Source organism: Nicotiana tabacum, chromosome 22 (assembly GCF_000715075.1).
Source record: "Nicotiana tabacum cultivar K326 chromosome 22, ASM71507v2, whole genome shotgun sequence".
Classification (NCBI taxonomy): Eukaryota; Viridiplantae; Streptophyta; class Magnoliopsida; order Solanales; family Solanaceae; genus Nicotiana; species Nicotiana tabacum.
In genome coordinates this window covers 83,680,110-83,752,198 of record NC_134101.1, presented here as the reverse complement: position 1 = coordinate 83,752,198, position 72,089 = coordinate 83,680,110, and the positions used below count along the sequence as shown (strand labels likewise).

The 72,089-nt window shown below is 39.8% G+C and overlaps 1 protein-coding gene and 1 long non-coding RNA gene across 5 annotated transcripts; both read right to left on the bottom strand.

Annotated features, from left to right (window-relative positions):
* Positions 1-22,522: 22,522 nt before the first annotated feature.
* LOC107808194 (uncharacterized) lies at positions 22,523-25,542 on the bottom strand. 3 transcript variants are annotated; one of them, XR_001653085.2, is made up of 3 exons: positions 23,988-25,398; positions 23,415-23,511; positions 22,523-22,733 (listed from the first exon to the last, which is right to left on the bottom strand). It is a non-coding gene; the product is annotated as an uncharacterized LOC107808194 (long non-coding RNA). The 3 variants fall into 3 exon arrangements; XR_001653086.2 differs by having other exon boundaries at positions 24,466-25,398; XR_012705475.1 differs by having other exon boundaries at positions 23,415-25,542.
* A 22,446-nt stretch (positions 25,543-47,988) lies between these two features.
* On the bottom strand, positions 47,989-51,569 carry LOC107808195 (mediator of RNA polymerase II transcription subunit 18). Of its 2 annotated transcripts, none has more exons than XM_016632686.2 (6): positions 51,430-51,569; positions 50,156-50,243; positions 49,934-50,033; positions 49,099-49,156; positions 48,666-49,022; positions 47,989-48,329 (listed from the first exon to the last, which is right to left on the bottom strand). In XM_016632686.2, exons 2-6 carry the CDS (start codon positions 50,189-50,191, stop codon positions 48,227-48,229), a joined length of 654 nt encoding a protein of 217 aa, XP_016488172.1. In that variant the 5' UTR covers positions 50,192-50,243; positions 51,430-51,569; the 3' UTR covers positions 47,989-48,226. The 2 variants fall into 2 exon arrangements, with proteins under 2 accessions (XP_016488172.1, XP_075100827.1); XM_075244726.1 differs by lacking the exon at positions 51,430-51,569 and adding an exon at positions 51,050-51,166.
* Positions 51,570-72,089: the final 20,520 nt, after the last annotated feature.

Here is a 72,089-nt window from a genome sequence, read left to right as displayed (position 1 = left end):
CATTGAAATGGACTTATGATTAAATGTATGACGAGTAAATGAATCCACTAAAAGTGTTCCAATTAGAATTGTATAACACTAAAAAGGGTTGAAAACCCATTAGAGTCATGAAAAGTGCAAAAAGTTTTCACTAAGGAAAAGCCAAAAACCTCAAACCAAAATTTGTCCATCTTATGTTTTGCTTATTAGCCACCCCCACATTTACCCCACCCTCCCACCGCTAAAATCCTTGAATTTGAATTTAATCATAGTTTAGAAATTAACTTGCCACTTATTGAAGAAAAGCCAAAACCAAAATTGTGGAAGATAAAAATAAAGAAAGGCCGAACTCAAAATTAGATCAATTGCAAATTTAGTTCATTAGGAAATCCACGAGATACATAAACATTAATTAAACTGCCTACATATTTTGACTCCGTTTGTATTTTGTGACTGAAACCTCTTTGTTCTGTTTTGCATTTTTTTTTATAGGAATATTTAAAATGTGATGGAGAGAGAGACACACCTGCGTCGTCGTCATCTAGTCAAAGCCACTGTAAACGCTGCTGGAAGAGAGGAGTAACGTGAGCAGTGAGAGAGAAGAGAGAAGTGTGGGAAAGGAAAAGATAATTAAAAAAATAAGGGTTTGGGCCCAAAATAACTAAGTTATCCGACTATGGTAGCCGGTAAATAATATGTGATTATGTTCCGACTACTGCAGTAGGAAAGAACATAATATTTAATTAATTATATTTTAAAATTTTGACTATGTTCCGACTATTGTAGTCGGAAAAAAATTAAAATTTAATTAATTTTTTATTCAAAACATTTCGATTACTATTTCTATGGTGTGTTCTGATTATAGTAGTCGGAAAAATATACGCGCAAAAAATTCCGCGAAACTTTACGACATTAGTTGTCGAAAACTTTGGCGGCAAAATTCTAAAAAAATTATATAAATACAAATATAAATTTTCGATTACAGTAGTCGAAAAATTACGAGTGAAAAATTGTAGTCGGAATTGGTAGTCGGAAAAAAGCTTTTTTCTAGTAGTGAATTTGTTGCCAAATTAAGATTATAATAGTCTGAGTATGAAGATTTAAATGGGTTATAAATGTGGGGTAGAGGGAGTATTTACAGCACAGAAGAGTGTAACGGCTCCCTAAAATCACAGCTATCCCTTATGAACATTATCTGCCCGTTTAGTATGTTATGATTAGCTGATTTATAATTGGTCAGGAGTTAATGTCGAATCCCGAATATTTCAAAATTTGCTAGTTTGTTGATCATTTTATTCGGGCACTGGAGATTTTTGGGGAGGTCATTTCCACAGTGATCCGGATTAGATAATCCAGAATGCCTTTCCTCTGCTAATCTTCTGGTTTAACATACCAAAATGGCTCTGTCTAACTTGGAGTAGACTAAGCTTCATTTGCCACATGTCATTTAATTTATCGTGTCGTCCACGTGGTAGGAATCGTATTTAATTACCAATACACCCTGATTAGAGGCTGTTTAATACATTTTGACAGTGAACAAGTATAGTTCTTATTCAAGATATTGCACTTTCATTTTGTTTAATCCAAAATTTGGCTATCAAATTAACTAATTAAATTTATAAAATTAGATCATAAACAATCGATTTAGAGAAATTTAACTTAATTCTTCTAAGTATTAGAGAGGCTTGAAATAGAATAGAAAAGATTAGTAAAATAGACAATTGCATTAAAAGAATAGTAAAAATAATTAAAGAGATTCTTATTAGTGAATCTTCTGCAAACACCACTACATCGAATACCACCTGTTGAGCGTCAATCTCAAAATATCCGCGATCTCCCATTGATTCTATTATCTTAATTATCTGTAAATATAGTAACTTGTAGGAGTAAATATAGGAAGCAATAGCTTTGTAGAGAAACTTGCTGGATAACTAAAGTTGGCCTACATATTACCTGAATATTTACGGAGAGAAGCTTTTACTTCTCTTTAGATTCTTCGTAAAATGGACACAACTACCAAATTACAAAATATATCACTAGAACCACCGGATCGGAATAACCTCAATGAAGGAAGATGATAATCTATCAAATAAAAGACCAAGGAAAGGAAAATCTTGACCCAATAATTCTCTCTCGGGATGACAAGGATAGCATGTATCACTCTTGACATTTTTCCCTTATCGTCAAAGTCTTTGGTCGTAGGACGCCCCACCAATTCCTCCTCTCCAAACTGATTGACCTTTGGAACTCATCCGAACAGTTGTTAGATGTTGCGAATCTAGAGAAGAAATGGAGATTAGGGAATGGGATGTTGCACTTGGGAGAAGTTTCGAGAAGAAGAGGAAAGGATTCGATATTTTCTCATTATTTCCCAAAATGAATTCGTTAGTCTGCACAAAAAGAAATCAAAAGAAATAAACATAAATAGTGGGCATTGACCCTTGACCCGGTGGCCCAATTACAACTAATACAAACTAGAATGGGTCACTGCTAAATTTGATTACAATAATAGGCCCAACAATATAACCATCAACCTTTATCTTCTAATATTCTAACAGTCCCCCTCAAGTTGGAGGGTGATAGAACCCCCAACTTGCGAAGATGAAAATGATGAGTAGGCCCAGGAAACATGGGTGATAACTAGGGATTTTGACGCATTTTATACTCCTTCTTGGTTACGCTTTGATTATAAATTCATACAAAATTGTCCCAAAAAGCTCATAAGTTGTGCTTGATTGCAGGTTTGATCAATAAAGTGACAAGATGTCAAAGATCAGCTCAAAAGGAGTGAAACTTGCACAAGTACCAAAGACAAGACAAACTCAAGAAAAACAGGCCTAGTGCGGCCGCACTACACTTTGTGCGGACCGCACTAGGAAGATTCAGAGAGCTGGTACTTCAGGCATTAAGGCAGTGTGGCCGCAGAAGGTTTTGTGCGGTCCGCACTGAAGGCAATGCGGCCGCACTACCATTCTGTACGGTCCGCAGAGCCAAGGTTCAGAGAGGGTGAAGTTGGAGCTTTCAAGCCTGTGCGGTCCGCGGTCCAGCTTGTGCGGTCCGCGGTCCAGCTTGTGCGGACCGCACTAGAAACCTCCGCGACCGCAGTCCATTCTGTGCGGTCCACGCAGCCTGAGTTCAGAGAGCCAAGTTTTAAAGTTCAAGAGCCTAGTGCGGCCACACACCATTTTGTGCGGTCCGCACTGACCCCACAGGGGCATTTTTGTCCAGTTTTTCTAGCTTAGTATAAATAGAATCTTTTTCCATTTTTAGGGTATCAGACATTTTAGAATAGCTGTTGCGCTCGTGGGAACGTATATTGTAGCCATTTTGGGCATTTTTACTTACTTTTTATCATTGAATCTTTGTATTTAGCTTATCAATTAATTAATATGTGTTCATCTTCATCTATTTCTCTATTTTTCTCTTCAAGTATGAGTAGCTAGACCCTATAGCTAGGGTTGTGGCTCAACCCTAGTGTAGGTAATTGATGGGGGTTGCAATTTAGGGTTAGATTGACTATGAGTGTTTGCTATTTGGGTCAATTTCATGGTTTAATTACTGAATTAGTGGTTGCAAACACTAGTTTGTGCTAAGTTGACTTGGGCTCTTCTTGAGAAAGAGAGCCTAATTCTCCGAAATTGATCCAACAAGGAATTGGGATGGACTCAAGAGAATTGATAGTCCCAACTAAAGGGTTAAACCTCGAGAGAGTAATACCCGACTTGAACCATAGTTGCTTGAGTAAATATGCATACCCAATTGGTCTTGAGAAGGTCAATTGGGCAAAATCATTCTTTATGCCGTAAGGTGTGAGAGTGGGTAATATCAAGCAACGGTTATAACATATTCCCCAATCATGTCAATCGTGTCTTAGATGCAATTACCCGTCAATTGGCCACCTAGGTGAAAGACACTACCCTAGTGCCTTTTAGAATATTTGAACAACTTGTAGTATTTTACTTTTAGCTTAATCTAGTTGCAATTATAATTTGTAGTTTGATAATAGTAGAATTATAAAAGAAAACCCAAAAATGAATAGAAGTGCAATTTGGAACCAATACGCAATCCTAACCGAAATAGATACTCAACTCCCTTTCTAGCTCTCTGTGGAAATCAATCCCGACCCAAAATTGGGTAAAAGCTATTGCAACTCTCCCTCGCTACTTTTTAGTGGTGCAGAGTAGGCAGCGATCACTTTTTGGTGCCGTTGCCGGGGAGCTAACGATTTTGGCTATCTATTTAGTTAGTTTTGTGTATTGTTCTTCTTTCCTTCTTTGTTACTTACTTGTTTGTGTCACTACTCAGGTACCAATATGGCTTTGAACAATGCTAATGACCCTCTTGGCAACGTGATTGCGGGGGAGGAGGTAGATGATGTTGAGCAAGATGAGGTGCCTCTTGTACCTCAAGGACAACGTAGAGGCCGCAATGCCAATGCTAATCCAAATGACAATATTCCAGACCCTCCTCCGCCACCTCCAAGAGTGGCTCCCAGAGTACTTAGGAACCAGGGTTATGCAAGTGCTATTCCACCCAGAATCTGGGCAGGCAACTTTCAGATAACCAATGTGATGTTGACCTTATTTGAGCAGCGTGGGTACTTCACGGGCGCTGCGGATCAAAATGCCTACAAACATCTCAAGGGGTTCGTGGATACATGCTAGGGGAGCAAACAGACGAATGTGTCCAAGGATGCTCTTAGGTTGAGACTTTTCCCATTATCACTTCGGAGGAAGGCATTAGATTGGCTCGAGAGACTCCACAACCATTCTATCACAACTTGGGATGAGTTTGCGGATAAATTCATTTCTAAATTATTTTCACCCAGGCATATGGCGGCACTTCGAGATGAGATATTGGCTTTTAAGCAAGAGCACACGGAACCTTTGCATGAGATTTGGGAGCGGTATAGAACAATGGTGAAGGAATGCCCCAATAATGATATGACCGATGCTATGATCCAACAAACTTTTTACCGGGGCATCAATACAACAAATCAATACATAGTGAACCAACTTGCCGGGGGCAAATTTATGAAGTTGTCGTATGATGAGGCATGTGATGTACTTAACGAGATGGCTGACACTTCTTCTGCATGGCAAAGTAGAGCCAATGTGCCTCAAGGTGACCCTACGGTTATTTATTTACACAAGGAATTACATGACCATGGGCAAGCTATAGCAGAGTTGACAACTACTATGAATCAATTAGCTAAGGCACAGTTACAACAAGTCCAAAATCATCGTCAAGTGAATGTCATGGAGGGTGTCAATATGCTTGTCAACAAGAGAAGGCAAAGAAGGCAACAAAACCAAGGGACCTCTGAGCAATTTGATGATGCATGTGATGGTTTTCAAAATGATGGTTATGATGACCAAAGTGAAGAGGTTCAATATGTAAACAACTATCAGTGGAGACCTCAAGGCAATTGGGGAAATCAACAACAAAACAGTGGCAATTGGGGGAACAATAATTGGGGCAATCAGAACAACAATCAAGGCAACCAAGGGAATTGGAATGGTAATAACAATAATTGGGGTGGCAATAATAATCAAGGAGGATGGAACAATGGAAACCAAGGAAACCAGGGGCAAGGCTTTCAAAGGCCCCCAATGTACCAACAACCGAATAATCCACCACCATTTCCATCTCAAGGTCCTAGTTCTTCGGGTAATGATATAGGTAGAATTGAAATGATGTTCAAGCAGATGATGAAGAAGAATGCGGATTCTGATGCACAGTTAGCTTCTCATAACACCTCTATCCAAAACTTGGAGGTGTAATTACGCCAAATCTCTCAGTCACTGAATACTCGCCCGAAAGGTGCTCTACCAAGTGATACGGTAGTGAACCCAAAGGTTGGGAACAATCATGTTATAGCGGTTACAACAAGAAGTGGGAGAGGCGGTGATGTGAATGCCTCTAAGCAAAAGCAAGTCGTGGATGATGATGTTGAGTTGCAAGATGATGAAGTCCCTTTGGTAGTTGAAGATGTGGTTGATGAAAATGTGAACAATGAAGTGAGGATTGATATTCAAGAAGTCGAGGTGGAAACTCAAAATGATGTGAACCCGTCTAGGGAACACATAAGTGACATGCTGGAGCCGGTTGTGCCAAAAGCCAAGGCTCCTTTGCCAAGGCCACCTCCACCTTATCCTTAAAGGCTCGCGAAGCAGAAGAATAATAATCAGTTTAAAAAGTTCAATGATATAATGAAGAGCTTATCTATTAATGTGCCTTTGGTGTTTGCAGTTGAACAAATGTCGGGTTATGCAAAATTCATGAAAAACTTGGTTACAAAGAAACGTTCTATGGATTGTGAAACTATAAATCTGACTAATCAAGTTAGTGCTATAGTGCATTCAATGGCCCCGAAGCTTGAAGATCCTGGTGCTTTCACCATTCCTTGCACCATTGAGAGTGTGAATTTTGCCAAGGCTCTATGTGACTTGGGAGCTAGTATCAATTTGATTCCCTACTCAGTTTTCAAAACTTTGGGTATCAGGCAACCTAGGCCAACCGCAATGAGACTTCAAATGGCGGATCGATCGATGAAGTGACCTTTGGCCATTATTGATAACGCACTTGTCCGAGTGGACAAATTCACATTGCCGGCCGACTTTGTGATTTTGGATTGTGAGGTGGACTAGGTTCCTATTATCTTGGGCAGACCTTTCCTTGCAACGGGGAAGGCATTGGTTGATGTTGAAGAGGGTGAGCTCACTTTCCGAGTGGGAGATGAAAAGGTCGTTTTCCACGTTTACAAATCTATGAAGCAACCCAATAGCATCGAGGTGTTCTCTTTTGTTGACCTCATCACAGCAGTGATAATTGATAACACCAGTGCAATGATTAATGTGGAGGACCCATTGGAAGTCGTATTGTTAAATCTTGATGTCAATGAGGAAGCAAGCAGAGTGGAGTGCGTGAATGCTTTAAATAGAATGGGCTCTTATTCCTATGAGCCTAGAAAATTATCTTTGGATCTTGAAAACCGGAAAACGCCACCAACAAAACCATCAATTGAGGAGCCACCGGTGTTGGAGTTGAAACCACTGCCTCCACACCTCAGGTATGAGTTCTTGGGCTCAAATTCTACTTTACTAGTTATTCTTTCTTCTTGCTTACTAACATGCAGGTTGAGGTTACTTTGGTGGTGCTTCAAAAGCGGAAAAGGGAAATTGGATGGACTTTGGCTGACATTCGGGGAATAAGCCTCGCATTCTGTATGCACAAAATTATCTTGGAGGATGATGCAAAGCCTTCCTTGGAGCATCAAAGAAGATTGAATGAGGCAATGCAAGAAGTGGTGGAGAAAGAAGTGATCAAGTGATTGGATGCCAGTGTTGTGTACCTCATTTCGGATAGCTCATGGACTTCTCCGGTGCAATGTGTACCGAAAAGGGGTGGTATGACTGTGGTAACAAATGATAACAATGAACTTATTCCCACTCAGACAGTTATCGGATGGAGGGTATGTGGACTACTGGAAGCTAAACAAGGTGACCCGAAAGGATCATTTCCCATTGCCATTCCTTGACCAAATGCTTGATCATTTTATTGCTTTTTGGATGGATACTCGGGGTATAAAAAAATCTTAATTACCCCAGAGGACCAGGAGAAGACCACCTTTACCTGTCCATATAGAACCTTTGCTTTCTCTCAGATGCTGTTAGGGTTGTGTAATGCTCCGGCGACCTTCCAACGATGCATGATGGCTATTTTCACTGACATGGTGGAAGATATCTTGGAGGTCTTCATGGATGATTTCAGTGTGGTGGGTGATTCCTTTGAAGAGTGTTTGAGAAATTGGGATAGAGTATTAGCCCGATGTGAAGACACCAATCTCGTGGTTAATTGGGAAAAATGCCACTTGATGGTGGAGGAAGGCATAGTGTTGGGCCACAAGATTTCAAAGCATAGAATTGAAGTTGACAAAGCCAAGATAGAGGTGATTTCAAGGCTTTCTCCCCTCATTTCCGTCAAGAGGGTGAGGAGTTTTCTTGGGCACGTGGGTTCTACCGGAGGTTTATAAAAGATTTTTCAAAGGTGGTAAACCCCTTGTGCAAGCTACTAGAAAATGATGCAAAGTTTGTGTTCGATGATGGATGTATGCAAGCATTTGAGCTTCTCAAGCTTAAGTTGACCACTACCCCAATCATTACCGCACCAAATTGGAGCTTTGCTTTTTGAGCTCATGTGTGACGCAAGTGACATTGCGATTAGGGCTGTCTTGGGTCACAAGGTTAACAAGATGGTTCATCCGGTGTACTACGCAAGCAATACCATGAATGAGGCTCAAAGGAACTACACAATTACCGAGAAAGAGTTATTGGCTATAGTGTTTTCAATGGAAAAGTTTCGGACGTATCTTATGGGGGCCAAAGTCATAGTGCATACCGATCATGCCCTCTTAGGTACTTGATGACAAAGAAAGACTCCAAGGCAAGATTGATGCTATGGATGCTACTACTTCAAGAGTTTGATCTAGAAATTGTGGATCGGAAGGGTAGTGAGAACCAAGTGGCGGACCACTTATCCCGTTTGGAGGAGGAGGGGAGGCCTTGTGATGGCCTTGAGATCAATGATTCATTTCCCGACGGACAACTCCTTGCGGTGTTAATGAATGATATGCCATGGTTTGCCAATATTGCTAATTACCTTGTGACCGGAATAATCCCGTGTGAGCTCTCTTCTAACCAAAGGAAGAAGCTCAAGCGGGATAGTTTGGATTGTTATTGGGATGAGCCATACTTGTTCAAGATTTGCACGGATGGTGTGATCCGAAGGTGTGTCCCGGCGGAGGAGCTATTGAGTATCTTGGAGGCTTGTCATTCCTTTCCCTATGGTGGCCATCATGGCGGGGTGAGGACGGCTTCTAAAGTTTTTAGTTGTGGGTTTTATTGGCCAACTTTGTTCAAAGATGCAGGTGAGCTTGTGAAGAGATGCGACGAATGCCAAAGAGCAGGTGGAATTTCGAAGAAAGATGAGATGCCTCTCAATACCATCCTTTAGGTTGATATTTTTGATGTGTGGGGCATTGATTTCATGGGCCCATTTGTTAGCTCTTGTGGGAACACTTACATTCTTGTGGCGGTTGACTATGTCCTAAAATGGGTTGAAGCCATGGCTTTGCCTAACAATAAAGCCCAGAGTGTTATTGCATTTCTTAAGAAGAGCATTTTCACAAGGTTTGGCACTCCTCGTGCGATTATCAGTGATGGGGGTCTCACTTTTGCAATAGAGCTTACACGTTGCTTTCTAAGTACGGTGTTAATCACAAAGTTTCTACCCCCTATCATCCTCAAGCAAGTGTTCAAGTGGAAGTCTCCAACAGGAAAATCAAAAGTATATTGTCAAAGACGGTCAATGCTAATAGGACCGATCGGTCGAAGAAGTTGGATAATGCTTTGTGGGCTTATCGGACGTCTTACAAAACTTCGATTGGTATGTCTCTGTATCGGTTGGTGTTTGGGAAAGCTTGCCATCTTCTTGTTGAGTTAGAGCATAAGGCCATGTGGGCTTTGGGGAAGTTGAATCTTGAATGGGATGTTGCAACCAATCTTCGTGTAGAGCAGCTCAATGAACTTGATGAATTTAGATTCCATGCCTACTCCAATTCGTCCTTGTATAAGGACAAGATGAAGTACCTTCATGATAAATATGCTCGTGGAAAGGAGTTCAAAGTAGGTGATTTGGTTCTTTTGTTCAACTCTCGGTTACGTCTGTTTCTAGGAAAGCTCAAATCCAAATGGAGTGGACCGTTTGAAGTTGTATTTGTGACCCCTTTTGGTGCTCTTGATTTGAAAAATAAAAATGGTGAAGTCTTCAGAGTTAACAGGCACCGGGTCAAGCATTATCTTGGGAAAATTGATGACAGCCACGTGGTGGAACTTATTCACTTCAAATGATGTGATGGTAACATGCGTCATGCCGCAACGTTAAATCAGGCGCTTCTTGGGAGGCAACCCATGTGTTTTTCTTCTTGTTTTCTTTGATTTTCTATGTAGTATTGGACTGATTTTTGGACTAACTGCTTGTGAGATGTTACAGGGTTGTGTTGATGCAGTGTAAGACAAGGTGGAAAAATTCACAAGTCTCTGAAGTTGATAGTGCGGCCACACTACATTTTGTGCGGTCCGCACTGGTAAAGGGTGAATTGAGACCTCTTTGAAGTTTGTCAGTGCAACTGCACTACATTTTGTGTGCTCCGCACTGGACCTCTACGGCCACAGTCCATTCTATGTGGACCGCAGAGCATTTCCTTCTTAGGCTTGAACAAAACATTGCAGTGCAGACCGCGGTCCATTTTGTGCGGTCCGCACTGGTTGGTGAGAATGGGCCCCAGGGTTTTTCTATAAATAGACCCCGAGGGACCCCTTTTACTCTTTTCACAAAATTTGAAACTCAGAGCTTATAAACACTGTTCATTCGTATCTCTGCTCGTAATTAGCTACTTAGGATCATCATTCCTCAATTCATCTCATAACTGGCAACTTTGAAATCATTTTTTTCCTTGTTAATTTTGTAATTTCATTTAATTTTTGTTTTTCTTAGATTCTTTTCTTCTTCTTCCCGTATTTATTTCAATTGCCTAGGCTAGAGTAGTTAAATTTTGAATTCATGAGGACTTTGTTAGTTTAATGGACTGAGAAATGATTTAGGGACACTAATTAGGTGGAAAATTGGACTTTAAGGCAAAATTTCATGAACCCTAATTTAGAACTATTTTTGGGCACTCAGTGTGGACCGCGGTGCCCTCGTGCGGTCTGCAGTACCATTTTGTGCGGACCGCACTAAAGAAATTCTGGGAATCTGAACTTTGGGCTTTGCAGCCGCACTACATTTTGTGCGGTCCGCACTGGCCCCTGTGCGGCCGCACTACCATTTTGTGTGGTCCGCACTGCCTAGATACAGATGGTAGGTAGTCTGAACCCTATCCCTATGCGAACTGCAGTCCATTTTATGCGGTCCACACTGGCCCCTGTGCGGCTGCACTACCATTTTGTGCGGTCCGCACTGGCCCCTATATGGCAGCACTACCATTTTGTGCGGTCCGCACTAGGTATCTTCTAAGAACTGTCTGCAACATTTTGCCTCTGTTCTGCAATTCTTTCTGCAACAATAATCTGAACTGCTTCTATTGATGCTAACAAATGTATTGAATGATGTTTGCAGAAAATGGTGAAACAACAAGGGAAAGTCTCTAAACAACCAGGCCGAGGAGAATCCTCCTGGGGAGGGAAACAAAAAATGGTCAAACTCACTCCCCGAGCTAGGTAAAACATCAAGAACATGAGGAAGGCCATAAAAGTAGCTGACAGAGACATTGACATGTCGGGGAGTGAGTACAAGCACTCTCGGGAGATCTCTTCGGACTCAATCCCAAAATACATCCCGTATACGGAGAGGTCCAGACACAGAGACACTCCTCCCCCATCACCCACTGCCCAAGCACCAACTGATGTTTTTTCTGGGTCGTCTGAGGGCTCAGCAGCAGGTAGTGGGGAATACTCCACCTCTCCCACAACTTCATTATCCGGGGAGGGTGCAGAAGGAGGTGAGGAGGAAGTACAGGAAAATGAGGAGGTAGCTGAAGGAGGTGAGCCTCAAGTAGGAGGCGTTGCTAGAACTAGGAAGCCCGAAGCTTGGGAGGATAGATTTGTGAGTGAGGTGGCATACCATAAGTTTCGGGAGTGGTGGCCGGTGAGAAATTGATTCCGGAGAGGAGCTTCATAGATAGAGACCTACTACCCCACAACCCCAACGTGTAGAGACAGTTTAGGACAAGAGTTTGTTGGGAGCATTTTATAGATAACTGTGTGGATGCCAACGAACACTTGGTCAAGGAATTTTATTGCAATGTAGCCCACATCAAAAAGGGCTCCAAAGTGACCAAGGTTCGAAACTTGAAGGTGTTATTTGATGGGAAGTCGATAAATGAGTATCTGGGATTCAATGAGGAGGATGAAACATTTTATATGGTGAAGTTGGAAATGGGAAAGGAGGTCCGTCCATGGCTAGCACAGTACCTGGCAATCCCAGGTACCGTCCCCGACTGGTTGACTGTTGGAGTCAAAATATTGAGAAGGAGCTTGAACTTTGAGGCGAGGGGATGAGAGACTTTTGTTTGCAGTTGGTTGGACCCTACCACTCATGAAAACACCCTCCCTCTCTATTGGTCTGTGTTAGTGGCTTCTATTATGGCAGGGTACCCCATCAACGTGGGGAATGTGATGTACCGGATTATCACTATAGTGGAAGCGGAGCATGACCGGAACTACCCTTTTCCCAGCTTCCTCACAATGTACTTTCAGGACTTGGAGGTGGACAAGAGACCCTATGACATCAAGGTCAATGCGACAGCCCTATTTTCCTGGTATAGCATGAAGGGGGATGACAACCCCAAGAGTAAGAACTACGAAGCTCCTGCTTTTGCTCCAACTGGCCAGTCTGAATAGCCAGTTATGGTAGAGGTCCCTACTAAGCCTACCTCCATATTTGCTGACATCCCTCCCGGACCTTCCACAGCTATTATTGCCGGTCCATCCACATCAACGGGCCCGAAGGTCCCATCTTCCCGGGCCCATCCTATTACTTCCCACCGTCTAAGCCAGACACTTTTGAGTATCAATAACTGGATGTAGACTGCCTCATCCAATTTGTCCATCTTGACTACAATTGTAGAGGCTCAGTCGGCTCCCCCAGGTCCACAGATGCCATAGTCGATAGAGGATGCGCTCAAGGAGATACTTGACAATCAGAAGAAGATCCTCGACACTCAGGTTGTTCTCAAAGGTAGTTGGTTCACATAGCAACGCTCTCAAGGAGCTTGCTCGGGAGCACAAGAAGCTGTGGAAGACACGGGCCTCCAAGGAGTCCGTGAAGCAGTTGCGTGCAGATGTTGACAGACTGAAGGTAGATCAGCTGCCTTTAGACTTATTGCTTGAGGACCTAGTCCTAACAGCCCAGCCATAGTAGGAGCAGACACAGAGGCCTCTGAAGAGGAGGAGGATGATTCTTAGAGCTGATGATGCTATCATCCAATTGGCGGACCCACCGGAGACTTCCTCCAGTCAGCCACAGGATGTACCAGTTCCAGAGCCTGTCGAGGTCCAGGCCTAGATTCCAGTAGTAGAGGAATAGACCATCGGGAACCAGTCTGAGGTTCCCGAGCACACAGAGGACCCACGAACCACTCATGATCCTATGCAGACAGACAGGGCTTAGGGAGTCTTCTATACCCTTTTTCCTCTTATCCTTTTAATGCTTTATTTAGATTAGTTGGCATTAGGGAAAATGCCAGCTTTCATTTGAGGGGGTAGGCCCTACATTTTGGATAACTGTATATATATATATATATATATATATATATTGATATATTTTTATGCTTTCTTGATTTTTCATCTTTGGTCTGTATATAATTTGATATTTAGTTACATTTATTGCACTTTTATTTTACTTTGGATCTGTATATAAAGTTACGTTTCATTGTACATATTCATCCCATCTATTGTATATTCAAATCCTCTCTTGTATATATTCAATCTATTTTCCACAAAAAATTTCGTTTTTATCTTCTTATTTATGTTCGTAGCTTTTTGTTTTGTTTTGGACATTTTCAATAAGCCTTTGGTTTTCTTAATATCACGTTTCTTTCCAAATGTAGAGTGTTGTGTGAACCGGGTGGCTCTTCCCAATGATGGATGTCGTGACAACCTTCTTAAGGGTTTGAGTCCGTTTTTCTTTTTGTTTTTAGTGGCTAGTAATTAAGGGTGACTCAAGCGAAGCTTCGCTTGGGCCTAGCACATTTGCTTTTGATCTCATGGTCAAAAACAAATTGTTGTGTTTAGGATGGTGAAAGTCATGACCTTGAAACTCTTGTGTTGACCGATAATCATCAAGTGGTTTTTCGGGACCATTGTGTGCTCAAATCGTATCTAAGGTCGTTGTGGGCCTATGACTCTATATCTTTAGCAATCCCTTAGGTTGTGTGGTGAGTAATTGAATTGCAATTCCAAGTCTCGAGCCATTAATCTAGAACTTGCCCTGAATGTTTGTTGAGGCGAAATCATAAGTGAATTTTGACTTGAGGCATGATTATATGCTTTCCTTGATCCAAATGATAGTTTGAACAATTACATAGCCTACCAATGATATGATCCCTAGTTAACCCTTTTGAGCCTTAGACCTTTTTCTTTCAAGAACCATGATACAAGCCTATACCCGTTCTAAAAGATATCCTTTCTTGGCACCCGATCTTTCCTTTAGCACATGGCAAAAGTATATAGTTTGGGGGGAGAGATGAGGATTGCAACAAAGTGGTAAAAGGGAAAAAAAATAAAGAAAAGAAAAGTCAATGAAAAAGAAAGAAAAGCAAAAAGACAAAAAGAATGTTCAAAGTGAAAAAGAATAAAAAGGGATTCAAGAAAAAGCAAAGAATGAAAGGTGTGGAAAGTTGAGAAAGTAGAAAAAGGTTTGAAATGCATAAGATAGAGTGACAGTATGTCTCTCTAACCCCTTAGAAAGAAGTGAAATGACTCAAAGAGTCAAGAGAATGTGTGCCAAATGAATCAAAAGAAGTGCTTAAGGGAAGATGGAACCTACTTAAACCAAAACATGTCCTACCGTGAACCAAAAGCCTTCACAATATCTCCACAAAAGCCTTATATGATCTTGAGTTGAATGAAGCTTACATTAGTGGATACTCACATAAGGGGCAAGCATATGATACTTAGATCCGGACTTGTGACTTTTTCCTGAGAGAGATGAGTGAATTTCCATTAGCCTCATTTTGCGTGCCAATATTCTAAAGGTGAGGTTTGCTTAGGGAGAGTTGAGGATGTGTGAGTGTGGGTTCCACAATGACCAAAGTAATTGAGAGAGTTCTTTGATGTGCTGAGTCAACTCTTGAAGCTCTTGTGTCGCACTTGATCCATGGTTTTTCAAAGGTTAAATGTTGTTAATGACTCATTTGTATTAAGGGTAATTGTTAGTCCCAATTGATGCTAGTTAGGTTGCTTTAGGACAACTGAAAATTTCTTGGATTTTCCCTTAAGGGGTGGGTTTTATTTTGTTTGCTTGAGGACACGCAAAAGCTTAAGTTTGGGGGAGTTGATTACTAGGGATTTTGACGCATTTTATACTCCTTCTTGGTTACACTTTGATTATAAATTCATACAACATAGTCCCAAAAGGTTCATAAGTTATGCTTGATTTCAGTTTTGATCAATAAGTGACAAGATATCAAAGATCAGCTCAAAAAGAGCGAAACTTGCACAAGTACCAAAGACAAGACAAACTCAGGAAAAACAGGCCTAGTGCGGTCGCACTACACTTTGTGCGGACCGCACTAGGAAGATTTAGAGAGATGGTACTTCAGGCATTAAGGCAGTGCAGCCGTAGAAGGTTTTGTGCGGTCTGCACTGAAAGCAATGCGGCCACACTACCATTCTGTGCGGTCCGCAGAGCCAAGGTTTAGAGAGGGTGAAGTTGGAGCTTTCAAGCCTATGCGGTCTGCGGTCCAGTTTGTACTGACCGTACTAGAAGCCTCCACGGCTGCGGTCCATTCTGTGCGGTCCGCGGAGCCTGAGTTCAGAGAGCCAAGTTTTCAAGTTCAAGAGCCTAGTGCGGCCGCACACCAATTTGTGCGGTCCGCACTGACCCCGCAGGGGCATTTTTGTCCAGTTTTTCTAGCTTAGTATAAATAGAATCTTTTTCCATTTTTAGGGTATCAGACATTTTAGAATAGTTGTTGCGCTCGTGGGAACGTATCTTATAGCCATTTTGGGCATTTTTACTTACTTTTTATCATTGAATCTTTGTATTTAGCTTATCAATTAATTAATATGTGTACATCTTCATCTATTTCTCTATTTTTCTCTTCAAGTATGAGTAGCTAGACCCTTTAGTTAGGGTTGTGACTCAAACCTAGTGTGGGTAATTGATGGGGGTTGTAATTCAGGGCTAGATTGACTATGAGTGTTTGCTATTTGGGTCAATTTCATGGTTTAATTACTGAATTAGTGATTGCAAACACTAGTTTGTGCTAAGTTGACTTGGGCTCTTCTTGAGAAAGAGAGCCTAAGTCTCTGAAATTGATCCAACAAGAAATTGGGATGGACTCAAGAGAATTTATAGTCCCAATTAAAGGGTTAAACCTCGAGAGAGTAATACCCGACTTGAACCCTAGTTGCTTGAGCAAATATGCATACCCAATTGGTCTTGAGAAAGTCAATTGGGCAAAATCATTCTTTCTGCCGTGAGGTGTGAGAGTGGGTAATATCGAGCAATGGTTATAACATATTCCCCAATCATGTCAATCGTGTCTTAGATGCAATTATCCGTCAATTGGCTACCTAGGTGAAAGTCACTACCCTACTGCCTTTTAGAATATTTGAACAACTTGCAGCATTTTACTCTTAGCTTAATCTAGTTGCAATTATAATTTATAGTTTGATAATAGTAGAATTATAAAAGAAAACCCAAAAATGAATAGAAGTGCAATTTGGAATCAATACGCAATCCTAACCTAAATAGATACTCAACTCCCTTTCTAGCTCTCTGTGGAAATCGATCCCGACCCAAAATCGGGTAAAAGCTATTGCGACCCTCTCTCGCTACTTTTTAGTGGTGCGGAATAGGCAGCGATCAATGGGCCATGCTGATCAGCCCATCACCAATTTTGCTTCTGATAAAATGACAATCCAGCTCTATATGTTTGGTCCGCTCATGAAAATCTGGGTTGCGAGCAATATGCAATGCTGCCTGGTTATCACAATATAAAGAAACAAGATAAGAAGAGAAGAATAAGGAAGACCAAAATCAAACAATAATCTGGATAGCCAAGTAAGTTCAGCAGCAGCTTTACTCATGGCTCTGTACTCAGCTTCAGCAGAGGAAAGAGAGACAACAGGCTGTTTCTTAGATTTCCAACTCACTAAACAGTTACCCAAAAATACAAAAAACCAGTGACAGACCTTCTACTATCAGCACAAGAAGCCCAATCACTGTCACCATAGGACCTTAAAGCAAGGTCAGGAGAATGACTGAAGAACAAGCCAAAATCAGAAGTCCCTTTCAAATAGCGCAAGATATGTAAGGCAGCATGCATTTGAGGAATACGAGGGATTTGCAGGAACTGGCTATGGTGTTGTACGTCAAAACTGATATCAAGTTGAGTGTGGGTTAAAAAATTCAACTTGCCCACTATGCATCTATATTCTTCAGGCTTGGGCAAAGGATCACCAACAGAAACCTATAGTTTCTCATTGATAGTAAGAGGATAGACAATAGCTGAAGAGGCAAAAGAGTCAAATGACTCTAACAAGTCATGAATGAACTTCTTTTGGTGAAGAAGAACACCAGAATCACAATAAAGCACCTCAATACCCAGAAAATAATTAAGGGAACCAAGGTCCTTAATCCTAAACTGTTCATGTAGAAAGCCCTTTAAAGATGAAATCTCAGACAGATCAGTGCCAGTAAGAATAATGCCATTCACATACACAGCTAAAATAACTAAGGAAGAACCAGAACCCCTAGTGAATAGGGAGTAGTCATTCAAAGAATGAGAATATCCTCTAGAGCAAAGATCTTGAGACCATTTTGCATACCATTGTCTGGAAGCCTGTCTCAAACCATAGAGGGATTTGAATAGTTTACAAACCAAAGGAGGAGGAGGAGGAGAAGAAGAAGAAGAAGAAGAAGAAGAAGAAGAAGAAGAAGAAGAAGAAGAAGAAGAAGAAGAAGAAGAAGAAGAAGAAGAAGAAGAAGAAGAAGAAGAAGAAGAAGAGGGAGAAACAGACAAACCAAGAGGTATTTTCATGAAAACCTCTTCATCAAGATCCCTATGTAGGAAAGCATCATTAACATCAAGCTGGAACAATGTCCAATGCTGTTTGACAGCCACAACAATCAGGGTTTTCACAGTAGACATTTTGACAACAGGGGAAAATGTTTCATGAAAATCAACCCCTTCAACCTGAGTATCACCTCTAACTACTAACCTGGCCTTATACCTCTCTAGAGTCCTACCAGCCTTGTATTTTACTTTTTATACCCATTTACAGCCTATAGGCTTTTTACCAGGGGTAACTCAACAATATCCCAAGTCATATTAGCCTCCAAAACCTCAAACTCCTTTCTCATAGCCTCCTTCCACTCAGGGATAGCAGCAGCCTGTGAGTAACTATAAGGCTCAAGAATATGGAGCTGTGAAGTGGTTGCATTGAATGATAGAGACTCAGAGCTAGAAGAAACAGGGGCAGAAAAGGAAGTAGGAAGTGTTGAACATACAAAGTCCTGAAGATAGGCAGGGACAGAATAAGGTCTACTAGACCTTCTAAGAGGAGGAGGATCAGATGATGGAGCAGAATAAACAGGAGCATGAGAGGGTAAAGTAGAAGCTGAAATATCAGAGGAAAAAGTTGGGGTTAAAACATAAGAGGAAGGTATAGGGATAGAGGGAGATGGAGAAGTAGTTGGATCAGGATGGATAGGTGGGAAAGAATGACCAGAAATAGAAGTAGGTATAGAGGAAGGTGAATCATAAGAAAAGTGATCAAGAGAGAGGGGAGAAGGCAAGGTAGGGTATGGTGAAGGAGAAGGTTTAAGAAAGGGAAAAATGTGTTCATAAAAAATTACATCTCTGGAGACAAAACAAGACTTACTGGTGAGATTGTAAAGTTTGTAGCCCTTTTTGGCAAAAGGGTAGCCCAGAAAAACACATGGGATAGATCTTGGATGAAATTTATCTCTATGGACTTTAGGCATGGTAGAGTAGCACAGGCAACCAAAAGATCTAAGATGGGAATATGTGGGGGCCTTGCCAAAGAGTAATTTATAGGGACTCTTGTTTTTGAGAAGGGGGAAAGAGAATCTGTTTATCAAATAGGTGGCAGTAAGGAGACAATCTCCCCAGAATTTTACAGGAAGATGAGACTGAAACAAAAGAGCCCTGGCAGTTTCTAGCAAGTATCTATGTTTTCTCTCTACCACACTATTTTGTTGTGGAGTGTGTGGGAAAGAGGTTTGATGAATAATGCCTTTTTCAGAAAAGAAAAAAAAGGGCCCCAGAAGAAGAAGAACCTAATTCTAAAGCATTGTCACTCCTTACAGTCTGGACTCTAGTTTGAAATTGTGTTTCAACCATAGAAATGAAGGCCTTCAATAGGTCAAAAGCATTGATTTTAGCCCCCAATAGGTATGTCCAGGTATCCCTAGTGTAGTCATCTAATATAATAAGGAAATACTTAGCACCAGAGTGAGTAGGAGTGGAGTAAGGACCCCAAGTATCTATGTGAACAAGCTGAAAGGAATGAGTGGACTGAATAGAACTATCATGAAAAGGAAGCCTAGTTTGTCTTGCTAATGGACAAATAGGGCATGTGAAGGACTGTTTAGAAGACAAATCACAATTAACACCAGAAAAAAACTTCATCTTGGAAATTGGTATATGTCCAAGTCTATAATGCCAAACAACATCAGAATTATTCACTTTATTTGAAGTAACCATGGTATTTACAGATGAATTGTCATTGCCATCAGCATCAGTAGTAGAGATTACAGGTAAAGAGGAAACAGGTAAAGAAGAAACAACTGAAGAGAAAGAGTTCACAGGAGTAGAGTCAATAGGTGAAGTCACATGCTGAAATAGCTTGTAAAGTCCAGTGTCCAGTCTACCAAGCACCACTGGCTTCTTCACTGAAGGCCCCTGGAATGTGCAAGCAGACTTGGTAAACTGAACAACATCATCACAATAATTTAAAAGCTTGTGAACAGATATGAGATTATGTTTGAAACTAGGAATGTAAAGAACATTATGAAGGATTAAATCAGGGAACAAAGCTAAAGAGCCAACATTGGTGACTTTAACTTTGTACCCATTTGGGAGAGACACAAGATAAGGAATGGGAAGAGTGATTATATCAAAAAGTAAACTTTTAATGAAAGTCATATGATCAGTAGCTCTGAAGTCTATTATCCAAACAATGTCATTCACACTAGATAACATACAAGCTCCATAAGAAACACCCTCATAAGGAATGAGCTTACTAGAAAAGTTAGCAGAAGCCAAGAGAGGTGGAGAGTGTGGGGAAGCAAAAATTTGGGATTGTTGCTATAAGGTCATCATCTAGGATTATTGATACTTGGTGAGGCCATGTATCACAGAAGACTCTTCATGCTCAGCTGGACCAGCAAAACTACCAGGCACAGAATTAGCAGACAGTCAAGATCAAATGTGTAGTAGATCTGCGAGGAGGATGTCCTTTTCTAAACTTGAAATGAGAAGGATATCCATGCAACTTATAGCATTTATCTATTGAGTGACCAGGTTTTTTGCAGTACTTGCAGATAATAGAATTCCTGGTCCCCTCAAAAGAAACCTTGGAGGGAAATGAGAGCATAGAAGTCCCAGCATGAAATGAAGCAGATTGAGATGAGAATTGAGAGGCAGAAGACACTTGTCTCTGTTTTTCATCAGATAATAGGATGTTGTACACATTTCCAACAGATGGAAGTGGCTTCATCATTAGAATATTGATGCGAGTCTGCATATAGGTATCATTCAGACCCATAAAGAACTGATAAACCTTCTGCTCTTCATCCTTAGCAGGTTTCCCTCCACAAGTACAAACTCTGACCTTATAAGATGTTATCTCATCCGAGAGTTGTTTGATTTTGTTGAAATAAGAAGCTATGTCTAAAGACCCTTGAGAAATATAGGCAGACTCAGAATATTCTACGCTATGAGATATTTCTTTTGACAAAGAGTTGATTAACCGGGAAACCACAAGATTATTACATCGTTGCCACTAGCGTGCCAGAGGAGACCCAGGAGGTGTCTTTGTAGAGGAACCACTAATGAAATCAAGTTTATTACGAATGGAGAGAGCAACTAAAATATTTCTTCTCCAGCTGCCATAGCAGGTGCCATCAAACGGACTAGAAACCAAAGAAGTTCCTAGTACATCTAATGGATGCACATATAGAGGGTGACAAGGATGCATAAAATCATCCTCATGAAACACACTACGAGGTGCAGTAGATGAAGAGGAAGGCGTAATAATAGGATTATCATTCGTCATTGTAAGAATATAGGACAACAAAACACAATAGCCAACTAATAGCCAAAAAGATTATGAAATCTGAGGAGGAAACTGATTTGCACCCCCCTCTTTTGCAACCGAAAAGAGAACGACCTTGTAAAATGAAGAAGAAACTTCAGGCGGCTCAGCAAAATTGACGAAGAAACCCTAGCTCCTAATAGTCGAAACCCCAGCTCGAAATAGTCGAACAAAATCAGTCAATTGCAGTCAAAACCAGTCAATATAGAAATAGTCAAACAAAATCAGTCAATTGCAGTCAAAACCAGTCAATATCTCCATCGAAGACGAAGATCCAGTAGAAATAGGCAAAAATATTCCGAAATCTTCTAGCAAATTCAGAGAAAACCCTAATCCAGCATAAATGCAATTAAAATCCAAAAAATCGACGAAAACTGAGGTGGTTAACATCGATTGGAAGCAGACGAAGTGAACTATCAGGATCTATGCTCTGATACCATGTTAGATGTTGAAAATCTAGAGAAGAAATGGAGATTAGGGAATGGGATGTTGCACTTGAGAAAAGTTTCGAGAAGAAGAGGAAAGGATTCGATATTTTCTCATTATTTCCCAACATGAATTCTTTAGTCTGTACAAAAAGAAATCAAAAGTAATAAACATAAATAGTGGGCCTTGACCCTTGACCCAGTGTCCCAATTACAACTAATTCAAACTAGAATGGGCCACTGCTAAATCTGATTACAATAATTGGCCCAACAATATAACCATCAACTTTTGTCTTCTAATATTCTAACAACAGTCAATCTTGATTGACCTAGGATAGGACTTATTTATAGTCAAGTTCAGAAAGAAGGCTCTTAGTTCTTGTCTGAGAATTTTCTCTCAGTCACGAGATGGGAATCAAAATTTTTCCCACAAGAGGCAACTCTATCCTTCACTACTATATGTGTTTGTTTGCAACAACTGCCTACTGAGTTTTACGATTAAGAAATACTAGAGAAAGTTGGAAAAAAACTAGGCAAACTACTAAAAATAGACACGTGCACATCCACTACAAAAGAACAATGAATTTGCGGCGATTTTTCTTGCGTACTGCTGCGGTTTTTAACCGCCACTATGTCCATTAATGGCGGTACGCTGAAATTGCATTCGCCAAAAACAAAAAATGGCGGTTTTGTAGAAACTACCATAATTGCACATTGCATAAAGTGGCGGTTCCATATTGTTGAAAATGGCAGTTCTAAGATGCCGTAATTTACGGAGTTATTTATATCAAACTAATTCAAGACCACCATAATTGTTCTTATAGTTGTGTCATACCTCTTTCTTTTCCATTTGTAATTCTTCTTTACACTGTTCTCATTCCATATTTATACTCTGCCCAACGCATTAAAAGTTGTGTATTACTTTATAAAGTTTTGATACATATAAAAGAAAGATTAATTAACTAAAGACTCATTCATAATATATAGGAGTATATAAACAGAATAAGCAATTCCAAATTACATCATAAAATGTATTAAAATTTCAAGGAGCAACATTTTACATCCACTCATCATAACAAAAGGAAATAACTATAATAAATTCTAGCAATAGTGGAGTATAAGCATGATCTGTATTGTTATCTCTATCTGGTGATCTTCTTACGTGGTTAGGTGATAGGATGCCACTTCTCATATCCAGTGCCTACAAAATAAATTAAAACAACAAGAAATAAGTAACTCAAATGATCAAGCTACAAACCAATATATTATGCATTTATAGAACAATTGAATATTTTTCCAGTGCAACTACAAAATACGAGACAATATTTTCTCACAGAACTCCCTTACTCATCAAGCGAGAGATTATGATCAATTTGTTGCTGAATGAACCTTCATAGTGCATTTATTTGAAGAAAAAAGCAAAAAAAAAACTTCATATGTACATTTTTACAATTGCTGAACTTTAATCCGCACAGAACACTCTAAGGAATGAGAGCATCAACACCTTGGATAGCAGGAAGAATACTTTCAGTTTTGAGTCATAGTTGGGTCTCATGAGATCGCACTTATAACAGATTCCAAAGGCTAATCATGCTTAACCCCTTTACATTACTCCATCCTACTTCTGACAAAAGACATTTAGTTGCCTCCTCAAAAAGAGTTTGTTACAACTTACCCCAATATCTGATTTTGAGAGAACCAAAAATAGAGGTCTTAGAATTTCATGTAAGATATATCAAGAGAATAATTTATCCTAAAAGAATAATTTAATGAAAGGAAACTATCCAGTCCAACTAGATCCAGGCATACTTAAGATTAAGACGAGTACGTTGGATACATACCAAAAAAGGAAAGCAAAGAAGAGTAAGGAGAACATATTTACCCTTCGAGCGAAAACACAATGAGACTCGCGAAGCCTCTGCAAGACACGGTGTAACCTTAATGCGTACACTGTAACCGAGCTGCATTCGCAATATTACCTGCCAATTCTACCAAGCTTCAATTCACGCTAAATTTCTAATCCAGACTAGACTTATAGTTAAGCAACCAACAACATAGATATTAATCATAAAGAACACCTCAAATCAAGTAAAACATTATCCCACAGATAGGTAAGTTAAATGAGAAAACCACTTGATTCTTCTTTTCATCAAGACCCAAATTGATATTCCTTGACAATTAATCAATGCGAAGATCATGATCAACATTTAATATTATTTTCAAACATTATCTAATCCCCACAGAGATGAAAAAAATTTATGTTTTCAGTGAAGCATATTGTCAAACACTTTGTGGGGATCAAGTCATCTTATTCCATCTTAGGGCTCGAGGAGTTATGCCACTCTCCTAATTGCAGAATTATAACAATAGATTAAATTCGTGACACCACAGATTCGATTTGCGCACATACTTAATATAGATATAGCATGAAAAAGAAGGAATTAGATAAACTAACCTTAGACTTAAGGAAATGCAAATTGAATGCTTGATAATGTACATGATTGATCAGCAAAACCACATTACTCCTTGAATCTATGTATTAACCTTGATTAGTGAATATACTAGTGAAGTTAGCCTATGCAAAAAAATCCACTGAAATGGCTAGCAAGGTTAGCCTATGCAGAATTTCATAGCTCGCATAAGGAGATATAAATGACCATGAAACACTACGGCACCACACAACTGTTGATTTAATCATCAACTATGCATTGATCCTAAACTAGTAACAACCACTATACAATCCTCTGTACATTTTTCGTTTCCCTGCTATTATATCATTGAACGTCCAACTAAGGGTACTCCCATCCCTACACTGAGGGACAAGTTCTAACCAAACCAATAGGACTTCTAAAAAATTTCAATCATAAGAAATTGGTTCCTTACAACACCAGAAATATAAAATCTAAAAAGAAACAAGCAACAAAAAATCGTACCTGGCACGATAGAGGTTAGCGAACTATTTGCGAGCCTAGCAAGAAGAGGAGATGGAAATGAGAGATTAGAAAAGGAGAGGAGATGAGAGGGATTCACCGCGTCAATGATCCAGATTTGAGCAAGATTTCGTGGGAAGGAGAAGCAGAATACATAGATCTAGGATTCGTTTATTTGTGAGTATTATATGTCTAGCATATTTGAAATAAACCAGAAATTATGTTAAAAATGAAAATATAAGCAGTGGCGGTTTAAAGCACCGTAAAATACAGTTAAATCGCTGTTTTACAAATGTCTGGCATGGGGGATTGAAAGCCGCCCCACAATATGGTGTCTTATGGCGGTTTTGGTGAACCGCCATATGTAACTCTCTGCAATTTTCCTCCTTTTTTGTAGTGATCTTCTACCTTGAGAGGGAGCATGTGTTTGCATTCAAGTACCTCTTGAAACTCCAATGGAAACATCAATCATTGTCGGTGATCATAAACAATCTATAATCTATGAAGGAGAAGGAATTTTATGTAAAAGATGTAGAAGGATAGGGCACACCCTAAAAACATGTGCACATAAGCCTAAACCACCAACCCCTTCATAGGAACAACTTGAATGCTCTGAAGCACGCAATAAACTGGATGAAAAGGATGAATGGAAGATGGTAACTTTCCCAAGGAGAAAGAAACCGTCCCATCCATCAATGCAAGGCCAAACCAGAATGACAAAAGGTGCAAGGAATTTATGGCGATTCAACACAAGGAATTCAGGTAAAAATGTTTGATGCAAATTCTCGTAAGTTCCTTGAAACAAAAACTTTTAATACAATACCAAGAATAATCTCAACAAAATTAACAACCATCAATGGTCTGTTAATTTGACTAACAATAACAAACCCAATGCTCCCCACAAAGCCCAATTCATGCAGGAGAAGCCCAAGTTCAATGCCAAGAGAAAGGCGGGACCAGGACCAGAGGAAATAGGCACAAATATCAACACAGGCCCTACCCAACTCCCAAACCCATAAAATGCAGCCCCCAGCGCAAAACAAGTAAAAATTGCACGGGGCGCCCTATTTGGTCGCCCTCATTTAACCTATACCTATTTTTTTTAAAACTTTTAATTTGTACCCATTTTTTAAACAACTTCAACCCCTTTCTCCTCCTCATTGTCCTTCTTCTCCTCAAAGTTATATCCGCCTCTTCTTTCTCAAACTTCCCCTTCTCCATTTTCTGCAAGAAATCTGTTACGGCTATGTATATAAACCTGTATTCACACAACGTTTTTATCTAAGATTTCGTTTTCAAGAAATTAATAATCATTTTTAGAAAGAGCCTCTAGTACTTGGGATTTTTCCAATATAATTTGTGGAAAAACTTATTGATATAGCCAGAAGCATAATTGAAGCAAGTAGAAAGCTAAGCTTATATATGTGAATTAGATGTTTCTGTGTTCAGAAAAAGAAAAATATGTGTTGTCTGAATGTATAATAGAATTGTATAATGTATTTTCGAATATTAGTTGCTTAGCAAGAAAAATGGCTGAGCAAAGCAAAGTGTGAGTTAGACGAAATGAGGTTGTTGCATTTAAAGTGGACGATAACATAACAAGCTGATTTTTCCAGAAAAAACTTCAGCTCTAGAGCTGAAGTTCGCTAGTTACAAACAAAAACTTCAGCTCTAAAGCTGAAGTTCGACAGTTAAAAAATAAAAACTTCAGCTCTAGAGCTGAAGTTCGCTCAGTTACAATACAAAACTTCAGCTCTAGAGCTGAAGTTCGGCAGTTACAAAACAAAAACTTCAGCTCTAGAGCTAAACTTCAAACAAAAACTTGCCAATTACGAACAAAAACTTCAGCTCTAGAGTTGAAGTTCGACAGTTACAAAATAAAAACTTAAGCTTTAGAGCTGAAGCTTACAAATAAAAACTTGCCAGTTACAAATAAAAATTTATGACAGTTACAAAACAAAAATGTCAGCTCTAGAGCTGAAGCTTACAAACAAAAACTTCAGGTCTAGAGCTGAAGTTCGCCAGTTACAAACAAAAACTTCAACTCTAGAGCTGAAATTCGACAGATACAAAATAAAACTTCAGCTCTAGAGCTAAACTTCAGGCCCGACTACTAGAATACTGAAGTTTTGTGTGATTGTCTTTGCTACTTCAGCCCCATATGCTGAAGTTATGCGAAAAAGTAGGTACACTTGCAATTATTTTTGCAAAGCTGGCACAAGTTAAAACATGACAATGCCCCCAAAACAACAACCAGGTCCAAGCTTGAAAACAAGAGCCCAATCAAAGGAGGTAGATATGGCCCACCCAATTTCCACAACTCCACTATCGAGGACCATCCCCAATTGGAAAACACCCCTCCTAATGATATACCTTATGCCAACAGCTACACGCTCTCCACTTATCCCCTACCGAAGCACCCTGCAGAAATAATCCCACCACAATCCATGGATACTTAAGTGCATCACCTGCGAAGTCATCCAAACTCAAGATATAAGACAATCTCCATCAACTCAATTGGATCCATAATTAATTCCAAATCCCAGGTACTAGACGCAATTACCAAAGTCAATGGACCGGAATTGACTCGACCCCAAATTTGGAACCAGCCAATATGTATTCCCAATCTAATCCACTCCCCTCCATTACATAAAGAGGAAAAACAAAAAACCCAAAAATTGAACAATCCACCCATCCTCACAACCTCCATCCCACTCCCACCGGACCACACGTCGACCCCTTGGTTGGAACTGGCTTTACAGGGCCAGTGTCTAACCTACAATTTTAATTGGGCAACCAACCAGTTACCCTCATCATTCAAAACCCAGCCCACCTAGTGAGGGTAACAATGGAGGCTCTGAACAGGGTCTTGGCGACCTTTGGACCATAGCTATGGTAGTCCATGGTTCTTCGGAGCAGCATGACCAATGCGCAGATCAATATCACCCTACTGATGGTCAACAATCTCATGCAACATACATTCCAGTCGATTCATTTATTTTTGGACCAACACCCTAGTTTGCTGTGATCAACCAATTGATTCAGTAGGAGGCTTCACCTTCAAGTCTTGTAAGGAGGGGCCACACCCTACCAATAGGAAACATAACAAAGGAAATAATCAGGGCTTTAGATCTGCTAAAGGGAAAATCAACCAAAGATGTAGAGTTGGCAAAGAGTAGATACCCACTAAGAACGAACTCGCTGTTATTGGACTCAGTTAGAGCGATAGAATTCAGTATGGACTGCAGCGAGATTCTAGTCCTATTGTGCCCCAAAGCCCTAATCAAGTGCGGAATGGGATTAGGATCTCACCAGAATGAGGGGGTGCTCAAGCCACTGATAACACTGACCTTAGTGCTTCGTATGCAAACCTCGGGAAAGAAGAATATGGTGATGCCTTTTCAGGGGACAAAGAAGGCACAAGTGATAGATTCCCCAATAATCCTAATCCTCCGACGAATTACATAATATGGAATGATAGAGGGGAAAACAATACCGACTTCAGAAGGCACTAATTAGCAATGATCCAACTTCACAAGCATGCTATGCTGGTATTACTGGAAACAAGGGTGAGTGACCACAAGAAGTTGACAGAAGAGCTTCAATTTGAACTGCACATTTAGTTTTAGGCGGTGGTTCTCTCGAGAGGCATTGTTATAATATGGAAGGAGTACATCCTACATGTAGATGAGGTATCCACCACACCCCAAGGTATCTATGTCATGGTTAAAGTATTACCCTCTTATACCCCCTGCTTGTTTCCTGCAATTTATGCAAGTAACCACCTATCTTATAGGAAATGGCTTTGGGAATGTTTAGCTGACATTTCTAAGAACCATAATGGTAGTTGGTTTGTATGAGGTGACTTTAAAGAAGTTATAAAGACTAGGGATATGTTTGGTAGCAATTGCATTAATCCTAACAAAAGTAAATTATTTTGTGACTACATAAACCAATAAATTAGTGGATCTAAGGTACAAAGGTAGTAAATACACTTGGATAACAAGAGGTACAAGAAGAAAACTAGTTTAATTCTTGAAAGAATTGACAGGTGCTTTGCAAATAACTACTGGATCTCGGAGTACCCTGAGGCTATAGTTACCCACCTTCCTAGGATCCACTCTGACTACTGCCCTTCGCTCATTAGACTAAAACATGAACCTAATCCTACAACTAGCAGACCTTTCAGATTTAAAATTAAGTGATGTATCCACCCATCATTCCCCAGCGTTATCCTGCAATCCTTTCCCCCTAATTCCACTCTTATCCACTCAACTCAACTCAATATTTTTAGGATAGTGCTACCTAATGGAAGAAAAATGCCTTTGGTAATATATTCCACAAGAAAAAGGAGGCCCATAGCCAGAATAGCTGACATCCAGAAATCCTCTAACTACCAATACAGTACTTCCTCCTAAATCTAGAAAACTTAACTTGGTTCATGCGCTAGACTCCATCTTTAAGAATGAAGAGGACTTCCAGAAGCTAAAATTCAAAATCAATTGGCTTACTGATGTGGATGCCCATACCAGATTCTTCCATAATTCTACCCTCAATGGGAGAAGAAGAAATAAAATCCTCTCTCTAAAAGATGATTCTGATAACTTGCAACATGACCAACAAGACATCAAAGACTTCATCTTTAAGTACTTTAGCTCCCTCTACACTTCTTCACACACATACTCACCCATTCACACCACCAGCCCAAATATTCAAAACAAAACTCTATCCAATACTCAAAGGGACACCCTGACCTTCCCCCCTTAAGGATAGTGAAGTCAAAAGGGCTATTTTCTCCTTCAAGCCCTTCAAAGCATCCGTACCGAATGGCCTACACCCTTTCTTATGTCAATAATAGTGAAACATAGTGGGCAAGACTGTCATTGAGTTCTTCAAGAAGAGTTTTGAAACTCATACCATGTACCCCACTGTGAATGAAACCTTGTTATGCCTTATTCCAAAATGCCCTCAGGCATCAATGCTTAAGAACTTTAGACCAACAAGGCTTTGTAACACAATCTACAAAACTGTCACCAAGATTGTAGTAAGCAGAATCAAACCTTACCTCCAAGATATAATAGGTCCTAGCCAAGCTAGTTTTCTGCCCAATAGGAGAGCCTCTAATAATGCTATTACTGTTCAGGAATACATTACTCATTTTGGAAAAATGAGAGGCAAAAATGCCAACATGATCTTAAAGATTGACCTGGAAAAGGCTTTTGATAGGTTTGAATGGTACTTCATTATAGACACTCTCCATGCCTTTAATTTCCCAATTGAACTCATCAAGCCCATCCTCTCCTATGTTAGTTTCTCTTCCATATCTATCTTGGTGAATGGCAGCCAAACTAACTCTTTCAAGCCCACCAGGGGAATTAGACAAGGAGATCCCTTATCCCCCTACCTCTTCATCATGTATATGGAGAGAGTCTCTAGGCTCATTGAGAATTCAGTTACTGCCAAAGAACTTAGGTCTGGTCCTAAGATATCCCATCTCTTCTTTGCTAATGACCTAACTCTATTTGCGTGAGCTGATTCCAGGAATTGTAACACTATCATCACACCCTGAACTCCTTGAATGAAGCATCATGCCAGAAAATCAATCTAACCAAGTCTAGAGTCCTCTTTTCCTCAAATTGCAAACTTGATCAGAGGGGAGACCACTTTACCAACCTCTCTATCCAAGCCACCTCCACATTTGGCAAATATTTAGACTTTTCAATGTTCCACAAGAGACTAATCAACAATGATTTTTAATTCATCATTAACAATAAACAATATAAATTGGTTGGGTGAAAAACTAGTTACTTTAACATGACTGGCAGAACCACATTAGCTAAAGTATCTAGGAACAACATACCAACCCATGTCATATAATTCTTCAAACTACCCTCCAAATACATTGAGGTGATTGATAGCCAAAGAAACTTCATTTGAGGCACCACCCCTAAAAAGAAGAAGATGCACCTTGTAGGTTAGGAAACCATCACTAAGTCTAAGAGTCAGAGGGGTCTGGGTTTGCAAAAGTTTGAGTACAAGAAATGGGCAATCCATGATGGCCTAGCATGGAGGATTTTCCATAATCCCTCCTCCCTCTAGGTCAGAACCCTCATTGCAAAATACTACAACTGGAATCACATTACAAAAAAGGCTAAATCCCCAATATAGCAATGTATCATCAAGGGTTGGGACACATGTAGACAAGCTTCTAGGTGGGTTGTCAATAATGGGGACAGAGTCAGCGTCCTCAATGATGCTTAGATCCCAAATAACACTCTCATAAAAAATATAATTAAGGGACCACTGACCTTAAATGATCAAGTAACCAAGGTGGCAACCATTTACAATATTGGTGAATGGAACACCTCATCCCTTTCTTTCAATGTCCCTGTCAATATCATGAATCTGATAACATCAACTTTTATCCATTATAATTCTATCAAGGATGATAAGATGATCTGGGGCCTAACCAGCAATGGCATCTTCAGCACAAAATAAGCCTACACATTCCTTGGTACCAAATAGGCCCTACAACAGATAGGGACAATAATAGCTTCAACTGGATATGGAAACTGAAAGTGCCCAATAAGATCAATACCTTTTTGTGGCTAATGTATCATGACAAACTCCCTACTAGAGCTTTCCTTCAGAAAATTAGTGTCAATTGCAACCCTTTCTGTTGTTTCTGTTCTTCTAACCTTGAAACAACTGCCCATATCTTTCAACTATCCCAATGTTAAGCTGCTCTAGTACAACCTTACCACTCAAATCACTATTGTCTATCCACAAAACCACCTTACATTCACAAGCCACTCATGGTCTAACACATATACCAACCTCAGGAAGAAGCCCTTCAATAAATACCTATCTTGGGAGGCTATCTTCCCATTCTATTTCTGGCACATATGGCTAACAAGGAACCACAAACTCTTCAAAAGAAAAAGAGACCACATCTCTACTCCCAATGTTATAGCAAAACCCATATAATACCATACTATAACAACATGGGATACAATGCAAAAAGAAGTTCTTCTTTGGGTAAAGTGGGATCCTCCAGCTAGAGGTCACTACAAACTAAACATTGATGGGGGTTGCACTAGGGAACCCAGGAAAAGTAGGAATTTGGGGTGTCTTTAGGACCTCAAGTGGTGACTAGATCCTATACTACATAGGAAGTCTGCCACACACCAGTAATACCCAGGTTAAGCTAACTGTCCTTCTACAGGGATTGCAAATCGCATAGCAAAGTGGCCAACACCCCTGAAATAGCCAATGACTCTACAGAGGTTATAAGAATGCTTAAAATGGGAAACGATACATATGAATATATTATCTCTTAATGCAGGTTGCTAATCCAAATTATAATGGGAAGAATGGCGGTGAAACATAACTATAGGGAACAGAATAGGGTAGTTGATCTGCTGGCAAAGGAAGGAGGAAGGAAATTTTTTTTTGGAAGGATAACTATGTTAGCAGTTCCCCCGGTGTTTGCAAATGAAGCTGTTTGGGCAGACATCCTAGGAATTGCTCTTCCTATAACCATTTTGGAATGTAATAGTGATATGATGGAATAATCTATAGCTACTACAGGGATACTAAATAACCCTATCTATTTTGACAATTTAGTTGTTAATATAATCAATCCCCCTCAACCAAAAAAAATATAGGAATCAATTAAGAATAATTTAGTCTATAAACATAATTCCATCCCCTAATATTATAGCACATTGAGATAAACACAAATACTATAGCAAGACGCTTGCATAACAAGTAAGCTCATCTTTCAATTATCAATCGGCTGAGATTCGTCAATTAGAATCACTTAACTTTTTCTCTTTATTGTTATTCAAGTGAATTTCTTTATTTTATCGTATTTTTCTCTTTACTTCAATTCATATACATCAACAAAGGATTGGGCAACGTTGGTTTAATTCTATTGCTTGTGGTTCAATTTAATAAATTTAGTTGGTTAGCATATGAAACAAACCAAATATTTCACCCAAACCAACTGATTGTATTAACTCAACAATAATTGGAATTACAATGCAAATGCTAATGATAGTAAGGATAGTGCAACAGAAAACTACGAAGAAAGGTGATGAGAAATAGACTACATCAGAATTGGGGATGAGAAGTATACAAGAACAGAGATGAGAAAATAGAGCTAACGTTTTACAACTTCAGCATAAAGAATACTCTACGCCCTCTGCTATAGTTATAACTAATTTTCTTTATCTGCGCTTAACCTGGGTCCCCCAAATAATTATTTAAATTCCCAAATATTCCATCCACCAAGTTACTCACTAAGTTCACAACAATACCTCCTGCCTCAAAAAGAATCTTGTTCTCAAGGTTCGAGTAGAGTAATATTATCTGTTGCAAGAACCTTGCTCTATAGCAGTGGAACCCATCAACCGAAGTCATACGACTCCATAAAATAATATCAACTTCCTTTGTATATGGTCTATTCTTCTCACTCTCTTTGGTGATACATTTATCTTTCAGAAGGTTAATGAAGTCATGATGTCTAACCAACACTTTCTTTAGGGCCTGCCTAGCCCAATAATCTCTGATGACCCCTTTTTGATTTATCAGAACTATTAGCCTAGCTTGATATGGTGGACCATAAATTAGTGTACTATACTCATTTTCTAGTGTTTGGTAAATCAATGCAGTTCTCCGCCATAACAGAACTTCGAATGGGTTTATGCATGTGTAGACTTTAAACATAGCAGACAAAATATCACCTTTATGAATGTTGAAAAAGATTTCAACCATCTGATAATCACCCCCAGCATACAATCCATCCTGGTAAGCATCAAAACGAGTATGCCTGAGGTTTTGCCTAGTCGCTGCCTCATATAAATGAAGCGTCGAATGAAGAAACACCATAGCGCACTCCGACCCAACATATGGATAGCTATACGATTTAAAATTGTGCATCATTTCATGCTTGTAGGGAACACCAATGTCACGCCCTGAACCTGAGGGCGATACCGGCACCCGGTGCCTCACCTATCCTTGCGTACTAACTTGCGACTAAGGGACTCTGAACATATAATGACATATTTTGGCCATGGGCCACATTGCAAGATAATTTTCAAAGAAAAATATAAATTGAACGGAAACTAACGCTGACTAAACATCAATATAAAGCTGGGCCAACAACGCCGTCATAACTACTACAGCTGACAAACCAACAAAATATACATACAAGGCTTACAAGCCTAACATACTGCACTAACTGACAAGATATGTCTACAAGCCTCTACTGATGGATGTATTGTGATCGGAACATGGCCGCTACCTACCCATAACATATATATACATATATACACAAGATGTACATAAAACTTTAGACCCGACATCCGAAGGATGTGGAGCTTACCGATCAAGCTGAACTCGGGCAACACCTATTGAGGAGGTCTACCCATCTGTCTGTCTGAACATGCACACATGAAATGCAGCATCCCCGGCAAAAGGTACGTCAGTACAAAATAATGTACCGAGTATGTAAGGTCACAGAATAACTGAAAGCTGTAACTGAACCAATAATATAATAACTAAAAGTAACTGGGAGTCAAAGATAATCTGAAGATATGCTTACATGCTGATACTGACTCAACTCTCTCAATATAGTAAGTAAAATAAATGTTCGGCCTTATAAGGCTTGGTATATATAACAGCTCTGTTGTAGTAGGCTCGTTCATAGGCACTCAGCCATATTAGGCTCTGTATCTCGGTCATTCTGGGCTCGGTCATAGGCTCTCGGCCATAGTAGGCTCTGTATATAACTTACCATCTGATCAGAGGTTGTCCAACAGGGGCCTACCCACCGATTATAGCTCGATGGTGGTGAAAATACTGTAATACTGTATATATATAGACCCTCTGCTCTCTTGACTGGAAGAAGACAATACTCAATTGAATATAAAGTCCCGATAAGGGAGAATACTGTAACTTATGAGATTAGGATAATGTATATAAATTCGGGAGTATGAACTTCTCTTTATGCCTTGTCATAAAACTCAAGTAATTACGAGATCATGCCAAAATGAAAGAAGGGCTTAGCCTTAACATACCTGAGCCGATTCTCTTAACAATCCATCTAAGATATGTCAATTGCGACGACACGTAACGGCAAGACCTACAGGCGTGAAATGCTCTGTCGTAGTAGACTTGCTCATAGGCACTCGGCCATACTAGGCTCTGTATCTCGGCCATTCTAGGATCGCTCATAGGTGCTCGGCCACAGTAGACTCGGTATATAACTTACCATCTAATTAGAGGTTGCCCAATAGGGTCCTGCCCACCAATTATAGCTTGATGGTGGTGAAAATACTGCAATACTATATATATAGACGTTATGCTCTCTTGACTGGAAGAAGACAATACTTAACAAATATAAAGTCTCTATAATGAAGAATACTGTAACTTGTGATACTAGGATAATGTACATAAGTTCAAGAATACAAACTTCTCTTTATGTCTCGTTATCAAACACATGTAGTTATGGGATCATGCCAAAATGAAGGAGAAGTTTAGCCTTAACATACCTTATCACAATCTTTCCAATCACCAAGTTAAACTCGCCTCTTCGCACTTCTTACAAAAATAATAATAATAATAATAATAATAATAATAATAATAATAATAATAATAATAATAATAATAATAATAATAATAATAATAATAATAATACTAATAATAATAATAATAATAATAATAATAATAGGAAAGATTGTTTTGAATAAAAATGGGCAGCATCTCTCATATAATCCTTACTTCCTCCAAATTCAAGATAAAACCAACAACAAAAGAACACAATAATATCAACATATATACATAATTTTCCAACCTTATATACACCACAAAATACTAAAAAACAGCCCAACACACCCAATCTCTTCATACACAAAATGATCACGGTAGTAGTGTCAAACAACTCGAAAATGTTACGACGAACGACCAGACCTCCACCCTGAATTTATGTGGTGTTTCTCTGCACCATTCCTCCTCCAAAACTCTAGAAAACCATAGTAAAATACGCAATCCAATAGAAACACAAAACAGTCAACAAAACAGTCGGCTACAAGTGAATAACTCGAACTCACTACTTTCGATCACCGTCCCCTGAGTTCTTACAATTATAGAAAAATTTCCATACATCTCCATAAGAAAAAATGGATAAAAGAAATCAGAAAACTTACCTTATTTGTTGAATAACTCAACTCTTATCTTGGTTCTTCAAACTCTAGGTTTTACCTCCAATTAGAACTTGAAAAGGAGAGAAAATCAATTAGGGTTTATGGGCAATTTTTGGAAGGATGTTTGCAGGGATTTAGGTCTGGTTATTGTGTTATATAATTGTGTGTTATATTGTAGGAGATAAGCTCTTAAATGGGATCTTTGTCCAATCCGAAATAGCCCCTTTTTGGATTCTCATTTAAGAAAGTAGGTGACATACCTGCTTGTCACATAGCAGTCTGCGCAGTCTCGCGGAAACGCACATATCACTTTACTTTGATATTGTATTAAAAAAAGATTTAACGTGTTAGAAAATAGACTCATAGATCTTCAATTTGGTAGGTAGAACATCCTCTAATTCCAAGTATATTTGGGCGAAAAGCTCATCTATATTTGACCTAAGTTTCTACATATTTATGAATGGGACTTATGATGACCTTTTCCAACTTTTGTTCCACAACTTGCTCGACTTCAAAATATAATACATGACTATCATACGACTAAAATAATTCATAACATAATCTCTTTATAATGTTAAGCACCCTAATCTCACCCCAAAAATACATGTTATAACATTCCAACTTGTCGACTTTCGACGAAACTTATTTTCTTCAATTCATTTAGCTTCTAAGCCTTCAAACCATCTTGGTACTTGGTATTCATGATGTTAAATATTTATAACCTCCACGTTAATATGATTAACTAACTTTGAAACTTTTCAAAGATGATTTCATTTCTGAGCTTATATCAATTGACTTACGACGTACTCTTATGTACAAAAACATGGGGTGTAACACCTGGCTACCATTTGCATTAAAGATATAGAACGCTCCTCGGGTCCAATTCCTGCACACTAAAGGAGCTTCTACTGGAGTTTGAAGACGTCATGCCACAGGACATGCCAAAGCGACTCCAATAGAAGCTCCTTCACGGGTGCAGAACCTAGGCGCACTGTGGACCATGAGATTGAGTTAGTGTCGGGTGCGAAGACACCCGCCCGGGAGCCTTACAGAATGCCACAACCCGAACTTACCGAGCTTTGGAGACAGTTGACAGAAATTCTAGACACAGGGATCATCGTGCCCTCCAAGTCCCCATACGGGTCCCCTACACTATTCCAAAAGAAACATGATGGCAGCCTATAACTTTGTGTCGATTATCGGGCTCTAAAGAAAATCACCGTGAAGAACAAGTACCCTATTCCTCTAATGGTAGACTTGTTCGATAGACTGGGTGGTGCGACGGTGTTCTCCAAAATAGACCTGAAGACAAGCTATTGGCAAGTTCGGATTGCAGAGGGTGATGAACATAAGATGACCTGTGTGACAAGATATGGGTCATATGACTTCCTTATGCCATTCGGCTTGACTAACGCTCCAGCCACATTTTGCACCCTAATGAACCAAGTCTTCCGAGAGTACATTGACAAATTTGTGGTGGTCTACATGGATGACATTGTGGTATATAGCCAAACACTGGAAGAACACCTGAAGCACTTGCGGAAGGTCCTAGCCCGATTGCGGGAGCACAAATTATATGCAAAGCTATCCAAGTGCTCCTTCGCTCAAAAATAGCTTGACTTTCTTGGAAATGTCATCAAGGAAAGGTTGATCAAGATGGACTAACAGAAGATTCAGGCTATCATACATTGGTCGTTGCCTAAGGATATCCACACCTTGAGGGCGTTCCTTGGCCTATGCAACTTTTATCGGCAATTTGTGAAAAATTACTCCCTCATCGCAGTGCCATTGACAGAACTCCTCAAGAAGGTCACGCCTTGGGATTGGGGACCCAGGCGAGCGGAGGCCTTTAACGCATTGAAAGTGTCTATGTCTAGTAGCCCCGTCTTGGCCCTCCTTGATTTGGCCAAGCCATTCGAGGTACAAACGGATGCCTCCGACTATGCCGTTGGCGGAGTCTTGCTGTATGATGGGCATCATGTAGCGTACGAGAGTCGGAAGCTAAAGGATGCAGAGCGGCGCTATTCCGCCTACGAGAAAGAATTATTGGTTGTTGTCGTTCATTGCTTACGCCTTTGGAGGCACTATCTGCTGGGAACCCCATTCGTGGTCAAGACAGATAACACAGTTGTTAGCCATTTCATGACCCAGCCGAAGCTGAATGGTCGACAGGCCAGATGGAAGGAACTCCTAGAGGAATTTCACTTCAACTTGGAGTACCAAAGTGGGAAGACTAATCATGTTGCTGATGTGCTCAGCCGGAGAGCTAATGTAGCATCGATGTGCCTACTCCCCACCCTAAGGGGGAGTGAAGTAGCCACCACCATAAAATATCATATACAGGATCTACTCATCAAGGATCATACTGTACAGTATTTGGTTGATTTGGTAGGACAGGGCAAGACTTACCAGTTCTACATGGAAGACGGTTTCCTGAAAGTGAAATGAAACCGACTTTATGTTCCTAAAGGAGGAGATCTGCGAAGGACTCTTCTGGAGGAATGTCACGATACTTTGTGGGCCGGCCATCCTGGTGAAGAACGCACCATGGCATTTCTTCGCCATACATATTATTGGCCTCAAATGGTAGATGATGTCGCTCAATATGTGAGGACTTAACTAGTATGCCAGAAGGACAAGTCGGACCGCTTGACACAAGCGGGACTCTTGGAACCACTAGCTGTCCCAAAGAGACCTTGGGAAAGCGTTTCCCTGGATTTCATCACCGGATTTCCCAAGGTCAGAGATCTCACAACTATCTTAGTTGTGGTGGATCAGTTTTTCAAGTATGCTACCTTTATAGCAACCCCACAATACATATCAGCAAAGGATACAACTCGACTCTTGTTCTCTCATGTCGTCAAATATTGGGGCCTGCCTTAAGACATCGTTAGTCATCACGACTCACGCTTCACTAGCAACTTTTGGACCCAACTTTTTAAGTGCCTCGAGTCAAAACTGAGTCACGGCTCAAGTTGTCATCTGCAATCTGATGACCAAACAGAGCGGTTCAAGGGCATGCTGGAGGAATATCTCCATCACTTTGTTACCGGATCGCAGAAGAATTGGGTGAAGCTTTTGGATGCTGCTCAACTATGTTTCAATTCATAAAAGAGCTCTAGTACAAACAAAAGCGCTTTTGAAATTGTTACCGGACAGCAACCGCTACTCCCACACACTGTGAATGCACCAAACATGTCAAAATATCCTCGAGCTGCTAGCTTCCCAAAATAATGGAAGCGAAATTTGGAGATAGTGCAAAGCTATCTTGTCAAAGGCCAAAAGCGGATGAAGAGGCATGCTGATCAAAATCGTCGCTTTGTTGAATACCAGGTAGGAGACAAAGTAATGGTCAAAATTCCAAAGAGATACTTGTTTGCAGGGGTCCATGACCCTCGCCTATTGCAAAAATATATTGGACCCTAGTCCATTGAAGGGCACATTGAAAAAGTTGTATACCGGGTGGATACCTAAGCTTGGTGGAAAATTTATCTCGTCTTCCATGTCAGTCTTCTGAAACCTTTTCGGGAAGATATGGAGGATCCTTCATGGAGCCAACTCACAATACCCAGTATTCGAGACTCCAACCCAACTCAACTGGGAAAAGGCTTGCTGAAGCTATTCTTGATGATAGAGTTATTCACGCCTCAAAGAAAGATCACTAAGAGTTCTTGGTGAAATGGTAGGGCTGTGATGCAGAGGAGAATACTTGGGAGAGGGGAACAAACCTCAAAGCCTACAAAAGCCAAATTGATGATTATCTTGCAAGTACGGCGCCGAGGACGCCGCCAACTCAGGTGGAGGAGAATGTCATGGGCGGCTATACAGTCATGCCACATGACCCCTTATACGCGCCCCATGGCGTCCTAGCAAGCCTCCTAACACCTAGCGCCATAAACGGATTCGTAGTCTTGGTTGCGCTAAGTGACAAGCGCGCATGTGCCTCTGTCGCCCCACCGATAATCCTCGCCAGCGCCCAACCGTAGGCAGATGCCAACATCACCGCGCGCGCAGACCGTGATGCCAAAGACAAGGTTGCTGACAACGGACATGTTTCTACCTCGTAGAAAACTAAGTCCTTTTCATTGTAAATATAGAGTAGTTTTATTTCATGTACTTCCATTATGATTTTCTAGCTTAGTTAGGTCAAGTCTTGTAACTTTGATTTATTTTTGTAAGCACTAGCAGGGGGATCAAGCAATCAAACTTTCTAGCAAGCAAACAATTCTTCTACTGGTGTCTCTTCCCCTCGACACTATGTTGCTTTTCTATAATAGCTTTCATTAATGCAATCAAGCTTTCTTTCATTCTCAATTCTCATTTTTGTTCTCTCAATTGCTCTTGACATTGGTTTTCTCGTACGACACTGACAATCTCGTCTAGCGTACGGAGAGGACCTTAGTTGGCGGATAGTAACTACACTGACATCAATTGCTTAGCTTTATGTCGCCCTTCCAAGGAATCTCAGGAAGGCGTCACGTAACATTATAAATGAGAAAAGAATCAATTAATCCTGAATTGCATGAAGTTTACCATCATTACGTCATTAGTTACAGATTAATTATGTAACGTATAATAAATGCAATAAATGATTGTAACGAGCAGAACAAGGCAATCAGCTACGAAATTGACTCAACAGGTAAGGGATTGACTCAACGGGTACGAGATTAACTCATCTGTTACGAAATTCCAGCTTTTACTCAGTTGTTACCAGTCTTCCAAAAGTAACGGATGGATTGAGTAAATGCTCATAATGAACCCATAATCCAAGGAGAATGGTTAACTAGATCTAGTTCTACAAATAGAGACGGTTTACCACCATTGTAACCATCTAATTTTTTTCTCTACAATTCTATATATTGTAATTTATAACATCTTGCTCCCAAGTTAGCCATAATTCGGCTCTTCAAGCTCTGTTCGGCTTATCATCCTATCAAGGATCATCCAATAAGAATTATTTCTTCTCTGCTTTATTTTTATTATATTATTTGTTATTGAATTTATTTCCCACTTCTATCATGTTGTATTAACAAAAAATTATATCTTTTGGATCGAATCGGTTGCCCGTAATATAAAATTAATTGTTTTGACATTAAAAATTATTTTTGGGTTAAGCACAAACAATAATAAAAGAGGGAAAAAAATGAATCTGTAAAAGTTTTAACCAGGTGACAGAATTCCTTCTTTTCTTAAAAATTTTATTCTATAGTTATTGCATTGCCCAGAAAGAAAAAAAAAATCTTCTTATAAAGCATATGTTATTGTCATTGATGATAAATTATCGTTGAGGCCACAATTGGGCCAAGAAGCAAACTCTTCGGTGAGGACTATGGCACAAGATAAGGATGAGTATTTTTATGCTGGTGGTGATAGATGTTTGTACAGTGGTTTGGTGGTGGTGGTCTTCCTCGACAACGGAGGAAACAGAAAACAGAAAGGGAAAAAGAGAAAGAGTAGAAAAGAAAAAGAAATAAAGTAAGGAAAATAAGGAAAAGAAAATATGAAAATTAAAAGGATTAGTATTGCATTAAATCAACTAATAAGTGTAAATAAATGTAACGACCAATAAAACGATGACATGTGAAAATTTTGGTCAGCGTTTAAAAATAAATTCACGTTCCCGCGCGCCTTGAATAATGTGAAATCAGTTTCTTTGCTAATTCACCTTTTAGTGATATTAAGCTTTGGCTATATATTTTCAAATTTATTTTAAAATTTTGATTTGGATGAATTTGGTTTGAAGATGAAAATTTATTTGGATATAATTTTTCAAAACATACTTTACTTTTTTTTTTTTGAAAAAACATAAAACGTGACTTTTATCCATAAGTTTTAAAACTATTAAAAATACCCAACAACTCTGAAGAAAATTCATACAAAACAAGCGGAATATGAAGAAAATCTATACAAACATTAGCATATTTTAGTAAACTACCTTCAAATTTTGTCTTTGTGCTCGATTGCCACATATTGACACAACAACTTTGACGAATGTTATCTTTTGTTTATAAAGAAGAGCAAAGTCGTGTGAGTTTAATGATAGAAAAGTGGATAGATATAGATTAGTTAAGTCATAATAACAGAAAGTGGGTTTTTTTTTTATAAAATATAAAAATTTAGGGAAATTTTTTTTAAAAAAATAAAACCCAACTAGTAATATTTTGGGCCAAAACAGCACAAGAGTAAAGCCAATAATACAAAGTGCAAAAAGAAAAAGGGTACAAGAAAGAGAAATTTTCATAAAGCACTATCTTTTAGTGATAATTTGCTATCTATAGATATCATTTGCTATATTACGGATTGTAGATACGTTTTTTGTTGTTATAAGATGTATTAGATGTATTTAAGCTACTGCATTCATGAATACAGTAGCAAAAATAGGCGTGAATCAGGGAAGTCCAGCTAATCAATTATTGTATTCGAATGTATTCTACTGTATTCATGGCATGAAACATGGGATTATAGCTGGACAGATTATTGTATTCGATTGTATTCACAGCGTGAAACAGGGGATTACAATGTTTTTAAACGGAAAGTGAATCAATTAACATAATAGGCTCCTAATATAACTCAACAAACTCAATTATAACACACAAAATTTGTATTTTCAATTATAAAAAAGATTTTCAATCCAAAAATACCCAAAAAATATAGCAATCTTCAGAGAAATTATATAATACATCTGAATACATAAATTATATTAATTAAAAAAAAACATATGAATACATTCATGGCATATAGCGAGACAGTGAATACAATGAAATACATAGAATACAGCAGGATACATTGAAATACAATGGAAAAAAAAGACAGTGAATACAATGAAATACATGAAATACAGCGAGATACATTGGATTACAATGAATACAATGAAATACATGAAAATACAGCATGATACGTTGAAAAAGCATTGAAATATATTAACAGAAAATCAAGTTGCTCAGCCCCAAACACTGTCGTCTTTGTTCAAGAACAAACCCTAATTTCTGGTGAATCCGTCGTCCAGCAAAAACCCTGAATCTCATTGTTCCCACGCCGCCGTCGATCGGAGGCTTCATCTCCTTTTGATTCAATTTCGGTTGCCGAAATTACTAGCACTGCTTGGGGACCCGTGACCGTCTTGTCAGAGGAGACATCCATAGCCGCACGACCATTTTTCTTATTCTTGTTTTTGTTCTTCGCCATAGCTATGCGAACAGGGAGACGTAAGGATTTCTTCTGCATTTGTAATTGCAACGGAAGGGTTTAGGGTTCAGCAAATCGAAAATAGTATGTCTTGTCTTGTCGGATTACCTGATGGGCCAGGAGGCTGCTCACTAGATGGAAGTCTTCGTGGTATACCAGGTAAAATCACCGTTTGTGACTAATGGTAGGTGATATGGGTGAGAGGAATTTTGAGATGAATACCGTATTTAGTGGTTTAGGGGTAGGATGTAATCAAAATTATATATTTTGCTATAAACATTAAAAGGTATCTATAGAATACAATATTTTTAAATGATATTTATTTAAAATAAATAAAGTGTTAACCTTTGGCATGAGAGGTAAAAATTCCTACAAGAAATCCTTAAGAGTTACCTAATCCCCAATGCATAGAGTTAAGATCAGAAGCAAAAAATTGGAAAGCTGATGAAACGACTGGAATATAAGTAACTTGGGGAACCGTGGAGGCAGGGCGTGCTAAAGTATCCTCTTCTTTACTTCCATTCGGGTTCTCAAGCTATTATTTATTGTTTTAGGGTCGTTTGGTACGAGATATAAGAAGGTATAGGGGTGATATAAAAATTTAATACCATCTTAATACTTTATTTGGTTAGTAAATCAAATATAAGTTATCCTGGTGTTAATTTTAATACCGGAATAACTTATACCTTATAGAGGATGGGATAATTAGCACCGATATAACTTATATCTTCTTCTTAAAAATTATATAATTGTCATTCTTAATATAACATACCAAACAGTGAATAAACAATAATCCCAACATAATTAATCTCATCATGACTTATTCCAACATAACTTATACCGGCATAAGCCCTATTCCAACCAAACCACCCCTTAGGAGTTGTCTTGTACTCCTTCGAGAGATGAAATTCCCAAGAAAATTCAAACATATATCACCATTACCTCAGTCTTATCAATCGCCTTCGACATATTTGTTATCTCCGGATATATCTTAGAGAAAAGTATTTAACCGGATCATCGTAGAAACCTTTTCATCACCATCTACCATCATAATAGTGATATTCCCTTTAGATTCACACGAGGAAAATACAAACTTAATCGGGAGATTGACTCCCTCTTATGATTAGTGTTAGAACTTTTTATGGACTTGCACATGTATGGTATTAAGAATAATTGTATGTTGGCTGTTATTATTAAAAAGTTGATCCAAATTAAAAGTGATCTACTAAGGTTTAAAGTTAAATGGGTCTACGAGACACCTCCTAATGTATGAGGTTTAATGTGTAGATACCGGATGTAATTTCTAACTTAATGATGAACTAAATTAGAATTCCGTAAATTGTGTGCATCTATAAATACGGTTATGGCCCCCAAATCAGGTTCTTTTCTAATATCTCATCGGGGGAGAGCCGTCTTCTGTGCAATTTCTACGTCTTGCAGTGATTATGGATTCAGGTACGCTTCCGCACAGTGGCGGATCCAGGATTTTAAACTCGTGGGTGCTTACTGATAAAAATTCTAAAAGAAAAGGAAAAAAGAGTTTAGTTATGGGTGCTCACTCAATATTTATCTAAATATTTTTATAATTACCTAAGGATGTCTAACGGGCCGGGTCAACCCGTTTCCGGACCGTCCCAGACCGGTTGAAACCGGAACCTACCTGGACCGGTACAAAGCGGGCCGGGTGGGCTGGGTTAATGGGGTAAGGGGGTTGGTCCATTCATCTTCGTTCAACTAGTTAACCGGACCGGTCAAACCTGGTTAACGAGATTCACTGTAGAACCGGTTAACCGGCTTGGCCTGAACCGGTCCAGACTGGTTAACGGCTAGTTGTTTCAATTTTTTTTTAATGATTGTTACATTTGAATTTACTCTTTTTTTCACTAATTTACTTATTAAATGTAAACCTTTCAATTTATAAATTTGAATTTTGAAATAAATGTAGCACTTGCAATTTATAAGTGTAATTTTTTCCCCATCTTCATTGTATTCTTTATATTTTTATTTTATATTAATATAAATTACAATAGTTATACAAAATACAAAAAACAAATATACTAACCCAGCCCGGCCCGACCGCTTGGACCCGTAACCCTGACGGTTCATTTTTCACCCGGATGGATCCGGACCCGTTAAGCCCGGTAAACCCTAACCCGTAACCGGTCCGGTTAGACACCAGGATGATTTAGATTTTTCCCTACCCGGCCCGGCCCGGCCCACCCGTTTAACACCATTATAATTACCTATACAAATTTATTAAATTTTGTCAAAGATAATGGGTGCTTGAGCACCCAAAATTAACATGTACGACATCTAATTTTACGTCGTTGATGATTTGACATGATAGGTCTTTAATAAGAGATATTTTAAAATATTTTGGTTCTAACAATTACTAGTACTTACCTCTCCCCTTCTCTGCCTTTGCCTTTTCTCAGAAGAATCAGCTGCGAGAGGTCTCATCGGTTATGAATTCCCACTTTACGGAAGAACTCTATCAGCGTCATATTGCTGCACTCTCCGGGTCGACAACACAAATACAGAACGTTTTCTTCGGGTGGTCGGACTCAAGGCACCCCTTAAGCGGCAACCCCGAGATATCCGCGACCCGCCATTAAATACGATCGGCTGCAACTCTTATATTATAACGTGTTGGAGAAAATATATATAAGAAGCAGTTACAATTAGATAATTAGCCTATAAATGCAATCCCGTCTCCCATTATTGTAACACAGAGAAATACACATAAATACTATAGCAAGACGCTGGCAGAATGATTGTGTTCATCTCTCCATTATCAATAGGCTTGAATTCGTCAATTAGAATCACTTTACTTTTCCTCTTTACTGTTATTCAAGTGCATTTGTTTATTTTACTGTCTGTTTCTCTTTATTCCAATTTCATCTACATCAAACAAAGTATTAGGTGGCTTTGCTTTAATCTCATTGCTTGCGGCATAATTTCATAAATTTAATTGGTTAGCCTATCAAACGAATTGTAGGTTGAACACATTTTTCTTTTCTTTATGTCTTTATCTAATCCTTTGATAATTTCCTTTTACGTGTAGTAAATACACTGTATGGATAAATTACAATTAAGTTTAATTTATATAGAGAGCGTAAGAAAATTTTACACTACTAGTGCTTTCGAGAAAAAAAATATTGATGTAGCTGAAAAATCATCTTATTTTTCAGATTGTATATTTCACTTTATGTAGCCATTTGTACATATAATTATTTTATACACAAAATTACTTTTATACTATCCATGCTTAAAGTTCAGTTCATTACAAATATGTTATTATTAGCCAAGCCTCAAATATGATATGTTTAGATGAGTTTTAATTTATGCATTGACAATATAAAGTTATTTATACAGTCGAACCATATATCACATAATTAGAGTTTTTAGTCAAAATTATCCCTTATTTATTGAGATAGGTCTTTTTCGTCCTTATATACCCCTGAGTATCTTTCGTCCCTTAAGTTTGTTAAAGTGGAGCTCCTTTAGTCTAGCTAATAAAATGGGGTTAACTTGAAATCAAAACTAACGCTTGTGTAAAACCTTTTCCTACGTTCTCTATTAGTCATGATCCCTCACGAATCTAAGCCTTTTCTTGAAAAGATTTAATGTGAGTTTATAGGTAAAAAAAAAAGTCAATTTCGTAAATCAAAAGGTGTGAAACAGAAAGAAAACAAAGCCTAAGCTAGTGAGCCACAATGGGTGAAACTGAAAGGCGTTTCTGTTTCAACTTTCCTTTCTCTGTTTTTGTGTGGTTCTTTGCTTATATTTTATGGAACTTTGAAGGAGAAAGACAGAGGATATAATGCAAATTTTTGTGTAGTTTGAGGTTTCAGAGAGTTTACAGTTTGCTTCTTTATTTGTCTTCTTGGAAATAGTTCTTTTCCCAATAATTATTTTTTTGTTTTGTGAAAACTTAGTCAACCCGTTTACTGCTCGTTGGAGAAAGAAAAGAAGATGGGTTAATTAGAAATATCTGCAGCATCTGATTTGAATGCGTGAATAGATAAAATTTAAATAATGAAGGATGAATACGATGAAGAACATTCAGATTTTCAAAGTCAGATCATAAAGAAATTCAAAGAAATAGTAAAATAAGGATATAACACACAGAGCAGTGATGAATTGGCACGGCTCTTGAGCCTCTGAAGGCAGGCTGCAGAAGAATCCCAATGGACAAGCTTCTTTTTTCTCCTTTGTTTCCAAAAGAGAGAAACTCAAGTGAAAAAGGTTTTGTGCTGGTCTTTGTACATGAGATACACAGGCAGGGCCGAATTAAGGGCGGCGAAAGGGTGTTCGTCCGAACCCCCTTCACGCAAAATCTATTTTTTATCTTTATATATTTTGTTTTCAATCACCTTAACACAACACATAGGTTAGTGGTCAAGGGGGTTCAAAATTTTTGTAAGGTCATTGGTTCTATTCCCACTAACTACAATCTTTATAACTTTTTCCTTTTTTTTGAACCCCTTGACGGTAATCCTGCATCCGCCACTATACACAGCCGTTAGTTTTAACCCCAAGTTAGCCCCATTTTGTTAGCTAGACCAAAAGTGCTCCAATTTAACAAACTTAAGGGACTAAAGATGCTCAAAGGTATATATATAAAAGACGAAAATAGACCTATCCCATATATAAGGACAATATGGTTAAAAACTCAAAAGTAGTTACATGTAAATCTCAATTACAAATATTACTAGGTAACATGATACTCTCAAAATCTTCACATATTCAGTGTTAAATTTTAATTCTAAGATGTATGAATTTAACATAACAAAGGATAGACACTGCGGATGAAATTAAATATCCGCTTAAATGAACAACAACAACATACCCAGTCTTATCCGCTTAAATGAACTGATCATTTAATATCAACTAACAACTAGACTCTCCTCCTATCTCAGTTTATATCAACTACTTCGCGAAATTCACATAAACAGTATAGAAATTGATAAATTAGTGCCCCAAATTACTAGTATATGAATATCTGAAACCATATAAAAAAATGTTCCACCACCATTGATCTGATACAGATAAAGAATATCTGATCATCTCCACGTGATATGAAGATCAACACATAAACAATAAAAGTATCAATACCTTGGAGAAAAACGAATCAAAATCAATAACAAGGAACTTATCGAAAGAGAGAAAAGATTCATCCACCCTTAATTGAACTAAGCTGGTTGATACTATAACTCTATTGTATGCAAAAACATTACTGTGTATTGATCAGCATCTTAACGACAAATATAGGAGGGCTATCATTTTGCAAAATAGGTCTCTTATCCAGCAATGAGGACCGCAACCAAAATGTAAAAGAATATAAATAAAATAGCTGCAAAGTATTAATACTACATTTTTGTGCCTCCGCCATCTGACATGAGAGATGCAGCTGCTGCAGCTGCAGTAGGAACAACCCCTGTTGACACACCGGGTTTTGACAAATGGAGGAGCCTGAAAAAAAAATAGAAACCATTTGTATGTCAACCAAATGATAGAAATAAGTAAATAAACTAGTTTCTCCTAACAATATATACCAAAGGCAAATCCAAGATTTAAATTGGTTGGGTTCAACCTTTAGGTTCTGACCCCATTATACTTTTGAAATTATGTGTTCAGAATGTTTGTGACAAGGCGATTATATATATATATATATATATATATATATATATATATATATGTATGTATGTATATATGTATGTATGTATGTATATATATATAATTCAGTTCAACCCATTATTTAAACACTCCATTCACCTCAGGGTAACAAACCAATATAAAGGTACTTACGGTGCAAGATATTCACAGAAGGACGATACAGCAGCAACAACTTCAGTGTAATTTTCAGATGAAGCAGGTGCTGTCACTTCAACTAGCTGTATGCCCGGTGTCACAGGCACTGCCTCATCAGTTGCATGAAGTTTCAACATCTTGTTGATGGATGAAACTGTAACAGTTATCTGGGCACCTCTTTGGAAATGGAATGCAAAACCAACTCTCAGCTGCTCGTGGTCTAGCTTGTAGCCGAGTGCATAAAACATGCGCAATGCATTCTTGCTTATTTTGCTTTCTATCATCGGTCTCACCAAGACTGAGATTTGTTCAGCACCAGTGCCTCTCATTGGACCACCAACATGTCGAACAGTCCTATATTTAATTTTACACAAAAATTTAGGCTTCACATATCGCCAGAGCTAGGCACAGTATGAAATAGATCACTTACCATGTGGGTTCCGGCTGCTCAAGATCACATAAGAGACGTATTTCTGATGCTACTAAGCCTGAGAATGAGCAGTAACGGACTTCATGGTTATAATAACCCAAGGAGAAAAGTGCGGGAGGGGGGAAAAGGAAAAATGTAAAATGGAGCTTTAGTGGCCCCTTTTGACAAGATATGACATGTCAAACAAGCACAAGTACATTATCGATAAACCATGATATCAAACAACCTTTTGTAAAAAACAGTGCAGTCAACAAGCTAATGAAGCCAAAACCATGAGTTCTTCAACTTACAAATAAGATGTACTGAAAGCAAAAAATACCTACCCATAATTCAATGCAATAATTTTCATATCTTACCTGTATTGCATCATATAGGTGGACAACAACAACAACAACCCAGTAAAATCCCACATAGTGGGGTCTGGGGAGGGTAATGTGTACGCAGACCTTACCCCTGCCCCGATCGGGACAGAGAGGCTGTTTCCGATAGACCCTCGGCTCGATAAGACGAAAACAAAGTAAAAAAAAAAAAGGAGAGAATTCATTAGTAAATCCAGTAGAAATCGAAATAGTAACAGAAACATAAAAACAGAAAGATGAATGACATGCAATAAGAGTAACCATAATCTACGGCCCGGGTCTAAGACAAACAACAAGAAAGAATGAGATGGACCACAAACTAGAAAAAAGCAGCTATATCAAACAACTAAGTTAAGAAAACTTCTAATGGATGCATATATGGTTGCAAGCATTTGCCTCAATCGCATGTGTACATACATGACCACTGAATTAGTGGTTCCTAGTTCCATCGTAGTTTACAAAGAAAACTCACTTACCTAGGTTTGGGACACTCTTAAGGCACAGTTCATGGATCCTTAAGCTTTGTTTATGTACACCACAAAGCCCTTGAAGCAGAATTTCGAGGGCCTCAACATGCTGCAGATATGGTTTGCACCGTCAAAATCATTTTCAATATTCAAATGCTAAATTCCACATTCAACGCCATAAAGTTAGGAGGCACATTTTTGCAAGAAGCAAAATGTGCTCAGTGAACTTACTTGAGTCTCAATAATTCCCTGAACCACACACTCCATTCCCACTTCAATTTATTCTAATTCACATGCAAAAGAACCTTTTGTAACGCACCTGTGAGTCCAAAAATCAAAAGATTAAGTTGAACTAAAGAGCGAAAAGGAAAAAGTTAACACCTAACAAATTATAAAGGTGTCGTCTACACTCTTCATATGAAGTGCATTGCCTAAACATAGAAAGAGCAATTTCCTACCAAAGTCCAGAATTGAGGAAAGTGAAACCAAAATCCTGCACCTACAAACTACAAGTCTACAATATAGGACTAACTTCCTAATAGCAAAGACAGCATATCAATAATAGATTAAATTGTGCCCACCAAATGGCAAATGCTCTCAAAAACATGACTTTCCAGCTAAAAATACATTAAAATGACAAATGTTTAACAATAGCATTATCATTTAAAAAACAATATGACCTCCAAAAAAATTGAAGGAAAAAGAAAAAGCAAAATGAATCAGAAAGAAAACTGTAACAGAAAGAAAACAATTAGACGACTAGCAGCTTTCTTTCCGTGGAGCAAAGCCATGATTTGAATTTTATGGGTTTGAGCTCATTATTCTCCCACAACTCATTTGATTTACTAGGTAAGAAATCAAGTATTTGTACTTATTTAGGGAATTTTTTAACACATATACAGGTCTGAGCCAAAGCTAATGGGTTCGGATACACCCATAACTTACACCCATAACTTACACTCTACATCCGCCCAAAATTCACTCCCTTTATACCTTGGAAAAAGAAGAAAACTGCAAATTTACTGGGTACGAAATCAATTATTTGTACTTATTTAGTACTACATTTTTTAACACATATAGAGGTCTGAGCCAAAGCTACTTGGTTCGGATAAATCCATAACTTACCCTGTACAGCCTCCCCTATTTCCCCCATTACACCTTGAAAGAATAAAAAGAGAATGCAAATTTTATTGTAAAAATCACAAAGAAAGATGAAAAATTAAGAGTAAATTAGAGAAGAGGCTTTCTTTAAGCAATCGGAGGACACAAGGAATGCAAGCAACCCAATTCGCTATTCCTATTTATGATATAAGAAAAAAACAGTGGAAAAGGGGATCAGTGTTTTTGCATCATCACAATTGTGAGTTGTGACCCAATTCACCACTATTATTGTACCGTCAAAATTAAGTAGAAGAAAATAAAGGGGGTGGGAATACTAGGGTTTTACTCTCTTAAGAAACGAAGTAAAGAAAAAACTGGAGAGGTAAAGTCAGAGAGGAACGTACGAGGAGTTTGACGAAGAAGAAGACTGTTTAGCACTTGGCATTAGCGGCTTCCCAAGTGATTTGGGTTTCATAAGCCTGCAAAGTCTCAAAATGCATAGAGTTTAAGAAAAGTCAGGAATTTTTTCAAATCTTGTGCTCTTAGATTAAAAAGGGCAAAGGGTTAAATATATTCTTATATTATTTGTTATACTTTAGGTCCAAATATATTCATATTGTGATACTTTTGATTCAAGTATACCATTTTTCTATTAAGTTTGTCCAAGACTAACTAGTGATGTCAGGTGACACCGCTTGGTTGGAAATTTTTGTAAAATATGTATATATAATTAAAAGACAGAAGAAAAATACAGTTAAATAATTTCAAGTGACACCACTTGAAACAAGCAACTGTCTGGCTAAACTTGTCTGGCGCTCTACTTACTCAGAGCGTAGGTCTTGGGTTCGAAACTGGAGTGCTTCATTTGTTATTTCAAAATTTTGTGCCGCATTTACATTAAAACTAATTGGTGTCAGTAGAGTCGAACTACTGACCTCTTTGAAGCAAAGAGAACTTTTAGCCAGTCGATCAGCAATCGCTTTGGTACATTATTGTGACACTAAATTATTTGTTCTAGGGTTAGTTGTATGTACTACTTTTGCCAATAAAATTAATTAAGAACAACATACGAACTTTTGGTGATTATTAGGTACTTTATACAGAAAAATAATATTTAGTATTTTTCTAATGAGGTTTGAATACTTTTCTAATATATTTGGGTTGTGTTTTATTAATATGATTCGAATTATGTTCTTTTTTATATAATGTTGTTAATAGTGTTTTGTTTATTTGTACACTTTAAAAAAATGTGACACCGCTTACGAAAAATCCTACGTACGTCACTGCGTGACACTAATATTTGATGAGGTGAATACCACATGACAATGTCACCTCAACGCCACTAATCCATATAAAAGACTAAAATTTAAAATACAATATTTTTCATGGTAGCGATAATGGTGGAGAGGAAGGAAATTATAGTGGTGAAAAAAAATAGAAGGGAGGGGTGGGTTAGGGGCACTGAGGTGCCAAACCATATTGTTTCCGAACAAAGAGGGGCAGCTGTGAGCACGTGATTTTTGTTCTACGCAACAATCACTCCAAAAGAAATAAAAATAATAGCAAATGGTCTTGCTGTACAATTTTTTGGATTTTTTACGTGGCATTTCGTTAGTTATTTGTAATTTTGTCCATTTTTTTAATTTTTTATCAAACAAAATACAAAAAATGTGTGTCATGTGTAGTTGAATCATAGTCCGGTTATTAAAAGGAAAATCACGAAATATGCATGTTTTGTCCTATTTGTCGCCTTGGTGATTTTACCTATTTTTTTATATCTTTGATATGTGTGTAATAATTGTATTAAGTGTTTAATTAATGGGGTTTAATTTTGTTTAATTAGGTTTTTGTTTTAAATTTAAAAATAAAAGAAAAAGAGTGCAAAATTGGCCTGAAATTAAGTTTGGGCATGTTTCCCATTTAAAATCTGAGGCCCAAATCGAGCCCAAAACGTGTGTTTGGCCCGGTCCAGACCAGCTGACCTCAGGGGCGTCCAAACGACGTAGTTTTGATCTGGTCTGATCTGGGCCGTTGATCTCAGAATGATCAACGGCCAAGATCACATCCCCCGTACCCACGTATAGATCCGACCCGTTCAACGTTGGTCCAACCCAGCCCCGTGCACTTGAAACGACACCGTTTCCATTTAGTAGATAGATCACAACCATTGATCATCAGCAATCCAACGGCCAACATCCAATTAATCACCCCGTATATAAACCCTTCCCCCTTCACCCCGCGCCTAAGCCAAACCCCCCTGCCTTAGGTCGTCCTCACCACAGACCCAAACCCACGGAACCCTAGCCTCCCCCTTTCCCCTCACCATTAATCCCGGCGGCATGGACGCCGGTGACCCCCACTTTAACACCATAGATGCACCTCACCATCCTGAACCCAAATCCACCAACCACTTAGCTGGAATCCCCTCCCACCTTCTCGAATCCTCATTTGAAGATTCGAGTCGGACCTCGACTTACACCGATTTACCCCAGCTTCACACCAGACAGTCCCCGGACCTCCCTCGTGACCAAACCATACTTGGTTTGGTCCGAATCTAACCGTGGAAACCCAAATCCTAAATCTGCCATCTAGGAACCCTAGAAACCCCGAGCCTGGTCTGTGTCCGTTTGAGCCAAGTTGATTAGGGTCTAATGGACCTTAATCGAAGTGTTCTCAGTTGAGAACACTTCGATTAAAGTCCGTTCAACCCCAAGAAGGGTCTTTTCAAATACGAGCTAAGGTTTTCTGATTTTTCAAGGCTTTAAGGTAAGTTTGTTTTTCTTTTTCTTTATTCAGTTCATGTGTTTGTTAAAGGTCTGTTCGTATGGCCAAACGTCTTGTTTAATTGGTGTTTTTGAATTTTTATCAACTGTTGTTGCCCACCTTGCCCGGGCCTCTGTATATGGTCAAGTCTTTCTTCATTCACTGATAATGTGTGTGTTGTGTAAACTGCACAGTCGATTGAATTTGAAATTGGTCATTTAATTAGTTCCCAAGGTCGTCTTTGTTTTGACAGTACAATCTGAACCCCTGCTCAATACTGTTTGATTCCAATCCTTGGTTGTTTATTGTATATGTTATAATTAGTATAGTCGATTCGATACGTGTCATCGAATAGTTTTAGTTGTTTGAATGATAACAATTTGATCTGTTTCTTGCTGAACATTGTTTGAATCAAATTGAGAATCGAGTATAGCTACTTATAGTTGTTAATTTGAATCAGAAATCTAAAGATTTGGTTTGTAGTTGCAGTCTAAATTGGTGGCATGTGTACTTGTGCACAACATGTGCATAAAGGCCCTTTTTAGAGATTAAAATAACTTGACAGCATATGCTGTCAGGTTATATTCTTGCTGCCCATGTCTGCTTTTAGTTTAATAAGCTGATTAAAAGGGTTGTGAGGAATCTCATGGGAGATTTTCATATTTTAAAATGTTGAGTGGAAAAACAGCAAGAAAGGAGGGGGTTCTGATGTGTTTAACAGACTAAAAAGGGCTGATGTTAGGCTATAAAGGGAGGAGAACTTCCATTAGTTAGGAGGAACTCAGACAGATTTTGAGACTGAAAATTAGACTGGATTTTGAGGGGTTTGAGAAAGCATAGATACAGAGAGAGATACCATAGAATAGGCATATACAGACACATACACAAGAGAGAAAAACATACAGAAAAACCAGAAACTGTTTCTTCCTACTGTTGTTTGGGTTTCATTTGTTCAACCTGTTCAATCAATTCTGATTTCTTCCAAGTCTCAACTAAGTTTATTGGTTGGTTTGCATTAGTTGTTCTCCTGGACTTGGTCTGTCTTGGAGTATTGTTTCTACTGCACTGTTTGCTGTTGTTATTTTGTTACTGTTTGTTCCATCAGCTATAGTTGCATCTTGCACTGGGATTTGTCCTGTTGTTATCTGCTGTTACTACTGCTGCTTCTGTTGCCATTATCACTCTACTGATTTCTCTTCTTCTTCAATTGTAAGCATTTCCAGGTACACACTTCTGAAACCATGTTTGCTGAAAGCTTGAAGTAGAAATACAGAAATGAATGTTGTTTTGCTTTACAATACTTGTATTAAAAACATAGCAATAAGTTGAATGTTAGTTAGCTTGTATTTGTTTAAGTTCATTTTATCTACAATTACTTTGTATGAATTAATATACATCCTAACCGAGGTGGATTACTAGACAATATTATTGTTAGATCAGATGTGTCGGGAGATGATATATTTGTTAGATCAGTTTATAGCTCATTAAAATATACCTTTGTGCAATATGTACTTAATAGAAGTTTAGTCTATTTAACACTACATGGTTATAGTTGTTAAGATGTCTGTATGACGAGGAGTGCGTGTGTGTTTAGTATATCGACAGTCAAATCTCAGTTTCTATTTTTGTTTCCCTAACATGTAAGGCGGGATGCTTTTAATTCAACAGAAAGACTCATCATAATTCTGAATCGTTTAAACTAACTCTATCAAATTGGGTCGCGTTAGGCAGTTTATAGGATCACATCTGAATCTCATTGGTATTAGTTTATAGTAGTCAATGCTGTTAATCTGTTCAAAAGGTCATTTTGCATAAAATGAGACAGATGCCTAGGGTGAGTTCAGCATGATATTTGTCTTGTATGCAATTTCTTTTGTCAAATTGAAAGCATGTTCAATAAAGCACAAAATTTTTCCACCTCGCAATAATCAATCAGATAATTAGCTAAGCTTGAAATTCAATTAGCATACATTTTATTTCTTCTATTTTTTAGAGACAAACATAATAGAAATGTAGTCACTTTAGGATATCCTTTCTAAAATAATGAGACGAGCCTCGTAAAATAAAAATGCAAATTGCGGGGCCCTCAATAATTAACCATAATAAATACTTAGAATTTGGGATGGACTGTTTAGTGAACTTCGTTGCCTTCTCCAAAGATAATAACGCGTTAAACTCTTTAGGCGCGACTCAATTAAATTACATTCTTAAATTCGGGTGCGCATTTATGTGACCCAAAATTCAAATCTCAACGGAGTCGAAATGTGTTAACAACTACGGGTGCATTGATTGCGTGGTTCGAGATGCATTTTCACGACATTGCAATTCTATAAAATAAATGATAATAATAAAATCGGTTTAAATTTAATAAAAGCACATAAGTCACAACATGTATTTAAATATATATTTAGCTATTTTAACAATTTAAGCGACCGTGCTAGAACCACGGGATTCGAGGGTGCCTAATACCTTCCCTCGGGTCAACAGAATTCCTTACTTAGAATTTCTGGTTCGCAGGCTTCATTTGGAAAAGTCGAAAATTTCCTCGATTTGGGATTCAAGATAAACCGGTGACTTGGGACACCAAAAACCAAACCTTTCCCAAGTGGCGACTCTGAATTATATAAATAATCCCATTTCGAATATTGTCACTTAAATTGGAAAAACTCCCTCGCGCATTTTTACCCTTCGGGGCGGGGCGCGCAAAAAGGAGGTGTGACAGCTCTGGCGACTCTGCTGGGGATAGTTCATCCCAGAACCACTGGTTCAGGGTTCAAGAATTCGAGCTTAGAATAATTGTTATATTTGGCTTTATTACCTGGTCTTTATTACATGTTTTCGCATAACGTGTTAAAAGTTATCTTTTACCGCTTTGATATTATCTGAATTGTATATAAACTATGCCGAAACCTTTCTCTTATTATCTCCGGAGAGAAGCTCGCTGGTCGAGACTCCCTATTCTGTTAGTGTCAATACCTGAAATAAGAAAGAGGCCGGACAAGTTACAAAGCCGGACGATCTCGCGGGTCCCCGGTACGTAGCCCCCTCCTCGACTCGAGTTGTCCGCTCGGGTACACAGTCTAGAACATATACCCAGGTTATAAACCTAGTATAACGAAACTTCATGCCGGATCCCTAGTAGGAACGTTTATTTGCATCATGTTGCATTTGACATAGGGGACTCAACACAGGGGTTGGGTCCGTCTAAGACAGGCAACCTGAAATGAAAAGACCATCCTTCTGCATCCCGTTTTGTTTTGCGCATTTATTTGCTTCAGATCTGCATGTTGACCGGTTCCTAAAAAAAAGAGGAAAACTTAAAAAAAAAAGGAAAAATAGCAGTGTAGGGAGATAAGTACTTATTTTGGAAAAATAAAACCAATGTCCAAGTAATGTCAAAACCTCACCGCTATTTTCTAAGAAAAAATAAAATTTGTCTTTTAGTTTGATTTATTAAAAATCCAAAAAATGCTATTTAGCAGTCCTTAAGAATATTTTCTTTATCTCTTTTTGAAAGAAAAACAAAAAAAAATAATATATAAAAATAAAAAAAAACATATTCTTGCTTTCCTTTTTTTTTTTAAAAAAAATTGTATTCCAAAAAAAAAGGGGGTTTAATTGATTTGCTCTATTCACGATGTACCGAACTACGCCGGTTTGATTCTCACCGGATGTGAGATACGTAGGCAACCCCCATCGGGTTCAACCCCGCTTTTTGCTAAGATAGCCAAAACCAAAAATGTGTCAAAATAAGTCAGGTGATGCTGTTTATCATGAATAGCTGAATGTTCCCAAAAGGGACGCCGGAAGGCTGACTTTGCGTAAACAGCCACCTTTTTGGGTCATGTTTAGGATTTTTTCCAAATTGACCCAGACAGCCTTAAAATCTTCATCCCTGAAGCGCTGAAAGGCCGTGTTCGAAAATCTGATCTTCTTTTTTTTGAAAAATAGTCAAAATATTTTTTTAGAAGGGCCACCTTAATAAATGTGCAGGATGAGCACGATGCAAAATGAACACTTTTCGATAATGACTAAAATCCCTGTCAAGTTGCGGCTATGGTGGAATGATCTAGGTGTTGAAGGACAAGATGAAGTCAAGAAATATCTGAAAGGTCTCGTGGGTTTGTTGGAAATCCAGCCTCGGGGAGATATCATAAGAGCTTTGGTTACCTACTGGGACCCGACACACAATGTTTTCCATTTCTCTGATTTTGAACTCACCCTGAATCTAGAAGAAATGGTTGGGTACATCGGGAACGCTGAACTTCCATTAAGGCAAAAATACTTGGTCGCTCCAAGAGTTGTCACAGTACATCGATTCCTGGACTCGTTAAAAATACCCAGGACAGTCCGCAATCCAGATTTGGCCGCCGGTTTTTGTAATCCATGCTTCATATACGACAGGTATGGTCATGTAGGAGGATTCAACAATTCGATTAACAAACTATGCAGCAAAGATAGTCGTCAGAAGTGGGATAAACACAGACGGGTGGCTTTCATGATAACATTTTTGGGCCTTTTGGTATTTCCAAGGAAAGATGGGAATATTGATCTGAAAATATCAGGGGTAGTCAGTACTTTGCTCACTCAAAATGATAACACTCTCGCGCCTATGGTGGTATCTGATATTTTTTGAGCTCTCACAGCTTGCAAAGCCGGGGGGAATTTCTTCGAAGGTTATAACTTGCTGCTACAAATGTGGATGACTGAACATCTCTGCCATCGTTCCGAGCTCTTGAGCCATGGTTCTTCAGAGAAAACTTGCATAGAAGAATTTTACACGAGAACCAAAGAGATCAGTCTGCCCAAAGGAGTTATGGCATGGACCTCATTCTTTCAAGCTCTTACTGCCAGCCAAATACAGTGGACACTGGGATGGCTGCCTGTTGATGAAGTCATATATATGCCAGCAACTAAAACTCATTTCCTGCTGATGGGACTTAAGAGCATTCAACCTTACGCACCCTGCCGAGTCTTGAGACAGTTCGGAAGATACCAGATGATACCGTATGAGGAGGATCTTAGCGCTCAAACGATTGAGATAAGTCCTGACGGACAATTTCTGGAAGCAAAAATCCGCCAGATCTAGAATGAATGTCAATATTTGAAAGCAGATACTTGCATGCGAGATCAGACCAAAAGTGAGACAGCACCAGGCTACCTGGCATGGTACAGAAGAGAACTCGAACATGAAAGGCCAGCTAAAAGACTCCACATCCTGAATTTCGCCGAGTCGTCGCAAAATCAGTGGGATTGGTTGGCAAAAGAAAGAGGCTATTGTACCGAAATCAGCAAGTTAAAGCAACAAGTGGAAAGCCTGAAATATGAGCACAACATGCAAGTTTCTACCGATATGGGAGAACAGAACAGGTTGACTCAGGAAAACGAGATGCTCAGGGTCCAGATCAAACAGATGAGGACGGATGCTGATAAACAGCCAAGGAGTCGATCGGACTAGCAGTTGATAAAAAGGTTGAAAAGTGAAGTCAGGGAATGGCGAGATGGCTTAGAAAGGTCCGAAAACATCATGGCGGAGCTCAGAGCACAGTGGGATACAAGAGCAGATAAGCATCGCCGATACTTGAATCAATTGAAAGGCGACCACGAGAAAACTATTGCCAAAATAAAGAGAGAGATGGCTTTACTTGAGATCAAAGCAGTTAATCAGGCCGAGGATTTCCAAATTGAGAGCAGATACTGGTACGACTTGTTAGCCCAGATGAAGTTAGAAGTACGGCGACTGAAGAATCAACATATACAGGATTCTCAGGTATTCAAGATATGTAGCGATCAGATAAAACGCCTACTCATAGAGAAGAAGCAAACCAAAGATAGGATCAAGGCCATTGCCCATGCCATCACCAGACGATGTCTACAATGTGAGAACATGACCAGCGTTACCGTCCTCTCGGCAGTAATGGGTTATGTTAAGCAGACCATGCATGAGCTGGAGCAACTTGAGAGGGATCTCACACCTAGGACCGCAGCGAGGCCGAACGATGCCCCGCGGGCACCAATTTTCAAAACCATAATGTACTCATAAGTCAAGTCTGTATCTTAGCATCTTCTGCCTGTTTTTCCCATCAGGGTGTTTTATTCTATTTGAGTCTAGGTTTATTTTCAAAGTTTGCTCTTTCTTTTGCAAAATGTAGTTTGTAATAGACCGTTTCAACAATAAAAGGTGTGCTTCTTTTTACGCTCATTTGTGTTTGAACTACGTAATGATCTGATTCACGTGGCATCGTGATACGTAGGCAATCCTCATCGGATCCGGTCGCGGTTTAACCAAAGAGAAAAATTGAAAAAAGGGGGAAAATAATAAAAGGAAAGCCTAAAAGAATGCCGGAATGACACATGCTTTCGTCGCAAACATGTAGGAATCCATTTAACTGTATAGGTGCATCATGCCCCAACGTGAGATTGCCTATCCGTTATTTGATTCGAATTAACCGTTCGTTTGTCGTTGAGTTCCTTCCAGGTTTTTGGAAAGGTGGTTGGTTTGGTGAAAGTCTGGCCTCGCACTCATATTTCACGAGATCGAAAGGGAGTGTTCAATTACCTATTGTTAAGACAGGAGGCAGTGCTCACACTTACTTCACAAGGTCAAAAGGAAGTGTAGAAATGTCTTCAGAGATTCCGTTGCCAACAATCCCTGTTTCCGAGGAAAGTTCTATCTCGGCCGTCCTCACGCCCGAATCTGCAACTGCGGAGGAAAATAGAATCTTGCGGCTCCGCATGCTGGAAATGCTTGATGACTGGAATAATGGAAAAGAGCCACCAAGCATCGTCCCTAGATTCCCTGAGTTATTCTCCAGGACAAGCGAGACTTCTAATGTCCCCATAAGTTATCCTGCTACCCCGTTCGGATACCCAGCCATTTCAGCCTTCTCTACCGGATCGCCCTCTGAGTCTCATCCCCGAGTGTCAACGACGGATGTAAACACAAATATCTTTACTGCACCACCTTGCCCGATCACGGCACAACCTGCTGCATACAAGCCGACTTTTGACTCGTCCTCGTTTACATTCCAAGCCCCATCTTTCTCAATGGAACCAACTAGGTTCGCCACCAACACTAATCCTCCACAGCCTCAGTGCGAGCTTGCACCTGGGCAGATCAGAACCCCAGAATTGCTGAACAAAATAAGATGGCCAAAAGAATGAAAAGCCTTGAACAAAGTTTGAAGAACATGCAAGGTTTGAGCGGACAGAAAAGCATCTCTTACGCCGACCTATGCATGTTCCCTCATGTGCACTTACCAGTGGGTTTCAAGACCCCAAAGTTTGAGAAGTACGGCGGGCACGGTGACCCCATTTCTCACCTCAAGAAATATTGCAACCAATTAAGGGGAGCCGGCAGAAAAGAGGAATTGCTAATGGCATATTTCGGGGAAAGTCTGGTAGGAATAGCCTCAGAATGGTACATGGACCAGGACATGTCCCGATGGCATGTCTGGGATGATCTCGCTAGAGATTTTATAAGACAATTCCAGTATAACATCGACATCGCACCAGATCGAAATTCTCTGTCGAACTTGAAGAAGAAACCTTCAGAAAGCTTCAGAGAGTATGCTATTAAGTGGCGCGAGCAGGCGTCAAGGGTGAAGCCTCCCATGGATGAGGTGGAAATGGTCACTACTTTTCTCCAGGCTCAAGAGTCTAACTATTTCCAAAACATGATGTCAGCCATGGGAAAGCCGTTCGCAGAAGCGATTAAGATTGGAGAGATGGTGGAGAATGGGCTAAAAACGGGTAGGATTTTGAGTCAAGCAGCCATAAGGGCAACCTCCCAAGCCGTCCAAAGCGGGTCTGGAGGAATGGCAAGAGGGAAGAAAAAGGAGGAAACGGCTATGACGGCATCAGAAACAAGGGAATATCGTAATCTCAGGCCCCGTTTTCCAGAAAGGACTCCACAACACTACTACCCCCACCAAAACATGGCATATGCTCCTCAACCCTACATGGTCATGAACACCCTGCCTTATGTCCATCCGCCGCACCAAGCCAACCGAGGCCAAGCTCCACCTCCCAGAAATCAGCCTCCTTACCGCAACCACTATAACCTACAGCCTCCGCAAAATAACTTCCATCCTCAAGAGCCACCTAGAAGGAGGACTTTCACGCCTATCAGTGAGCCATACTATACTTTGTTCCCGAAGCTAGTCCAGTTGGGTTTCCTGCAGCCAGTCCCTCAGACAAGGCACAACTCGGCGTCACCTTCTTACAAAGCCGGTGTCAAATGCGCCTATCATTCAGGGACCGAGGGGCACGATACAAATGACTGTTGGTCATTGAGAAGAGTGGTCGAGAATTTAATAGAGCAAGGGAAAATAGTGCTAAGGTACGAGGAGGTCCCGAATGTGACTAACAATCCATTACCTGCTCACAATAATGGGCCGCTGATCGGAATGATTTGCGAAGACAAAGAATTTAACCCTGCTTTGAAAGCTATAATCGCCATTGTTGACGCAGGGAAAAAGCCTGAAATAGCCCAGAAACCAGAAAAAGGGGAAAAGGCCAATACTGTAAAGTGCGAGCCCGAAAAGAAGGTGGAGAAGAAGGCGGTGCCTGTGAAGAATGGAGTTCTTTACATCCCACGGGGTCGAGCAGAGAAGCCGCAGAGCTTCGAGGTCAAAAGGGCAAAACCTATGTACGTACCGAAAGGCGCCTATGTGGTCCGGGGGACGATTCAACCACCTCGGCTGAATGAGCTAGTGGTTATTGGACGCGTGCCACAAAAGCCGATGACCAACCCGTCCACAGTGCCGTGGAATTATCAAAGGACGTTGGTAACGTACAAAGGTAAAGAAGTCACGGGAGAACTTCCGGAAAATACTTTCATTGGAAGGTATTCAAACACCCAAGAGTTGAACAACGCCACACGGAGACGTTTCCCACCAAAGAAGCCTGTAAGCTTTGAAGAAGCGGAATTTTTCTTCCAACAAATGAAAATGCCAGACTACGAAGTAGTAGATCAACTGCGCAAGTGCCCTGAGCAAGTGTCCATGCTATCTCTGCTAATGAGGTCAACCGAGCATCAAAAGATCTTACTTAAGACCTTGAATGAAGCATACGTACCAGTAGAAACCTCAGTTGAACAATTGGAACGGATGACGGAGAGGTTCTTTGACATCAACCAAGTCTCTTTCAGCAAAAACGATCTACCCCCAGAGGGAGCGGCACACAACAAAGCCATGCATCTAACAGTTAAATGCGAAGGCTACTACGTCAAGCGGGTAATGTTGGATGGGGGTTCAGGTGTTGACATTTGTCCGCTCTCCACGCTACAGAGAATGGAAATTGGGACCGGAAGAATCTGCCCCAATAATGTCTGCGTGAGGGCTTTTGACGGCATCAAGAGAGACACCCTTGGGGAAGTAGATTTGATATTGACCATAGGGCCAGTGGAGTTTGAGGTAACTTTCCAAGTGCTTGACATGGATACGTCCTACAATTTCCTCCTCGGCAAGCCTTGGATTCATGCGGCGGGAGCTGTGCCTTCCACTCTTCACCAGATGGTGAAGTTTGAGTACGAAGACCGAGAGATTGTGGTCCATGGAGAAGACGAGCATGCTATTTATCGGGACCCATCCATCCCATATCTTGAACCAAGAGAAGGGAGTGAACACACGGTCTATCAAGCTTTCGAGATTGTGTTAGCAGAGCAGCATGAAGAGGGAAAACCTTGCCCCCAACCTTTCTTGTCTAACGCCTCGGTTATGGTGGCTAAAGAGATGATCCAGCACGGATTCAGGCCATGAAAAGGGCTCGGACGAACATTGCAGGGAATAACGGAACCCATCACCCTGCCTTCCGCCAAAAAACCTTTTGGGATAGGTTTTCAACCCACTCCAAAAGATGAAGAATGGGCGAAGAAAAGGAAGAATAAGGGGTGGAAATTTCCTCGGCCACTGCCGGATTTATATGAAACTTTCGTCGGACCAAGATACACTGAAGAAGAAGACGACGAGGTTTTCACGGCTGAGGAAATCGAGGAGATATGTGGGGAAATGAGAGAAATGCTCTACGAGGCTCATATGGTTCAACCAGGATAAGGCACCAGCACCGCCGAAATACTATATATGGGGCAAAACGCCAAACTCCGAAACTGGGAGGCCACGCCATTCCCGACTAGGCGAAAGTCCGGGTAGACCTGTCCTGCCACCTTTCCTGCATCACAAGTTATCTCCAGGATATAACTTGGATGTTTTCTTCTTTTAATTGTTGTTTCGAATTCCTGAGTTTGTAAACATTGTTGTCTTCCAAATTTCAAGAAGAAAAATGAAAAAAAAAATCATCGTTGTTTCTCCATTTTCCTTTGTTCTGATTTTGTTATTTTTTCCTTTATCTTTTTCTTTCAGTTATAATAATGCGGCTTTAAATATGACATGCTTGCGGACTTCACGCCCAGATCACAATGAGCTATTTAATTGTGAAATAATGAACCCAGAACCAGAATATGATGAAGAAGAGGCTTTTAGGGAAATAAACCGAGTGTTGGAACATTTCGAGAACAAACCGAAGCCAAATTTGAATGACACTGAATCGATTAATTTAGGAACTCCTGAAGAAATCCGGGAGACCAAAATAAGCATTCACACGGACAAGAAAATGCGGGACGCGATAATTCAACTTCTTTTTGAATTTAAAGATGTGTTTGCTTGGTCATACGATGACATGCCGGGACTAGGTGTCGATCTAGTGGTTCATAAATTGCCAATTCACCCTGATTGTCCTCCAGTTCAACAAAAGCAATGAAAGTTCAAAACTGAGGTCAGTGACAAGATTAAAGAGGAGATCACCAAACAACTGAAAACGGGAGTGATTCGGGTAGTCCAGTATACAACATGGTTGGCAAATGTGGTTCCAGTACCGAAAAAGGACGGGAAGACTCGGGTATGTGTAGATTACCGAGATTTGAATAGAGCAAGTCCCAAAGATAATTTCCCACTGCCCAACATCCACATCCTCGTTGATAATTGCGCCAAACACGAAATACAGTCTTTCGTAGATTGTTACGCTGGGTATCATCAGGTATTGATGGATGAAGAAGACACCGAGAAAACTACCTTCACCACGCCTTGGGGCACCTACTGTTATCGGGTCATGCCATTTGGTCTGAAGAATGCTGGGGTTACTTATATGAGGGCCATGACTGCCATTTTTTATGACATGATGCATCAAGAAATAGAGGTGTACGTGGACGACGTAATAGTCAAGTCCAGGACGCAGGATAATCACATCCAAGACTTGAGAAAGTTCTTTGAGAGACTGAGGAAGTATGACTTGAAGCTGAACCCAGCCAAATGTGCTTTCGGAGTTCCATCGGGCAAGCTTTTGGGCTTCATAGTGAGAAGGAGAGGTATCGAATTAGATCCAACAAAGATAAAATCTATCAGGGATCTACCTCCCCCAAGAACGAAGAAAGACGTGATGAGTTTGTTGGGCAGATTAAACTATATCAGTCGATTTATTGCCCAGCTGACAAGCACGTGTGAGCCCATATTTAAGCTGTTGAGGAAAGATGCGTCGATCAAATGGACGGCTGAATGTCAGGAAGCTTTTGACAAAGTCAAAGAATATCTTTCAAACCCCCCAGTTTTGGTCCCGCCAGAGCTAGGGAGACCACTGTTCTTGTATCTGACAGTCTTGGAAAACTCTTTCAGTTGCGTCCTCGGGCAACATGACATAACCGGAAAGAAGGAGCAAACAATCTACTACTTGAGCAAGAAGTTCACCGGCTACGAGGCCAAGTATACTCTGTTGGAAAGAACGTGTTGCGCTTTAACGTGGGTGGCTCAGAAACTGAGACATTATCTCCAAGCTCACACTACTTTCCTCATAAGCAGGTTGGATCCTTTGAAGTATATATTTCAGAAACCAATGCCTACTGGAAGACTGACCAAGTGGCAAATCTTGCTTACTGAATTCGACATAGTCTATGTCACTCGCACAGCAATGAAATCCCAGGCGCTAGCAGATCATTTGGCCGAAAATCCAGTCGATGAGGAATACCAGCCATTGAGTACCTACTTTCCGGATGAAGAAGTAAACACTGTAGAAGTGGTCTCGGAGAACGCTCATGTTTGGAAGATGTTCTTTGATGGAGCCGTAAACGCCAAAGGTGTAGGGATTGGGGCAATTTTGATCTCGCCCTCCGGTCAGCATTATCCAGCCACAGCTAGACTGCGTTTCTTTTGCACAAACAATACAGCTGAGTATGAAGCCTGCATCATGGGCATGCATATGGCGATCGATCAGGATGTCGAAGACTTACTGATCATGGGAGATTCTGACCTGATTATCCGGCAAGCCCAAGGTGAATGGGAAACTCGGGATGTCAAGCTTATTCCTTACCGACAGCACGTGGAGGACCTCAGCAAACGTTTTAAATCAATAGAGTTCAGGTATGTCCCGAGGTGTCACAATGAACTAGCGGATGCGCTTGCTACTCTAGCTTCAATGCTACCCTACCCGGGCAACGCCCACGTCGATCCTTTGGAAATACAAATCAGGGAAAGACACGGTTACTGTAACGTAATCGAGGTAGGATCAAGTATACAGCCATGGTACCATGATATCAAGAGGTTCTTGAAGACACAAGAATACCCCGAGCATGCTATTGGAGATCAAAAGAGAACCATTAGGCGGCATGCAAGTGGTTTCTTTCTGAGCGGTGAATTGTTGTACAAGAGGACCCCGGACCTCAACCTACTAAGATGTGTCGACGCCAAGGAGGCAAGATAGATCATGCACGAAGTACACGCAGGTGTGTGCGGACCTCACATGAACGAGTATGTCTTAGCGAAGAAAATCCTTCAAGCAGGTTATTACTGGATGACCATGGAAAAGGACTGCTTCGGCTTTGTTCAGAAGTGTCATCAGTGTCAGGTGCACGGTGATTTGATTCATGCACCTCCCACGGAATTGCATCCCATGTCTGCACCTTGGCCGTTTGTTGCTTGGTCCATGGACGTCATTGGTCCGATCGAGCCGAAGGCCTCAAATGGACATAGATTTATACTGGTTGCCATTGACTACTTCACAAAATGGGTAGAAGCTGTCACTCTCAAGTCAGTCACCAAAAAAGCTGTAGTGGATTTTGTACATTCGAATCTTATCTGTCGCTTCGGTATCCCTGCAACTATCATCACAGATAACGCAGCGAACCTGAATAGTCACTTGATGGGAGATGTGTGCGAGCAGTTCAAAATAACGCATAGGAATTCTACTCCTTATCGGCCCAAGGCCAATGGCGCTGTAGAAGCAGCAAACAAGAACATCAAAAAAATTCTGAGAAAAACGATCCAGAGTACCCGACAGTGGCATGAGCAGTTACCATTTGCATTGTTGGGGTATCGCACTACGGTACGCATGTCAGTAGGAGCAACTCCTTATCTTTTGGTTTATGGGACCGAGGCTGTGATACCAGCGGAAGTAGAAATCCCTTCGCTTCGAACCATTGTTGAAGCAGACATCGAGGACAGCGAATGGGTTAAGACTCGATTGGAGCAGTTGACTTTGATTGATGAGAAACGAATGGCCGCGGTTTGTCACGGACAGTTGTACCAACGAAGAATGGCCCGCGCTTACAACAAGAAAGTCCGACCCAGGAATTTCGAAGTAGGTCAACTGGTACTGAGGCGCATTCTGCCACATCACCAGGAAGCAAAAGGGAAATTTGCCCCAAACTGGAAAGGCCCATATACATCATCAGGAAGATATTGCCGAGAGGAGCATTGTACCTAGGTGACATTGAAGGAAATGATCCCGAAACAGCAGTGAATGCGGACGCAGTCAAAAGATACTATGTCTGAGTGACGCCCCAGTGGTCCTGACACATTTGAAATGCTGAAGGTTTTATTCCCACTATCAACTCTCTCTACAAGCCTTTGAGCCGGTTACAAAAAAAAAGAAAAAAAAAGAAACAAAAACAAACAAAAACAAACAAAACAAACATTGATCGAGGCCTGAACTACGTCTGACTTGATTCCGAAAGGATACATAGGAAGCCTCTCCCTGAGGTTCAGTCACACTAACAATAAAATCCCATTTACCCTGAGATTGAAACCGGGGCACGTCAAGCAGTTTAGAAGTCGTAGTATTATCTACTTTTCTTTGCCAAGCACAAGCTTTTCAGATCAATTACCAAAGGTAACGAGAAGCCAAAAAGCGTCGCGAATGGAGACTGGTACACTGTAAATTGAGAGAAATAAAATGAGAGAGTCTCGTCGGTGAAAACCTCCGGGCACCGCGAGGCGACGGGAGTAGAGAAACCAAAATGAGAGAGCTTGTGTAGTAAAAACTCGTAAAGAGTGCTATCAAGCGACAACAAGGAGGGAAATGAGAGAGGTCAGCTAGCGAAAACCCGCAAAGGGCGTTGTTGGCCGAAAGAACGACTCTACCCAAGGAGGTCTCGGCAAAGTTCCACCAGTTTTGAAACACAGATCCGTTTTGGTTCGGGAGGAAATGCAAGTTCATTGAAGGTCAGGCGTCCAGTCCAAAGAGCATGTCATGTCCATTTAGAGTCAGCATTGTCTTCCTCAGATAAGTCTTTTTCGTCCCAAAAGGGGCACTTCTTTTCTGAAGTTTACTTTCTCCTTTCTTTGTTTTTCTTCGAATCCCTTTCGCTTCTAACCTTAAGTTCCAGATATACCGGAAAGGACAGGTGGCAGGTTTGATTTCACGGAATTTCGTTTTGCAAGGGAAATGCCCCGTTTCGTTGGTACGTTTGTCCAAACCTGATGAATCATGATGTTCGACTACATTTAAAGTTAAAAAAAAAATCCCCAGCAAGTCCGCCTTGTACAAATACCCACAGAACTTCCCTTTGTACAAATCCCCACAGAGCCTCCCTTTGTAAAAATTCCCCAGCGAGCTTTCCCAACAAATCCCGGCAAGACCGCCTTGTACAAATCCCCACAGAGTATCCCCAATAAAATCCCCGGTGAGAATCCCCAAGAAAAACGGGACACAAAAAAAAAGGGAGCCTTACAAGGCAAATCATCACAAAATTTGGAAATACAAGCCTGAGCAGTCTAAAAGGGTTTCGCCATTTGAATCAAATCAATGGCAGGACTTCTCAACAGAAATAAGGACGCAACAAAGCAACTGGAACAATCAAGGTCACCGAACCAACCGCTATTTCCGAACTAACAATTGTTCTTTGTTTGAGAAGTTGAAATAGGTATAATCCAAGACAACCGTGCAAGAAGCAGGTGTTACCCAAAGAAAAAGGTACATGAGTACAAGAAACAGTTCGGCAATAAGGAATCCACTCGAAAGGTAAGTTTCCACGAAATTCTCTTTTACCTTTTACTAAAACAAGAAAATTCAAAAAAGGGGTGTCGGTTAGTATCCTCGAACTTTTTCCATTTAGTCAGCATTAGGGTTTTAAACCCTAAACTGAACTCTTTCCTTTAGTCAGCATTAGGGTTTTAAACCCTAAACTGAACTCTTTCCTTCAGTCAGCATTGGGGTTTTAAACCCTAAACTGAACTTTTTCCCTTTAGTCAGCATTAGGGTTTTAAACCCTAAACTGAACTCTTTTCCTTTAGTCAGCATTAGGGTTTTAAACCCTAAACTGAACTCTTTCCTGTAGTCAGCATTAGGGTTTTAAACCCTAAACTGAACTCTTTCCTTCAGTCAGCATTGGGGTTTTAAACCCTAAACTGAACTTTTTCCCTTTAGTCAGCATTAGGGTTTTAAACCCTAAACTGAACTCTTTTCCATTTAGTCAGCATTAGGGTTTTAAACCCTAAACTGAACTCTTTCCTTTAATCAGGATTAGGGTTTTAAACCCTAAACTGAACTCTTTCCTTCCATTTAGTCAGCATTAGGGTTTTAAACCCTAAACTGAACTCCTTCTATTTAGTCAGCATTAGGGTTTTAAACCCTAAACTGAACTCTTTTCCTTCAGTCAGCATTAGGGTTTTAAATCCTAAATTGAACTCTTTTCCTTCAGTCAGCATTAGGGTTTTAAACCCTAAACTGAACTCTTTTCCTTCAGTCAGCATTAGGGGTTTAAACCCTAAACTGAACTTTTTCCATTTATTCAGCATTAGGGTTTTAAACCTTAAACTGAACTTTTCCCTTTAATCAGGATTAGGGTTTTAAACCCTAAACTGAAATCTTCCATTTAGTCAGCATTAGGGTGTTAAACCTTAAATTGAACTTTTCCCTTTAATCAGGATTAGGGTTTTAAACCCTAAACTGAACTTTTTCTTAATCAGCATCAGGGCCCCAACCCTAAACTGAACTTTTCCCCAGTTGGTCATCATTAGGGTTTCAACTCTAAACTGAGCTCCTCCCCAGCTAGTCAACATAGTCCTCCAACCCTGAACTGAGTTATTTCCATTCCACCAACATTAGGGCTTCAACCCTAAACTGAGCATTCTTACCTTGTGGCAATATTAGTGATCCAATCCCGGATATTGTATACTGAAATCTTCCAATTCCTTCATCAATTCTACAAAACTTCCTGGCAAATAACTCACGAAATTTTCCTAGTGAAACTGGGGCAGAAAATTTCGTTCGTTTGTTTTTCCCCGCAGGTCTGACCTCGAGGCGCATGGATCAAAACGACCCACGAGATGAGCCTCAACCTAGAATAAAAAAAAGAGAAGATGCTTCGAGATGATTGAAAAAATGAAGGGCGGATCGCTCCAAGTTTCGATCAAGGCCCCGAGTTCTACCTCTCTCGTCTCACTCGGCGTCGCAAAAGATAAATAGGCGCATACAACTTGCAAGCATCAAGATTCGGATCGAAGGCTACAAGCAAAATCAGCTAAGACCCGAGATCAAGTTGCAAAGGAATCATAGATAGGAATCTTGTAACTAGCAAGTGACAAGCATAAGTATTTAGTTCAGTTTCAATTTTTTCTTTGGTTGTAATAAGGCGGTCAGTAAAGCAACAGTGACAACAGCAACAGCAGTAACAACAAGCATTGCAGTCCCATGGTAGTCCCAGCTACCAAAGTTTCCCAAACTACATTGACCTGATTCCTTTTTAGCCCAGGATATGTAGGAAATCTTTGAAGCGAAGATTCGGTCAAATCTTTCAAAAAAAGTGCTTCACACGGAGTTTCCCAAAAGGCAAAAATCACTCATATCCGCTCACTTTATCTTTGCACGAAAACTCCTCGTGTTTCCGAACAAAGAGGGGCAGCTGTGAGCACGTGATTTTTGTTCTACGCAACAATCACTCCAAAAGAAATAAAAATAATAGCAAATGGTCTTGCTGTACAATTTTTTGGATTTTTTATGTGGCATTTCGTTAGTTATTTGTAATTTTGTCCATTTTTTTTATTTTTTATAAAAAAAAATACAAAAAATGTGTGTCATGTGTAGTTGAATCATAGTCCAGTTATTAAAAGGAAAATCACGAAATATGCATGTTTTGTCCTATTTGTCGCCTTGGTGATTTTACCTATTTTTTTATATCTTTGATATGTGTGTAATAATTGTATTAAGTGTTTAATTAATGGGGTTTAATTTTGTTTAATTAGGTTTTTGTTTTAAATTTATAAATAAAAGAAAAAGAGTGCAAAATTGGCCTGAAATCAAGTTTGGGCCTGTTTCCCATTTAAAATCTGAGGCCCAAATCGAGCCCAAAACGTGTGTTTGGTCCGTTCCAGACCAGCTAACCTCAGGGGCGTCCAAACGACATAGTTTTGATCTAGTCTGATCTGGGCCGTTGATCTCAGAATGATCAACGGCCAAGATCACATCCACCGTACCCACGTATAGATCCGACCCGTTCAACCTTGGTCCAACCCAGCCCCGTGCACTTGAAATGACACCGTTTCCCTTTAGTAGATAGATCACAGCCATTGATCATCAGCAATCCAACGGCCAACATCCAATTAATCACCCCGTATATAAACCCTTCCCCTTTCACCCCGCGCCTAAGCCAAACCCCTTCTGCCTTAGGTCGTCCTCACCACAGACCCAAACCCCCGGAACCTTAGCCGCCCCCTTTCCCCTCACCATTAATCCCGGCGGCATGGACGCCGGTGACCCCCACCTTAACACCATAGATGCACCTCACCATCCTGAACCCAAATCCACCAACCACTTAGCTCGAATCCCCTCCCACCTTCTAGAATCTTCATTTGAAGATTCGAGTCGGACCTCGACTTACATCGATTTACCCCAGCTTCACACCAAACAATCCCCGGACCTCCCTCGTGACCAAACCATACTTGGTTTGGTCCGAATCTAACCGTGGAAACCCAAATCCTAAATCTGCCATCTAGGAACCCTAGAAATCCCGAGCCTGGTCTGTGTCCGTTTGAGCCAA

Excerpts from the sequence above, each read along its gene's own strand:
- LOC107808195 (XM_016632686.2), bottom strand. The coding sequence starts at position 50,191 with ATGGAGTGTGTGGTTCAGGGAATTATTGAGACTCAA. Across the intron at positions 50,034-50,155 it reads AGGGAATTATTGAGACTCAA|CATGTTGAGGCCCTCGAAAT; the intron begins GTAAGTTCACTG and ends CCATATCTGCAG. Across the intron at positions 48,330-48,665 it reads TTCTGTGAATATCTTGCACC|GCTCCTCCATTTGTCAAAAC; the intron begins GTAAGTACCTTT and ends TTTTTTTTTCAG.